This window comes from Carassius carassius, chromosome 23, assembly GCF_963082965.1.
Source record: "Carassius carassius chromosome 23, fCarCar2.1, whole genome shotgun sequence".
NCBI classification, from domain to species: domain Eukaryota; kingdom Metazoa; phylum Chordata; class Actinopteri; order Cypriniformes; family Cyprinidae; genus Carassius; species Carassius carassius.
In genome coordinates this window covers 29,119,461-29,187,691 of record NC_081777.1, presented here as the reverse complement: position 1 = coordinate 29,187,691, position 68,231 = coordinate 29,119,461, and the positions used below count along the sequence as shown (strand labels likewise).

At 37.2% G+C, this 68,231-nt stretch overlaps 2 protein-coding genes and 1 long non-coding RNA gene across 5 annotated transcripts; 2 read left to right on the top strand and 1 right to left on the bottom strand.

Moving 5' to 3' along the window:
• Window positions 1-13,333: 13,333 nt before the first annotated feature.
• LOC132101729 (zinc finger homeobox protein 3-like) lies at window positions 13,334-39,588 on the top strand. Of its 2 annotated transcripts, XM_059506903.1 has the most exons (10): window positions 13,334-13,613; window positions 17,422-17,473; window positions 20,691-23,432; window positions 24,086-24,311; window positions 27,776-27,865; window positions 28,125-28,246; window positions 28,583-28,783; window positions 30,392-30,488; window positions 30,691-35,988; window positions 36,089-39,588. In XM_059506903.1, the coding sequence occupies exons 3-10, from the start codon at window positions 20,706-20,708 to the stop codon at window positions 37,396-37,398; spliced, it is 10,071 nt and encodes a 3,356-aa protein (XP_059362886.1). In that variant the 5' UTR covers window positions 13,334-13,613; window positions 17,422-17,473; window positions 20,691-20,705; the 3' UTR covers window positions 37,399-39,588. The 2 variants fall into 2 exon arrangements, with proteins under 2 accessions (XP_059362886.1, XP_059362885.1); XM_059506902.1 differs by lacking the exon at window positions 17,422-17,473.
• A 1,048-nt stretch (window positions 39,589-40,636) lies between these two features.
• Window positions 40,637-50,287, top strand: LOC132101728 (uncharacterized). 2 transcript variants are annotated; one of them, XR_009423205.1, is made up of 3 exons: window positions 40,637-40,746; window positions 47,564-47,940; window positions 50,144-50,287. It is a non-coding gene; the product is annotated as an uncharacterized LOC132101728 (long non-coding RNA). The 2 variants fall into 2 exon arrangements; XR_009423206.1 differs by having other exon boundaries at window positions 47,564-48,097.
• Window positions 50,288-63,286: 12,999 nt separating this feature from the next.
• Window positions 63,287-65,539, bottom strand: LOC132101725 (glycine cleavage system H protein, mitochondrial-like). Its single transcript, XM_059506880.1, has 5 exons — window positions 65,342-65,539; window positions 65,079-65,158; window positions 64,928-64,991; window positions 64,617-64,748; window positions 63,287-63,834 (listed from the first exon to the last, which is right to left on the bottom strand). The coding sequence occupies exons 1-5, from the start codon at window positions 65,490-65,492 to the stop codon at window positions 63,737-63,739; spliced, it is 525 nt and encodes a 174-aa protein (XP_059362863.1). The 5' UTR covers window positions 65,493-65,539; the 3' UTR covers window positions 63,287-63,736.
• Between the last annotated feature and the right edge of the window lie 2,692 nt (window positions 65,540-68,231).

Genomic DNA, 68,231 nt, shown 5'->3' with positions numbered 1-68,231 from the left:
AGCACAATTTTTTTTCTTTTTGGTCTGAAATATGACAAACATGATCTGGTTTGCACATTAGTAATGCATTAGACATTAAATGATTAATATACGAAGAGTGTGAAATTCAAACAGACCTGTAACTCTGTCAGAAAGTTTAATGTTAAAGATGGTTTGATTGTCCAGATCCAAGTTTGCTGCGGACCAACATTGTGACAGATTGTGAGATGTATTTTTTCCAGAGATACTTTGAATGTTCACAGGACGACTGCACTTTTTTGCTGTTTTGTTATGTTTGGCTTAAGCCTTATTTATTGTTTACAACAAATGTGCTGATCTTGGTTTCAAATTTGCGTGCCTCTGTGCGTGCAAGCGTGTGTGTATAGAAACTTATTTCACAGCCGTGTTCTAATGTTGCCTTTTCTCTTTCTCTGTCACACCAGTGAAAGGAAACATTCATTAGTCCCCATGGATGGTGGCTCTGTATTTTTTCAAAGCTGAACCCACAGACATTTCTAGTATGAATAGGAATTAAATGTCTTTTTAATGTGTTATTAAGTTACCCTGACAATAACTGTGATGATTATATGCATAACATTTACTGAATACAAAAAAAAATACTTTTTCTAAAAGTCGATGCATGCTTTTTGTCCTCAGATCTCATTCTGTATAACCTCATATCTGCTTTGCTTTGGGAAAAACTAATTGGGCAATTCTCATGAATTCCTGTTCAGGTAAAATTTTAAGCCAAAATCAAAAGAAAAAAAAAGTTTTTAATCACAGTATTTTTACAGATAAACCAGTTGTCATGAAAATAATAGAAAAACAGAATATATATACACATGAAATATGATCAAAATTTCACAACAAATTAAATTTAAAAAATAACACAATTACATATTGCACTATTATTTAGACGATATTTATTTTCTTGACAAAAGCTGTACCACTACAGAGAAGTTTTCTATGGATTCAGTTGTCTAAATCCATGCACATTTGTGTGTGCTGTCTCTCAAGGACTGTGCAAAGCTCCATGGAACTAATTTGTCCACTGTCCTTGTATTTAAGGGATAGTTCACCCAGAAATGAAAAATCTGTCATCATTATTCACTTTAATTTTGTTCCAAACCATCTTCTATCTAAAATATCTTCTATCGTGTTTCACTGAGAGGTTTGACACAACACTGAGTGCAAGTAAATTAATTTTCATTTCTGAGTGCACTGTCCCTTTAATAGATTCACAAATTTGGGAACAGATTTGTACATATTTTGCTTTGGAGCTGGATAGGCCACAGGTGCACTGCTTACCTCTAGCATTGATGACCTCAATGTTATTCTGTAAATAATAGATCTAATGTGCAAATCACAGACTGTCCCGAGATTTCTGCTTGATTGAAATTTGGACTGTAAAATTCTACTGATCATATGATCATGTTTGACTATATATTGTAGATAAGTAAATGTTAAAAGTTACGTTATTCCAAATATATTTCTGCCAGTTCATGTTTTTTGAGACTGGTCATGATGGTCTGTTTTGGTTCGACTGGATCATTCTTTTTTGTTTCTTTAGTATTTTACATATAACTGGTTTATAGTGGGTTTTTATCAAATAAGACTGTAAAAAAAAATTAATAAGCTGACAGTGATGGGTCATATATCCGAACTCAAAGTGAGCCTGTGTTCTGTTTGGTCTGATCCTTAAACAGTTTTGGAGGAGGTGGATGGAATATCAAGTCTTTCCAACTAGTTTTCTTGCTTTCTCCTTTGAGAAAAAGTTTTTTTTTTTTTTCTTCTTTTTTTTTTTTTTTTATTGCGCACAATTCATGTTGCCAGAGATTTTGGATTCAGGCGAAAGATCTTTTTTGTTTCTTTGTGTCTTTGTGTTAAGGAGCACCTACTGAAGCTAGCAAAAGCAAACTCTGGACACTGACATTGCAGATCATAGTTCAGAGCCAGAGATGATCCTGCTTTGTTTAAAATGGCCTTTCTCTGCTCCTTTGGACTGTAAGCGGCTCCAACGTCTGTCATGTTTCACATGAACTGCAAATGGACTAAACATCGTAAAAGGTTATGGCTGTGATATTTGCTCAGTTTCTTCATTTTACCATGTAACATTGTGACAAATCAGACTTTTTGTTGGTTTCCCTAATTCTGTACAGATGAATTATCAGTTTAATAAAATGCTTTAGGTTTTCTTAGCATTCTGTTTTGTCTCCAGTTAAGTTTTTTTCATACAGTATGTGACTAACAAAAACATGATTATTAATGCAGTTTGTTATCATATTTAGCTACACAAAAAAAATTCAAAATTATAAAATCACTTTCTGATTGACATTTCCATTTTTAAGTCAAGTGAAGTCTACTTGGAGAAATTTAGCCTTATTTCAACTTTTTTTAAATATTTTTTTTTACAAAAAGAATTCAGTTTGAATTTAGCTGAACAGACATGATGATTACTAATTCAACTGTAGGATAGCTGTCACTTGGGCTGCTGCCATCAATTATTATGATAATGAAATACTCTATGCATAATATAAAAGCCAGTCTTCCTCTGCATTAAGAGGCTTATGTTACCCAGGAGGACCTGGATAATGAGAGTCCCAGAACTCAAAATGGCATAACATGAATATCAGAATGTCTCAGTATGTGGTTTGTCTCCTTTGGCTTTGACAAAACCTGATGATGATGTTCTCCAGTATGATTCGAGATGATCCACAGAGCATCAGGGGAGAAAGAACATATGATTATCTGTACAAAGAGTCACATGATCAGTTCTTATTTGATTAGCCACCTGGAAATAGAGCTGAAATGTGTATTTTGGTTTACTTTACGTCATAGTGTTTCTTAGCTTTAAATGATTCAAAATTCTAAAACGGGTTTTGAATTCCAGTCTTTTGGAGCCAAAAAATCTCATTGGCGTTATACTTATTCAGTCTTTTAAACAATCAAACACTTTTTCGACGTAAACTTGTGAATTCGATCATCAACCAAGTGTAGCTTTTACTACCACCTAGTGGTGTTTGGACTGAAATACTTTTATTAAATGTGGACAAGGTTTGTGATGGACAAACGGGCAAAGATTAATGGTATCAATTCAGAATGGCTTAGATATAAATAACTACTGGACAGCCATAAACGTCAACTAATTTATTAGCCACTAGTCATCCGTCATCCATCCATCAATCCAGAATTACCAAGAGGTCAATACTGTCTGCCCTGCAGGCTGGTCATTTTTTCTTATTTCTTGGCAGAACGGACATCTCAGATATTGCAAAAAAAAAAAAAAATATATATATATATATATATATATATATTTTTTTTTTTTTTTTTTTTGCAATATCTGAGATGATTAAATTCGTATATCCAGGCAATATTCTAACAAAAAATAAGACAAGGCTTTAATAGATAGGTAGGGACCAATTTTATACTACATTATCTAATATAAGACAGTTTTGTTTTGTTTTTCACAAAACTTGCCAATATACAACAAACAATCTATTCTGGCTTTTTTCTTTTTTTTTAAAGGTATTACTCAGTCACATTCTTAAAAACAATACATTTTTTCTTTCTTTCTTTCTTTTTAGTTTGTTCCAAAAGGTTTCATTTCATTCAAAGGTTTCATTGTAAAACAAATAATAGCATAGCAATTGCATGAATTGTTCTTTACTTTGCAAAATGTCTTTCTCAAAAAAAAAGCACATAAATTACAAAGATTGCTATCATATACCCTATAGTTTTCTGTTGAAATAGTTTTCTAAATCCTTCCAAAATAATGAGTAAAACATCTACACAAAAATGTAAAGGTGTTTGTTTAGTCTTTTTGCTACATTTAGCTTCACCTTTTTTATAAGAATGACGCTCTCTCAAAAGCCCCGCCTTCAGAAGACATGTCAGCCAATCCGATGTCTTGCACACACCTGACTATGTGCAATGATTGACAGGCAGAGAAAGCTTCTAATTGGCTATAAACCCTTTTGTGCTGTGTACAATCCTTTGGTCGTTTGTTTTCTCAGTACACTATTTCAGTGATAGCACCCTGGTAAAGTGGGCATTTTATGTGCGGTACTTCAAAAAAGCATCTTTAAGACATAACCTTTGGTTCCCCATGAAGTTCTCAAGTCACATTTACTTCTAAACATTTAAATCTGGTTTAGGATATAAGCATGGCAGATGTGTTTCTCTCCATGTTGTATGGTTTCAATATCAATCAGTCATAATAAAATAAAGTCTCTGAGAAGTTAGTTTGGAGTTTGCAAATTTACTCATTAATCTAGATCAATATGTTGTTAAATGATTTCCCTGACAACTTTACCCAACTGGTTACATGGATGAATTTTCATGGCACTTTTTTGAGTTTGACATTATCTTCTCGTTCCTTGTGCATTTTTGGTGCCCAGTGGATGAAAGAAAGGGTTTGGAACAAAAAGAGGGTGAGTAGGTATACTCATTTATGATAAAATGATATATGATACAATGTTCATTTTTAGATTGCATATATACATATACATAAACATTTTTAGTATTGTAAACAGTTATAGGCCTACTTTTTCAAAATAGTAAACATTTATATTGTTTCCTTAATATTGAGTAGTTATTGGCTACTATACCGTTTTAACTAGTGACAAATTTTACGAGCAAGAAAAAATTTACTTTAATTTAGCTACAAAATGTTCATGATTCAACAAAAGAGTGAATAAAATGCATGTTTTCCCAAATGAAACACGAAGCGTATTGTGACTGGCTGAGTTGTTTCAGTCGTGTAGTTGTTCTTTGCTCCAGCAGATGGCGCTCTGTGTACACACTTTACTCACTTCTCTTTCTCTACATTTTCATATCAAGCAGGAGCTCGTGTAATTTCTCACTCTGTCAGTGAGCTTAACATATAGTTTATCTTAGATACGTATAAACCCAAAGTTCTGCAATAAAACGTTTTTGGACGCATTCTCTGTTAATTCTAGTCGACCTTTAAATCTTCCCTATCTGGAACAGTCCTTGTCTTATTTGCTTTCTTAAATCTCGGTTTCTTGGATTTAAAGCTGTAATCTGAGTTTGCCATATTTATTGATGATTTGGCTGAATCTAACTAAATCTATTATCCAAAAACGCATGTTTCTCTGCCAATAAGCAATTTAGACTTGTCTGGCCTTCTAATTATTTTTTTACACCGTTTTTATTCCCCTGTATAGTAGTGCTGTTTTAATCTTAAATCATGGGACGTTTATTTGCTTTCTTTAAATAATCATTTGAGCATGCATGTCTTTGGACATGCATTCGGGGATGGGATGCATTTTACAATTGTTCAGATATACTATTTATCAACAAGATGTGGTTATAGCCTATAATATGCTTGATATTCACTGTTTGTTAGCATTATTAATATTTTGTTTAATTATAATATGTATAACATGGACAATATTATTTAAAGTGGTAGCAAAAATAATGCCTTGGGATGGTAACAGATTTGTGTTTTTGTGTGTGTGTGAGGGGTAGATAAACACATTGTCCTGGGGTCGTGCACTTGACCTTTTGTCTGAACTGTGAACAGCTGCTGCATCACGAGCTCTTCTGACACTGTCTCCAGATATATGAACACTGTTGAGAATTCAGTGACCAGCGGCATTGACATGGTTAAACTTCAGAGATTTGTACACTTCATTAAAAAAGTTATTGAGATGAATTCGAATGACACACATTCATTGTATTTACGTGAAGCATTAGATGATTTTATAAGGCTCGGTATTAGAGATTTTAAACCTTGAATGGAGTCCAATTGAGATTCTTTCATTCTTTCGTTATCACCAATTTAATTCTGCGTATATTTCAAACGAATTATTATTGCGAGAATGCAATGGACGCGAACATATGACGATGCATTTATGATTCTGTAAAACCATCTTGAGTCAAATCTCTTAAACCTTTTGATTCATCTAAATAAACCTTTTAATAAATAACAACGATTAACATTTGGATTACACAACAGAAGGTGGTTTTATTGGTGAGAAGAACCGGATGAAGATGAACTTTTAAAATATTTTCCAAAGGGCACCAAGAAATATGACCTCATACAAAATATAAGCTTCAGAATAGGTTGAAAAGCGCATAGGGTAAATATAATTATCATTTTATATTTATTTATTTTGAATTATAATTATCGAATGTTTTTGTAAAACAGAATTAAGTTGAAGGTGTTTTAAGAACGAATGAGCATCTTATTGACATTAAGGTTAGTTTTATTCTCATTTCACCAGCTGTTAATATAGCTGTAGCAGTATTAATAGTAATATAATAAGAATAATTAAAGCAGAAGAGCATCACGTGTTAAATATAGTCTGCTTTAAAAGATTTGCCTAAAGTTTGAATGTAAAAATGTTAGTTGCTGAATCAAAGGCCCGATATCAAATTATAATAAGCAGTTATACGATGCATTTTAATTCAGAATAAACTGTATTACATTTCAGCACGTGGCACAAGAGGTTAAAATGCATGAACATTTATAAAGATGAAATTCTGCAGGAATGAGAAGAAGATTCACAAAGCCTGCAACATTCAGACGGTAGTTTTCTGCGTCTTCTGTTCATTAAAATTCCGCCTTTTTTCAGAAAAGCTGATGCTGTTATTTATAATTTATTTCGATCATGTACCGAAACATATTAACAACACACGTGAACGCGCTGTATCAAGATTTCTGTCTTCTTTTTACTATGAAGACAGTAACGCGCAAAATCCGACAATTATCCAAAATGCAATTATCTTAAATTAATCAGGGTATAAAATATAAAAGAAAATGCAGAGCTGTATAGATGTATACTAATATAATATTCATATATGAAGAAGTTATTAAAATACCACAGTTATTCAATGACCTTTCTGATCCTGTCCGATCAATAGGCCCGTGATTTCCAGTCAAGTTCATGTCCACAGCACGTGAATCTTATAGAGACTTCGATAGAAGCAGAAAAATAAAAGAAAGAGAGCTAAAGAACGTAGGCTACTGTGATTATAATATGAAGTTTGATTTCAAAAGTCATTATAGATAGCCTGCCTCATTTATTTTTTCAGGCTGTTATCAGTTCCACATGCTGTATCAATAGAAGCCAGACATAAGGCCTGGTCTTAATACAAATACAAATACATAGAAATGATGTAACAGAAAACAGTGTAATGTAAAATGATGTTAAGAAGCAATCACAATGAAAAGAAATGTAGCTTTCTACAGGAACAGATAACTATATTCATAGAGTATAAATTTATTTATAATATGGACTTACCTAAAAAAAAAAAAATAATAATAATAATAATAAAGCCAAAGCAGAGCAGAGGGCTTGTGGTTGTCCTGTGTGATGATTTTGGAGAGGTTTGAGGAGCAGACGATGTGAAACGGGGTGTCGGGCTGCTGTTTGAGGTTAAGGTCACGGGGTCAGCAGACAGACAGCAGTCAGGGGCTTTCAACGCAGCACATTGGATGTCATGGAGGGCAGAAATTGGGTGGGTTAAATAAGGATTTACAATTCTATGAATAGCATCAAGATGCTTCAATCTCCACAATTTGACATTCTGAGCAGAGCTGTGAAGAGAGTAAATGTGATTTTTTTCCATTAGATACTGCAAGATTAAGATTAATTTTCTGTAAAATTGTGTCCCTGTTCACCACAACTTTCTATCTGAATTTCTTTCATTCGTTCAGAATTTCTTTCTCTGAATTCTGAATTAAATAGTACATTTGCATATAAAATACGAGTTAAATATAAATTCATATCCTTAAACAGCATTTGTGGCATTCAATAAAAAAATAACTGAATCATCCTGAAGTTTGTATAAAAACAGAATTCTGAGTTTCTTGAATTTCGTATTATTTTCTATTTGTATTAATTGTGTTTATATTTTCAGACCTCACTGAAGTACTTTCTATTTCAATAGCTACACTGAAAAAAAAAACAGTATTCACTCACAATAAATTTGCAAGTAAATTGTACAAACAATTACAAAGAATGGCAAAAAACACATTAAATTAAATATGAAACTTTTAATTAGAAAAATGAAGTAGTACATTTATTGTAAAATGTATTACAATAAATACATAATTAAATACATTTAAGAGATACATAAAACAACACAGTTTCTATTAAAACCTGCAAAAAATAAAAGCTAACAATAATTTTGAATGCAAATGGCAGGGAATATTTAACATTATAATTATCAATCTAATGTCATTCAATATAGTGGTATTTGACTGAATGTAAAGGTCTTATTCTGGTTTGAAAAAGTGTGAATAAATCTATAACTAACATCTTACAAAGTTAATACATGTCTAGACTGGACAGCATTTCAGGACAGCTGATTGAATCATTTATACATGCATATGTGTCATTTTTAGATGTGATTTTGTTAGTCCATCTTTTTAGATTTTAGAGGCTATGTGTTGAACCCCAGTCGTTCTCTCCAAAAACTCAAATAGAGGACCATGGTTGCCATATCAACCGGCCACCTGACGTGTTACTGTGGCAACAGCAGTATTAGACAGAAACCGCTTATTAGATGTCCCATCTAAGGGTGAGAGGGAGGGGTGAAGGTGGAGGGACATCTAGATTAAAAAAGAATGAAACAAGGAATAATACTGGCCACTAATGCTACTAGTAAAAAGAGGAGAGACTGATAACAGCTAGTTTAAAATTGTGCAGCGGATATTAATTCCTAATAAGACTATTAACCCTTTCACTGCAGCACTGCTCTGAAATAGAGCATCTTAAAACAGTGAGAGGGTAACATTTGTGTCCAAAAAAAGAGGCAGTAGTCAAGTGTGTTGGAAAAAATGCACATTGTTTGTGACACACCCACAGTTTGAATTATTTGTAATAACTATGACAATTATAATATTGCTGAACAGTTAAGTGTAAGTAACCGTATTGCAACTCCAGGGTTGGCAGTATCTTCAGAGGTGATCATCATCATCTCTCAATGTCAGAATACACATTAGAATTCAAGAATATTTCATTTTATTTATAATTTAAAATAAATTGACTGTAAGGTCACAGTCTGCAAAAACATTAACAGTGTTGCACTTTGACTATACTGTTATAATGTGTATTGTCAATGCATTTTATACAAATCAATATCTTTTTTGTGTGTATGATACAAAGATAAATATGCACTTTAATAATGAATAATAATAAGTATTTAGAAAGAAGCAAAGATATTCCATTAATTAGTAAACATAATTTCTGTGATTTACATAACTGCTTTTTTAGAAGATTTCTGTAATGATAAAGGCTTTATATGCGCTAGAAATGGAAATCAAATGTTAACTGAATAATGCAATTAAAATATCCTTATATTAAACACAAAAAGCAAGTTAGCCTTTTGAAAGTAGCATATAGATATTCTGTTATTTAAGATATATGTGATTACAAATTTATTAGAAGATTTATTATTTTACGATGGCAAAGGCTAAGTATGCATTAGACAAGGAAATCAAATGTTAATAGAATAATGCACATAAATAATGCTGCTAAAAAGGCAAGTAAAGAATTAACATAACAGTGTACCCTGAGTGTGTGTGTGTGTGTGTGTTTGTGTGTGTGTTTGTGTGTTTAGTGTGTTGGGGTAATTAACCCACATTAGATTAATCTATGAGGGTGGCATTTGTATCACAATGAAAACAGTGACCCCCAGCACTGCCGTGGGGCACACAGACATATAGAGGTCTGGCAGCGGGCCAGACGCACACGCGTGCATAAACAAACATTCATGCATACGCACACATTCACACAAGCAGCCAAGATCCAAGGATTTATGCATTCAGATCCATCCATTACAGAAGTAAATATAGAGTGATTTAACTTCAAAACATGCAATTCTATTCACCTAAAATGGGAAAATGTTTAGTGTTAAGTGTCATTTCTTAAAGACAATGCATCAGTTGTAGTGCATGATTTTGTACTGATTCCCAAGGCAATATTCAGTATTACAGAATCTAGCAAATCTGGGGTAAACATTCCCACTTGGAATATCCTAATAATTTCCTTCTAAAAGATTCAAATACACAGTAGGATTTACCAGCTATTGAAACTTTCCCCCGGATCAATAGCGACTGGATTTGGGGCTCTTGTGTTCTGTTATCCTCACAACCTCTGAAGATCCAGAACACCGGTATCACATCAGGAACATAAATAGGATTTCCCAGCAGGCATGTATTATTCCAATTCCTCTTTTCCAGCTGAGAAATAGTGTTTATGCAAAGTGGCTCGCACCGTGGCCCACATTCGTGAAAAATGCCTTCCAGAAATGAGAGCTGCTTCTGGGGTGTTGAATTGTTTTACAAATAAATATATATTCAGCATGAGTCATGAAATGACAAATTTTCTTCAACAAGACCTGCCTTGCCGCCACCCATATTTATGTAAAGCACCTTTGGCTTAAGCATATAAATTTACACATTTTACAGACTAGTCCGTATGAATAATTTAGCTGAATTTTTGATTTACCTGTTCCATATAAAAGATTTAAGCAAATCCTTGATTTACAAAGATGGTTATATGATAGAGCTCAACATGTTCTAATCTTTAAGATACTATAATAAACAATAAGAAACTATATTTTAAAGATGCTTCTTTTTTGCACGTAGATGCAAAGAAATTTAGTACACTTTTTTTTAGCTTAACTGATCTGCAAAATGTACACACTAGCTAGCAAAGTGTGATTAAATGATCAATCACAAGGTAAAATAAAACACTGTTAGAATAAAGGCAAATTGATTGATCATATTGACTGACAGACTTATTTAATATGGAATATGGTAACATGTTTTGTTATTTATTCTCAAACTGTATTGTTTTTACAGACCTGATGTTAATAAATGTCGTTACTAATTTTTGCATATTTAGATAACCCAAAGAGTCTCGTTTGCTTGAAGCAGTTTTACACATTTGTTATCTGTGCTTTATTATAAATCGATTAGATTATACTGTGCTTGCTTTGGCATTAACATTAAAAGCATTGTTCAAGTAAGAGAAATAGAAATGTTCTGTTATATGTTTATTATTGCAGCCATTAGGTGGCGCTGCAGAAGCACCTGCCTCCGCCTTCACCTCATTCTGCTCATATGGTCGTCGAGCACATTTGTATAGTTTGCCAGAGTCTTTGAAACATTCAAGCTGTTTTGAGACTACATGAAAAATAGATTTAAGATAAAAAACCTTTTATCACTCTGACGATATGCGGGCATGTGGCAAAAACTAGAAGTCGCTTTTTTTTTTTACTCCCAAGTCTTTGGTTCTCAGACAGCATTTCATCTTTTTGCTTACGTACAAAACAAATGTGCTCATTTAAATAAGATGCAGTATGTTTGTTTTACTGGATGTGTGTTCATTTTTAGCTTGCACATTGCTGTAATTAAGAAAAAGAAGTATTATAACACCCAACATCTCTCTGAAGCAGCAGTGAGTGGTGTGTTCCTGCAGATGGATCAATGCATGAATCAGAAGTTGTATTCAGCTGTTGGTCCATCTGTGGCTGATGAATTCTGTTCTTTTGTTCATAAAGGCTGTTCAAGGAGACCTCATAATATGAGTTTGAATATGACCACGATAGCAGAATCTCAGCTGATGCACGTGTATAAATGATAAACTGTCCTATTTTATATTATGCATGGAAAATAACGGTTACTGCACTAAGATTGTGTGATGCAGTGTTTGTAAATTCATAACATTTTAAAATGCACTAGTACACTGTGCCTGTATTATAAACAGATTGTCCCGCATGCAAATATAAAATTCACGTATCATACTTTGAATTTATTTGATTATAATAAACTTAGAATATGGCAATGTGTGTGACCGAAGGTAGGTACATGACAAGAATATTGGTTCATTTTGAACAAAAATGCTTTTAAAAAATAAAAAATAAATAATTTGCTTACATTTTTTACTACTATTTATATATGTTTAATTAATAGTAAAATAAGTGTTCGCTTGGGTCCTAAGTTTAAGGAAAATATGCAATTTCAAATTTAAGTTAGAAAAGACCAGAAAATATATTTCGTGCATATTAAGTAGCAAAGAACTTAGATCAATTCTTTATGTAATGCAGGGTCGGTTTTATGACAAAACGGAAACGTTGACCATAACAGCTCGGCAGCCATTCAAGCACGCGCGTGCACGGACACACACACTCACACACAGACATTCACAAAGAACACAAAAGAATTATCATGACAAAAGACACAAGTAAAGTGAAAAACACTTCAACACTCGCTCCTTTCATGAAGAAGTTTTAATGGCAACAATTTTCTTCCTGCTCACAGATGAAACATATGTCATGTGCTACTGGTAAAATATTGATGCGATTATTATTGAGATGTTGTGTATATATGCCATGCTCATTTTGCGCGACCTTAAAGATGTTTTTCATACAGGCTTTTTATATAATCATTTTAAATGTGTTTTACATGAAATTGTATTACGCTGGACATATTGTTTCCTTTTGAATATTTTATGAATTTGTTGTTGATTTATTGCTGTTATTATTATCATTATTATTTTAAAAATTATAATAATAACACGTATTATTATATTTGCATTTTTATTTATACAATATAATCTCCGAAATCCACTATTTAAAATAGGTTCAGAATATATATAGGTTATATATATATTTTAATTTACGCAACGCTTTGATGGAGAGACGCTGGGAGTCCACAAAATACACTCATAAAAAGCGATTTTAACATTTTTTTATTTTTAACATAAATATTAAATTTTGTAAATGGTTATATTTATGTATTCATTTCCGAACAACGACCACTGCTATAATAAACCGCTCTATTGTGATGCTCACGTTTATACATTTTACACTTGCATTTATTGTTTTAAATATCGTATTCAGCTGCATTTCTATCCAATATACAATCAATGAATCGATATTATATTTTAAACATAAAAGCACTTCTTAAACTTTACACGAGCTCTATTGATTGACAGATGTTATATATATATATATATATATATCCTATATTAATAATATGATTTTTAGAGCATGCATAATTATATGATTATAATAAAACATTGCGGTCACTTCTCCACTGCACAGGCTACTCATCATGTAAGTATTAAAGATTTCTGTGAATGTTTGTTTCCCCCCCCAATCAACTGGTTTCTCATTTCACGGTAACTTTGCTGTATTATCTTCCTCTTTATTGTTTGTTGTTTATGTGCAAATGTAAAATTGCCCTATAGTCTAATTCCATCACTGCCCCCTCTCTCCTCCTTACATCTCCCTCCTCTCTCTCTCTCCCATCCTGGAATCTTATTGATCCAGGAGGAGCTAATTATCTCTTCCCCTCGTGACTGTGTAATCAGCACATGCGCAGTGTGTTAATTCCAGCCATTTTTTGCACGAAAGTAATTAGCAGGAATAAAGACCGGACTGTTTTTTTTTTTCACTCTCTCCTCCTTCCTCGAACCGAAGCCAGGGCGCGTCTGTCGTCTGCAATACAACCAAAAACAAACCCTTTTAAATGCTTTAAGAAACAGTCAAATACCTCGTTTAACTTCAGCAGCATGATGATGTGTGAACGCATGCATCTGTGCGAATGGGATCTATAAACGTGTTTACAGGAATACAAAGCGACGCGTCCAAATGTAAGTTTGTATCCGATGACTGTTCTTTACCGATACTGTTGATTCTCTGCTCGTTTTACGCATTTGTTTACGCAGCAAGTATAAACAGTAATGCACTACATAATGCACGATTGTTTTGCACGACTGCTTGTTTTTGCTGTTTTTCTTAACTAGTTACTGTCATGACATGTTTATGACACATCCGCGAATGGAAAGCGCGTCCTGTTCACTTTCTTTGATGTCACCGTCTCTCGCGAGCTGAGTTTGAAGTTAGAAGATCTCTTCTGGTGTTCTCCTACCTGTTTTCTCCAAGAGTTGTCGCCCTCTTTTAGGTGCTTAAGAAAAAGACCGAAAAGCGTAAAGTAACGTCCTTTGTGTGTGTGGTTTTGCTTTGACGAGTGCTCTTGTTGCTGTTCTGCATGTCGACACTGGTGCATCAGGCTCGTTTTCAGAGAATGCATCAGTATTGGTTCGCGCTACGAGTCCAGATCTTCCGGGCAACGATGCGATACGAAGTAGCTATCCGAAGCCTCTGAGCGTCCTTCGCGTCGCGACGCACTTGCGCGCATGTAATAGCGTGTATTATTTATAAAGATACGCGGACTCAAAGGTGTAACTTTTTGGGTTTGCGTCTGAAATGAAGCGAAGAGCGTGTAAAAAAAAAAAAAAAAGATTTAAGGTGGCCTTGATGTCGTGGGCATGTTGGTCAAGCCTGCTTGGACATATTCTTTCAACTGTGTGTGTGTGTGTGTGTGTGTGTGTGTGTATATGTGTGTGGGTGCGTTGTCCCCAGAAGTTAGGTAAATATAATAAAACCTAAAAGTGATTTATAAAGGAAGAGTATATTTTACTACATTACATTCTAAAATGTAAAAATAAAGTTTATTGTGTCTGTGTGTTTACAAACACAGAGAAGATTTTTTTTTCTAGAAATTATCAATGATGAAATTATTCATAAAGTTAACGTTTTTTATTAGTTGTGTATGTGGTAATTTTAATTATTATATTTATTAAATCTGTAAAAATGTTTAGTATGCTCTCTTTTAGATAAGGATGTTGTTTGAGTGTGTGTATGTGTGTGTGGATTCGCTTGTGTGTGATCAACTGACCGTGTGTTTGGGTATTGTTTTCTGCCCTTTTGTGAATCTGTCGCACTGTGACAAATAGTTTCTTTTTTGTTCATTATATAATATATATGTTTGGCTTAATATTTGAATAGTTTGTTTTTGAGCAGCTGGGCTCATAAAAGCAAGCACTGATTTAAGGCTTGATTTAGAAACAAACATTTTTTTGAGAGTACCTTAATTAGTCATTTAGCTCCTTAATGTTTAAATATTCACTTTTAGAAAAGAAATAAATACAACTTCACATTTCTAGGTATAAAATCAGTGCTTGACCTGAAATGGAGTGCTTACCCTGGAGTAAAGAGTTCTACGGCGAGAAAATAAACACAGAGCTTGAGGAGCAGATACAGATAGTGAGCACAGACTCTTTCTTCTGAGAACGCACACAGACACAAGGAGATGGTGTGGGGCAAAAGAGGATTGGCTCACAGGTCAGAGTTCACAGTGTTAGGGAACCGGGTGAAAGGAAGAAGATGGGATGAAAGGGCACAGCGAGAGAAGAGAAAAGTGGACTCCGCAGGGTAGCAGTGTCAAACAGATAGTGCTGAGCCAATGAGACGGTTTGAAGGAAATTGTTCACGATAGGGTTTTGTTGAAGCATTTCTTTTACTGCGTTACCAAATTTAGTGGATACACTGTATAATATCAGAATATACATGATAAATGTGACGCTGGACCACAAAACCAGTCATAAGTCGCATGGGAATATTTGTAGCAATAGCCAACAATACACTGCATGGGTCAAAATGATCACTTTTTCTTTTATGCCAAAAATTTATTAAGATATTAAGTAAAGATCATGTTCCATTAAGATATTTTGTACATTTGTAAATGTAAACTTAATTTTTGATTAGTAATATGCATTGCCATGGGCTTAATTTGAACAACTTCAAAGGTGAATTTGTAAAAAAAAAAAAAAAAAAAAAAAAAATTTTTGCACCCTCAGATTCAGTATTTTCAAATAGTTGTATATCGGTCAAATATTGTCCTATCCTAACAAACCATACATCAAGGGAAAGTGTATTTATTCAGCTTTTAGATAGCATTTTTAAAAAATTAACTTTTGACTGATTTTGTGGTCCAGGGTCACAAAATGTTTATTTTTGTCAGTTGTATACAACTAGAAAAAATATAACAATTAGATTTTGAGGCGTGTATGTAGGTTGTTTTGTTTAAACGATGTGTAGTCTTTAACCTTGCAGGACAGTGTAGAGATTGCGTAGACATTGTTGAGTTTGTAAATAAGGTGTTACAACATCTGAATAATAAATTGTGTGCGTTCGTTTGTGAGTCTGTGTGCACACACTGCCTTCAGGGTTTGACTTTTTCTGTTTATCATAATAATAGCTGGGGTTGTGGAGAAGTGAGGCACATCGGCAGATCAGTCACTAAGGCCTCTCAAACACACACACACTCACGCTCACTTGCACACACACACACACACACACACACACACACACACACACACACACACACACACACACACACACAGCTAGAGAACAATGCAAGGGGGCCCAGCCTGTCAGTTCAAATTCTGCTCTCCATCCACGCCTTAAACAGACTCTGTGAGTGTGTGTGTGAGTGTGTGTGTGTGTGTGTGTGTGTGTGTGTGTGTGTGTGTGTGTGTGTGTGTGTGGAGGGGAGAACGAGGGTGATCAGTGATTCTGCCTCACCTCCGCGTTACTGTCAACTCTCACCAGAATTCACTGCAAATATTAAACTATATTACACTGTCTGCTTTAGTCCAGGCAGAAGGAGGTGGGTGCTGTTTGCCGTGGCTGCTGAATATATAGATTGAAGGTATAGTTTATAAAAGGTGCATAAACCGCAGTTATGCAAAGGTCAATGGGATTGTTGAACACCTTTTCTCGGAAATGGACTGGAAATGGAGACAGACAGCGCCTGTAGTGAGCGACAGAGATTTTGGGGGCAGTTTTCAAATACTGCAGAAATGTATTTCTGTGGGGGTTCTGTACATGATTAATATTTTCTTACATTTATGGAACAAAAAGGTTGGTTTTATTGAAGGAGAGAGGGAAAACAGTTCTGTATGACTATTTGGCCTCTTACACACATCCTTAAATACCATTGTGACATTGTTTTTGCAGCTTGTATTTTCAATAGTAATATTAGTATTTGGGTATGTGACATGTTAAATTACATCTGAAATTATACAATATATACATAATTAAAAAAATTATATAGTATATATAAATATATATTTGTATAATATATCCTATATAAAAAATAATAATTTATAAACTGTGTATATAATGTATAATTTTTCATGCTTAAAATTTCAACAAAGCCCTGTTTACTTAATGCATGAGCTGTTGGATTGTTAACCAGTAGTTACATTGTTATTTTAAATTATTTTTTAATAATTCGGTCGAGTTTTTGCAAACAAATTAATTTCTGATGGATAATATAATGTAATTTGTCCACCATCTATTTTCAAGTCAGTAATTATCCTCCAACAGAATGTAATCTCTTGTCAGTTTTTGAGGGTGCATAAATCATTGTTTAATACCACTGTTTAAAAATAAACATATAATGTATATATATATATTTTTTTTTAGCAAGTCAGTTCCATTTTTACTTTGCATGTTATTCAGCTCTACAGGATTATTGATTTTGGAATATGATCTAGCTGTTAAAAGGAGTTAATTTTGCACAAATGTTTTCTTTTTCTTTTCCTTTCACAGTACATATATTCGGGTAATGAATGCAGGATATTTACCTGAATAATCCTTACAGGTAAATGCTTTAGTGCACACACAGTGCCACTTTCCATGAGATGTGTGTACCAAGTTCTGCAATTTGACTGTAGAAGAGCAGCGTACACAAGTGTTTCCCATGCGTCGGACTCGTCAGAGGCATAAGATCAAGTCAAATGAATAAGAACACTTTCAGTATTCCATTGATTTCATAATCCCGCCGGATCTTGCTGCAGTTTAGATCAATACGTTTACATCACGCTCAGACTTTCACACTAGAAACTGATATGTGTGTGACTTACAGTAAGGATGCTGACAGAATGCATCAGTGTGCATGTGTGAAACATTGGCCTACATTCCTGACTGCTCGAAACTGATATACTCAAATGCAACTGTTAATACATGCCTAATTTTTTAGGAGACAACTGTCACAACACTGTCACTGTCCCGCTGTAACATCAGCATTACCTTTTGACTTATGACCCTACATTTTTGTCAGTCACTTCCTTTTTGTATGTCATATAGGAAGAACATCTGCATTTTACTTCCTGTTAGCATATTTTGTTCCTTGCTGGCTGACTAATCTAGAAGCATTTTAAGGCCTCATTTTTTAAAATTATATAAGTAATATATTTCCCCCACCACTCTCGCACTCTCTTTCGTCCACTCTTTCTTTTTTTTCCCTCTCTATCTTTCTCAATTTCTTTTGAAGTTTCGCTCCTGAATGGGGTAGTGTCTCTAATGGAAATGGGGCATTAAATCAAAGATCAAAGACAAGCACACAGCAGAGAGGACAGCTGTCTAAATACAGTGGGAGAAAATGTGTATGTGTTTGTGTGACTGCGAGAGAGAAGGGAGAGGGTGTGGGGTTAGCAGGTTTAAGTTTGGTTTGATTTGATACTGTCATGATAGAGTTCAACCGTTGTAACAGTTTTCATTCTTGTCTTCAGACATTCATGCATGTGCTTAAAAGGATAAAAATAAAGCATATGTTTCAAAAGCTGGCATGAAGAATGAGCGCACACTTCAGTGTTGCAAGTATTTTTTTTTTTTTTTTTTTTACAATGTCTCAGGTACTATGTAGTTTAAATATGTGCTGTGTCATGTTGTAGGCATGTAAAGCATGTTTCATAATTATTAGTTGTGTTGTATGGTTGTATCTGTACAATAGTATGTTTGCTGTGGTGCTGAGGCAACATTAGATTAGCATTAAAACAGGAAGCAGAGTCCCTGAATCAGCAAACTGCGCTGTGAATGTGAATGTGAAATCACTCTCTCTGACAAAACGGCAGTGCTTCCCAGACAATATGTTTTTTGTCTTTTTGTCTGTCAGATTAAACACTTCCTGTCAGTGGTCAGAAAATGTTGATAGTCAGTCACAGGAGGTCAAACTAAATATTAAATGAGCGATTTAATGTATGTGCAGTTTGCAACCCTTATTGCAAATTTCAATCAGTAAACATGAAGTAAACATCAAATTAAAATGAATAAAATAATATATTTAAATTAGTAAAGAGGTTGTTATAGCTTTCATTAGTGGACAGTTTGATTAGTTTGGTTATTGACAAACTTATTTCTCACACAAATTATTTGTAAACACTTTATATTAAGGTGTCTTAGTTACAGTGTAATTATGCATTTAAGTACTGAGTAATATAAATTAATTACATTTACTTACTATATGGTTAGGGTTAGGATTAGGGATTGGTCCAGGAATACTTGCATGTAATTATGCATAATTAATTGTTATTATAAATAAATATATTTTTGTGTGTACATTAGGGTAAGTGCTGGTACTATTAGTGTCAAGGTTCATATAAGGGTTGGTGCTGTTTTGTGTAATCCTCAGCCAACATCTTGGTCTTAATCTACACACATGCTTCTAAAGAGTAATTGGTTTAAGATGTGTCTTGATTCCAGCTGTGTGCCCCCTATCAGGTATCCCAGAGAGATGGGTAATTAACCTAGCAGCTAATGAGATACATCACTAATTACCCCACACACTCTTGCACACACAGAGCAAATAAGACTGGATATTCATCGATCTGTACAGGAAGTCTAGTTTGTGTCAGCATGGCGGTCTGTTTATGAATATGTATCTCCAGCACTCTGTGTTTGTTTAAATGAATGGACTTCCATGTTCATTTTTGAAACATTGCTTTTGGTCTTTTAAGCCTGTTGTTTTAGGTCCTGTTTGAGCTTAAATCAGTGAACACATCCTTTAGTCTGGTGTGCTAGCATTCTGCTCTTGCTTCCAGTAAGATGCTTAGCATTCACGCTATTGATTTTCCCATTAGCACTTTAGCCCCCTCCAGTAGAGAGGATCAGAGCGAGCTCAATATAACAGCTTGAATCTGAGTTCAAGAATCCACACTCTTCAACCTAGAAACAGAGCAATTAGCCCCCCAACTGCAACTCACAAACCCTATACCCTCCTCAGACACCTTCTGTGCACATGCTTGTTGTTTTTACACTATTTAGGTGACTTAACTGTAGATAAATCCAGTAATAACCATAAGCACATTTTAATAATTTAGCTGTAGCCCATGGTGTAACTACAAGGCAGGCTTAAGTAGCAACATCATATGTTTGCATTTGTAAAATGCACCAGCAGCATAGACTTACACAATTAAAATGCCTGTCCAAATGTGAACCTGTTTCTACTTAGCATTAATGCAAATTACACTTATTTTAGGTACCTAATATAAGGTGAACCCTGTTGTGAAAGGCTGCATTAATATAATTCAATTTAATTCACTTCAGCTGCTTTACTGATCAAGGCCTGTGGGGGCCGTGTCTCTGGAGAAACCTGGGACTATAGTCAATAGAGAACTTATTCCGGAGGCCCTGTCACGGGGCAATCCCCCGTAGACACGGTCCTATGTTCTGCTCCGTTGCCTAAAGGGAAATATAATGCAGATGGAGGGGGATGGGGGGAGCCGAGACAGACAGAGACATTTAATTGAGCAGATCTTGGTGATTCCAGGAATTGTCTCTCATGTAATATTCAGCTCTCTGTAATACAGCTTGGCAAAGGGCTATTGATCACAGTCTAGACCTCTCTCTGCTTTCCTTCACTGTTCCAGTGTTGCCTGTCTCTGAGTGGTGACACTAAAGTTTGTTATGCTGCTCAAATGTAAAATAATTTTTGTGTTGTTGTAATTATGTAAAGTGCGAAGTGATTTTGAAAATCGTAATCAATGTTGTGATTTGGATTCAAAATTTTACAAATTTTCAAACTTTCGTTCTCTCTCTAGGCCGGGGTGGGATGAATGTGCTCAGTAGTTCAGAAGATGGAGTGTTGTGACTCTGTCTCCAGCAATGGAGCCTCTGGCCCCCACACACAACAGCCTCCTGGGCTCTGCAGACCACTGGCCCCCAGTCCACTCCTACTGGCCAGAGATCAAGCCATTCATCGGAGCACAACAACTCTGTCCTTGCAGGGTGGACTAGTGGGGCAGGCTGAGGAGGAGAGACTTGCAGGGAGACATGAAGAAAAGGTTAGGGAAAAACAGGTTAACGAATGTTCAACCAGAGAGATGTTAAAAGATGCAGCGGAGAGGGAGAAGGCAGTTGAAGAGGAAGAATGTGATGTGGAGAGGCCTATTGGAGAGATCCTGTACCAGCCTGATGGGTCTGCCTATGTGATGGAGAGTAAACTTACAAGTGGTGTGCCCTCCTCCTCGTTAGGGGCCCCTACCTCCATTGTTAGAACCTGTTACATTTCTTCATCTCAAAGCCCCACTCCACAAATTTTTCGTGTCTTCCAATTGCATAACCCTGATGACAGTGATAGTCTAGCTCTGGTGACCTGCCAATCCAAAGATAGTGCTCCTGACATGGCAGGATCATCAGAGACAGGAGTGACATGTTCCAGTCTAACCAAACCCATCCTGATGTGCTTTCTGTGTCGGCTGTCCTTTGGCTGTACACGCTCATTTAGGGCTCATGCTTGTCAGCAACACAATGTCAACTTTGACGATGAAGAACAACATCTGCTGTCTTTAAAACACACCTCTGCCATTTTACAGCCTGCCAGCCCAGGCAATCTGCCACTCCTCTGTTTCCTAGAACCAAAAAGGAATTGTGAGTCTGTGGTACCACTGAACTTGGCATCTCTGACCTCTGGGAACAGCACAGAGGACACGGTAAGACGGAAACAGAATGAAGAACCTCTGACCTCTAAGCCAGGACTCCCTCTCCTGCCCTCTCCACCCAGAACCTCCCCTGCTACCTCAGTACCAAGCCCTGCCAAAGACCCTTCAACCATGGGAAGAGAGGGCACACAAAGAGGCAAGGAGGATGAGATAAGAAAGAATGGAGGAAGTAGTGAGGGAGGAGAGAGGAGATTGTGTTTAGAGGTAGGCAGCACAGTAGATAACAGTGCTCACAGTATTAGCAGCAGTAGCGGACAAGAGCACATTACTGAAGCTGCTCTGTCAAACCAAAGCATTTCAAAACCTCCAAACTCTGTAACAATAGCAACCAGCTTTATGAACAACACCAAAACCCTTACAGACTCTGAGTCAGAGTGTGGAACAAGCTTTAACTGCCACGACCCTGCACCTGCTTCTCTTGTTGTGGTAAACCCATCCACTGTCACTACTACAGAACAACTTGCCAACCAAGAGAGTGCCACAGCAACCGAACCAAATGACCAGTTAGAGAATGGTAGCGCCATAGCAATGGAACCAACCACCAGGTTGTCTGAAGAGGACAGAAATCCTGTGACTCATTCTGACCTGCTCAATAATCATAGCCATTCCACTTCCCCTGCACTCAGTCCAACCTTACAACAGACTAGTCAGCCTATTCTTGAAGAAGGACACTCAGACACAGCCTCTAGAGGAAGGTTGGTGGTGTCCGGTGATGGAGGCTTCATTGCAGCCGGAGACGATGTCCAAGGATCATCTTTCACTTTTGGTGTTCAGGCCTCTCTGGTACACACCAGAAACTCCTGCAAGACATTGAAGTGTCCGAAATGCAACTGGCACTACAAGTACCAGCAAACTCTTGAGGCCCACATGAAGGAGAAGCACCAAGAGTCGGAGTTCGAACAGTGCCCATATTGCAGCAGTGGGCAGAGTCACCCACGCCTAGCAAGAGGCGAGACGTATTCTTGCGGATACAAGCCCTTCCGCTGCCAGGTTTGCCAATACTCCACCACCACTAAGGGCAACTTGAGTATCCACATGCAATCGGACAAACACCTCAACAACATGCAGAGCCTGCAGACGCAGTCACATGTGCACACCCCAGCATCCCAGCCCAATCCTTTAACCCATTCACATCCTACTCTCATTCCCCCCACCCAAGCCAGCTCCCCCTCTCCATCTAAGCTCCGGGGACATGCATCGTGGCGGTGCGAAGTCTGTGACTATGAAACCAATGTGGCACGGAACCTCCGAATCCACATGACCAGTGAAAAGCACACGCACAACGTGCTTCTACTGCAGCAGAACCTAGCACACATGCAACGTCATAGTAAGCACAATGCCACCGAGCTTTACCGCCACTGCCAACCTCAGAGTAAACTGCCCGATGCCATCACTCCCCTGCCCTGCAATGAAACCTCTTCACAGAAACTCTTTGATTGCATTTTATGTGGCCGCTTTTCTTGTGACACTCTCGAGGAACTAAGTCAACACCTGAGCATGCAGAGGTTATTACCCAATTCCTACTGGAAGAGCACAACAGGAGACACCCATCATTGTCGCCTTTGCCATTACGCCACGCCTCTGCGAGCTAACTTCCAACTGCACTGCCAGACAGACAAACACGTACAGCGCTACCAGCTAGCCGCACACCTTCGAGAGGCCAGTAGTCAACATGGAAACACAGAGGAGGAGGAGGAAGAAGAGTGGCGTCTTAGGTGTGTTGCTGCAGGAAGTCAGGTGCAACTCAGATGCAATGCTTGTGACTACGAGGCTAGCAGCTTGGAGAAATTGAAGCTACACACCATGAACTCCAGACATGAGACCAGCCTAAAACTATATAAGGTAAATCTCACAATTCAGAACCTGAAATTCTGTGTACTAAAGGTCTGGAGCCTGATATTTCTGTCAGTAAAATCCACAATAGCCCAAGATGCCCTGAGTGACGCCATTCTTCCCAAGTCCTCTTTGGTAATTGAGATGGATTGTATGTTATTTTTTCCCTCCTGCTAATGTGGTCCATTAACTCAGCACATCTCTAATCAGTTTAGATTTTGTAAAACAAGTGGACTGGTGTTTGTCACTGTGGATGTGCTTTCGTGTCATAGTGTGTGCATATGATGTTTCACTGGATTCATTTGCTTTGAATCTGTCCGCTCAGTTTTCACCAGACCTCAAATAGAGGGAGGGATTTACTGTTTATTTGAGCAAATCTTGTTAAGTAACATCTACATAGGTTTTTACAGGGTTGTATTGATCCTGTATTGATCTATATTGTGCTACCCACATTAGAGGAAGCCACATATTGATCATTTATGACTGCATGGTCAATATATGGTTTACGCTAAAGTACTTGAGTATGTTATTTACTGGTGTTGAAATGTGAGCTGGATGAAGTAGAAGAGATTTTTATTCATTGATTTAACTTCTTTTCTTATTTCCTTCTTTCACTGTCACCCATGCATACATGTTTAATGTTTATCTTCACTTTCTCTCAGTATTTGCAGAAGCTGGACGGAGTGGAGTCTGAAGATGTCTGGCTGCACTGTGTGCTGTGTGATTTCTCCACTCAGAACAGCCTTTCTTTAGTGCAGCACTCCCATTCATTGAGCCACCAGAGAGGGGAGGGGCTGCTCAGACTGCAGCGAATCCAGAAGGGTCAGCAGGATGAGGAGGAGCTTGGTGCCATCTTTACAATCCGAAAAAGCCCTGCTCAAGAAAATGGTATGAGACACACATGCACGGTCGCTTTGTAAATCAAGTTAATTTCCAGGCTTTTGCAAAACACCAAAAAAAAAGTCACATATCAAGGGAGGAAAATGAGTAGAATCCAACACACATAAACAGAGCCCCAGCTTTTGATGCTAGATTAACATTAGGGATGAAGTCAGGGAGAATTCCTTAAAATCCAAATCAAAAGACTAACTGTCCCCTGTGTGTTGTGCTCATGACGCTCAAGGCTCTAAAACACACAACAGAACAACAGAGGAGGAGGGGCTGACAGCCATGCCAAAAAACAGAAAGAATAGAGTAGAGAAGATGGCAGATATTTACACTGGGGTAATTGAGAAAACCGGATGGTGGAAGCAATTAGCATTTAGTTCTAACAAAGAATAAGCTCAGCTAATGAGTTGAACAATAGCCTGACATTGGCACCCAGCCTGTTTGTATGTGTATATGTACTGTGTGTATTTGTGTGCGAGAGAGAGAGAAAAAGAAAGAGAGTGAGTGGTGTGCTTTTTGTACAGAATGGTAGGAATTGATTTTGTTAATTGACTTGCCAATAATCACATTTGTAACATCTTCACTGGCAAGAAAGAAGCTAAACTAGAGGGTTAGCCAGTTAATGCAGCCAATAAAGGCTCAACCCACTAACGAGGCATGAGTTAATTAACATTCTCCAATTAGCATTTTAAAGGAAAGGCACAGTAAATGCCTAATATAGATTCCTAAAGACTGACAAGTGTTTATTATTCACTGTTTTTGTGTTATTCACATTTTATGTGTTAAAGTGTTAGTTCATCCAAAAATGAAAATTATGTCATTAATGACTCACCCTCATGTCGTTCCAAACCCGTAAGACATCCGTTCATCTTCGGAAGTTTAAGATATTTTAGATTAAGTCCGAGTGCTTTCTGTCCCTCCATTGAAAATGTATTTTACGGTATACTGTGCATGTCCAGAAAGGTAAGAAAAACATGATCAAAGTAGTCCATGTGACATCAGAGGGTCAGTTAGAATTTGTTGAAGCATTGAAAATACATTTTCAAAACAAAATTACGACTTTATTCAGCATTGTCTTCTCTTCCGGGTCTGTTGTGAGCGCGTTCACGACGCTGTTGATGTGTTTTCTGGTGTGCCCAATAACAAAGATAACAGGTCAGCAGCATTGTACGTCAACAGTCACAGCAGTCACACTCACAACAGACCAGGAAGAGAAGACAATGCTGAATTAAGTTGTAATTTTTGTTATTTTTGGACCAAAATGTATTTTCGATGCTTCAGGAAATTCTAACTGACCCTCTGATGTCACATGGACTACTTTGATGATGTTTTTATTACCTTTCTGGACATGCACAGTATACCGTACATACATTTTCAATTGGAGGGACAGAAAGCTCTCTGACTAAATCTAAAATATCTTAAACTGTGTTCCGAAGAGTGAGAGTTGAGTAGTTGTTTCAGTGTGAATTTGAACCTGTAGAAACATTGGATCAGCGCTGCTTCCGACCTGCTGGAGCACCGCAGCTGAATGGCTGGTTATTGATCTCTTTAGGAACACCAGGGCATTGCCTAATTTATAATCAATACTGGATCAATGCTGCTGAGCATTTGTATATTGATCCCCGGGATGAGTAGGAAGTGCTGATGAAGTGTGTGTTGAGTGTGTGCCTGGAGTGTGTTAGCATGTGTGGGTGCATCTGATCACTTCATTACTGGCCAAAATGACCTCACCACGCTGAGCCACGGCCATCTGTTTTGTCCAAGACGTAAATGCAGAAAGAAGCAAACACAGATGCATCATGACCATTCAGAGTGAATTAACACCCCCTCCACACACACACACAGTTTGAAGTGGATTTCAAATGCAAAATTAAGATATTTATGCCTTTGATAATTAAGTTGCATGATTGCATGTAAAATATGTTTGTCTTAAACAAAATGTGGTTACATTTTGATTATTTTTGTATTAACAATTCACCAAATTTAGTTAGTACTATTTTGCATAAAATGTACAAATTGCCATTTTGGCACTATGACGTAACGTGACATGAAACATATTATGAATTTTCACTATTTAATGATTTATTTTACATTTCCATCCCTAAGCTTTTTTGTTTTGATTTTTTTACGGTGAGAGATGCTTAACAATAGACTAATATTTTTGGTCAGGTTCAGCGTGGTGTGTGACTTTGAGAGAATGACTGAGCGAGAGGGCTCAATAGGGGCGGTCGTAACTAGAGCGGATTTGACAGTTTCAGGTTATGTGTTCTGTGTTTATGGGTGTGTTGGTTTGATAGGAAATCAATAGCGTGTCTGTCAGGATAATTGGTGTTCAGATGGCATTTCTCGCTCGCTCTCTCACCCTCTGTCATAATCACCTTCTCAAAGAACCACCAGAAGATACCTCGGCCTTCCTTTGATTGGTCTGTTATGACAACCCTTATGCATTTTTTTTGTTTCCAATTGCCCCCCTCCCCTAATACCACAACCGCCCCCCTTCCCAAAACCCACCCAAATCAACTCTGTTCTTCTTTTCCCTTCCCCCACATAGCAGAACAATTACTCTACTAAGAAAGCAGAAAGGCAGAAAGCAAGAGAGAAGAGGATGAGGAGAGGGAGGGAGGGCGTTGAATGGGGTATCTGGTTTAGTGTGTCCCGAGGCTGTGTGTTTTGTACGGAGCTCAGCCGAAGCTTTTAGACGCTGTAAAAGAACAACAGAGCATCATTGTGCTTTTTGAATTTCCAACTCTGTGGATTCTTTTTGATTGTAGAGTTCAGAGCTCATCTGCAGGATTAAAAAAATAACAAGCCAAAACTGAAGGCTGTTGTTACAATACTGCCAGTAAATGTCATCCCACGTGTTCTGCATATGCAGTCAGTTCAATTTTCAGCAAAAAAGCCTGGTTTTGCAAGAAAGCTACAACTAGTCACAAACAGCACAATGTAGAGACCTATTGTAAGAAGATAATTTTTAAAGCCTGTCATGGCGGCATTGTTCACCAATTTGTGCCTTGAAATGGACTCTTTGTGTGTGACCCTCCTGACCTGTACTGCATTATCTTCCTCCTGTGACTTTTCAAATCCCCACAGGTCGAATGAAGCTCTGCTGACGCCGTTGACTTTAACTCATCCTCCTGATTTTCTTTTCTCGTATCTCTCTTTGTATGTTTTACTGTAGACGATCAATATTTGTAACTTTTGTGTTAATCTAAAGGAGATTGTATACATTATTACTGTATTGTGTGGGTCTGTCTTTGTGTTTAATATGTTTGAGCAGGTTGTTTGGGTCTCTCTGAGCTAGTGGAGACTGACCCCTATAGGTTTGAATGTGATTCTGCAATCAATCTTGTTTTACAATTGAACATACATGCAATATATTTCATGCAATGATGAGTTGGCTGAATAGAGAATTTGTCAAATGTGAAGCACTCTCTGAATTTTTCTCTCTTTTTTGGCTTTTTAAGGAGATAAGAATGGGATGGACTCTCCCACTGAGGCTACGGCTAACCAGGAAGACAGAAATAAACATGGAGACCAGACAGATAAAAAATCAGGTCCTTAAAATATCCCTTGCAAAACAATAAAAAATAAAAAGCTTGCAACAGTGATTTTGCATCTGGTATTTCTTAAATGTATTATATTTCTTGCTAAAATCTAAAACAGTAAATTATTAATATTATCATACATACACTATTATTTGCATTTTGCATTGTTTTTCCCTGCTGTCCATGATCCCAATTGGGAACCACTGTTTTACAATAAGCTTATTGTTGTAAATATTGTGCACTCTCTGTTTGCTGCTGCTACTCACAGAGGGATTTATTCAAATGGAAACGGAGCAAAATGAGTCGTCTTCCAGTCCTAAGCATCCCTCATCTGGATCTGATGAGTCAGTTGAGCCTTCTCCCTGCAAACGGCCACGAATACAGGAAGAGGTCTGCAATATACTCTGCTCTATTTTTTATTTTTTAAACTAAAATGTACCATGATGCTGCCATGTTATTTACCTTCAAAAGTTCTTTAAAACCACTGATGCTACATACCATTTTATTATTTATAGGATTAACAACACTGGCCCACCATTACCTTTCTGTACATCTAGCAGAATAGAAAAATGAGTAGCTGTGCATACAATCTGATACAATCACTATACATTGTGCAGAGAAAAAAACAATCAAAGCCTAATATAATATAAAAGAAATGGATACTGCAAATACAGTATGTAGTTATTGAATATCTGTAAATATTTCTGTTTGTTTTCTCTCATTCAGATGTGGCATTGTCCATTCTGTCGGTTCCGTCATACTGATATTGAGCGTCTAAGGAGTCATGTGATGAACCAGCATGCAGTTCAGCCTGCTGTCCGCTGCCCATTGTGCCAAGACACACTGCACAGTATTGCCCTCTTGCGTACCCACCTCACACATCTGCACAGTGTCACTGCAGACTGCACTCAGAAGCTCATCAACACGGTGAGGAGAAAAAAATCTGTAGAAAATCTGTAAAAAGCAGTATGCAGTATGTACTATGTAGAATTAGAATTTTTTTGCTTATGTATTGTTTGTAATTTTGTAAAAATGTAAAGCAACCTGGGATTTTGGGACAAAACAAAAGTCCATTCCAGCCACAATCCTATCTGAAAAAAAATGTTCCCTAGTAAAAACATCTAAACTGCCTTGAAACAAAATAACTGAAGATATTAATAATTGGTTTAAATTAATACATTTTTTCTTACTAAAATGTACAGATATTAAAACAAAAAATAAAATAAAAAATCTTATTTGTACATTTATTCGGTTTTAAGGACTTACATGTTTACAGCAGCCAAATAATGAGCTACTTGGCTATTTTTTTATTTATTCAGAATTTTTATTACATATTGGCTAGTGCTGGTTAAATTATGCAATTTTGTGTAGGCCAGATCCAATTTGCTATAGCCTACTTATATGCTATTTTGGCCGTCAGCCATGCTTATTTCTAGATATTAAAAAACCTCAGTCTAATGCTATTTCTATATATGGTGTAAAAATTGTGTTTATACAAGAAAATGTTCAGCACTTCGTGTATGTGTGTATGCGGAGGGCTGTTCAGACCCTCAGTGACTCCAGCACTAGCGAGTGGAGACAAGTAACAACATTGAGTGGGGGAAGGGAGAGGTAGCTGCCTCAAATCCAATGAATATTAAAATTAGTTTTTTTATCTGCAGAATATAAATTGATACTAATGCACCCATAGCTTGTTTGAACCCCAAGCAGACATGCCTCACTGTTTCTGAAAGGTTGGACATTTTTTTGCCAATTCCGTCAGCTTGCGCTGAGTGCTTTTTCTTGCGTAAAAGGCTTTTCTGTCTTTCCATTCATGTATTCCACCCTTTCCTATCTTTCTTGGTCTTCCTTGCCCTCTGTTCTGCCATCTCTCTTGATTTCTCTCTTCGGCACTTTGAATTCCTCTCCCCCCTTTCCCAGCCGAACTGAAATACAGTAATGAAAATAATTGTGCTTCATTAGTTCTAAGCCAGTGCTAGGTGATTTTCGTTATGAACCATGCCTGGTAATTATGTTCTAAATTAAATGTGACCTTGAAGAGGACTTGTGTGCTTTCCTTGTGTCCCTTTAATACAGCACTTTCCTGAAATGGTGTGCTTTGTGATGGAAATAACAGCCATTTTGTTTGGTTGCTCTCCCTCCCTCTTCCCCTTAAAGTTGCATTGATTTACACATTTTAAAGTTGAGTGGGTACAGAAGGAGAGGGAGATAAATAGTGTGTTTTTTTTTTTATACATCCAACGTTAGCTAATTGTATTGTCACAGACCAATGAGGGCTTCTATTCATAATTAACCTTTGAACTCCTTTAAGTGTTGGTTCATGACTGCGATTCCATTTTGCCATCTGAAGTTAAGGGTCGATTCTCTAGCACCATGCATCGTTAATGCACACATGTAACAGGAACACAGCATAATGACCAATCATTTTCAGAGATAACAATCAAATGACTTAATAATGAGATTTTGTGGATGAATTAATCTACAAAATGGATTTATCAAACCTATTATGATTTCTTTTTTTCCCCTTGTGATCAGGTGATTGCTTCAGACGTGCTGCCAGAAAAGATGTTTTTATCAGTGCACAACTCGGATACACAGCCGATAAATTCTAATGAAACAAAGAGACTGGATGGTTAGTATAAATCTCACTATTTGTTAAATCTTTTATTTTTAATCTAGGTTGGTTATTTGGTTGACAGTTAATATCTGACTCAATTCATCCAAAAGTAATTTATCAATATTTGTGCTTGGTTTAATTACCAAATTAATGAAAGATTTTCTTCAAATGAATTTTGCCTCATGAAAAATTCACAACTTCCTTTTTTATTTTTTAGAAATTTCAATCGATGCTGAACCTGAGCGAGGTACAACACCTCACTTGGAGACAGCAAAAATCTATAAACAACCATCAGAAGATGCGGAATCCACAAAGGAGAACAATGCTGCTTTACCTTGTTGGCAGAAAGGCTGTAACAAAGTCTTTACATCCTCAAGTGCACTCCAGACACACTTCAACCAGCTCCATAGCCAGAAATCTCAAACAGCAATATCTGATCGACATATTTACAAGTACCGGTGCAATCAATGCAGCCTAGCATTCAAAACCCCTGAAAAGCTGCAGCTGCATTCTCAGTACCATGCTATCAGAGCTGCGACCATGTGCTGCCTTTGTCAACGCAGTTTTCGTACAATGCAGGCCCTTCGGAAACACCTTGAGACAAGCCACCTGGAGTTAAGTGAAACCCAGATACAGCAGCTTTATGGTAGTTTAATGATGAATAGTGAGACCCTGATCTCCGGAGACCTAACTTTTGGTGAAGAGGAGGGATTGCCTGAAGAGACTGGAATGAAAGATGATGAAGAATGTGATTTAGAAGAAAAACTAATTCCTACAGACAATGATTCAAGTTTGGTTAAAGATAATGTTGAATGTGACTCTAAGCAGCCTGTTTTTCCTATTAGAAAAGGTCCAAATATCACAATGGAGAAATTTCTGGATCCATCAAGGCCTTTCAAATGTACGGTTTGCAAGGAATCTTTCACCCAGAAGAATATTCTCTTGGTTCACTACAACTCAGTGTCACACTTACACAAACTTAAACGATCTCTGCAGGACACAACAACTGGCTTGCAAGAGCCTGTCATCAATGCAGACCACAAACCATTTAAATGTGGTATTTGCAATGTAGCATATAGTCAGAGTTCAACCTTAGAGATTCATATGCGCTCTGTATTGCACCAGACCAAAGCTCGTGCATCCAAGGTTGATTCATCCACTTCTAGTACTGAATATCTTGGCCCTCTCCCAGGCAAGGCATTGTCCAACACTTCTGGAACCATGAAGCCTGCTACTTCCTTGAACAATGCTGGTCTAAGCCACCAACAAAACACTGAACTCAATGCAAACCCAGAAACCAGTCATCCTTCGACATCTGACATGATGAATAAGTTGGTAAACATGATTGATTCAGCTACTAAGCAACAACAGATGTCATTACAACAACAACAGCAGCAGTTAGCCCAGGCTCAAGCCCATCTCCAACAAGAGCTCCAAAAGAAGGCTGCTCTTCTTCAGTCCCATTTATTCAATCCTGCACTTTTACACCATTTTCCTATGGCAACAGAGGCCCTTCTTCCAGTGCAGCAGCAACAGCAATTGCTTCTTCCTTTTCTTATTCCAGGAGGAGAATTCCACATGAATCCAGAGGTAAACCTTAAAGGCTCTGGGCTAAGCGTAAGCACATTAAAACCTACTGTAAATGAGGAAACTGCTGAGTCTGCCAAAAAAGATGTCCCAAAAAAAATTTCTAAACAGAAACTAAATGAAGATTTTTCAATTCAGCCTGAAATGGATGAACAGAAACTGACCAATAATCGACCATGTGAGAAGGACACAAATGGACAGAAGAGTAATGAAGAATCAAAGGAAATTGATAATGTAGGCACCAATGAAAAAACACATGATCATAAACCTCAAGAAAATGAAGACATAAACAAAGAGATGTCAACCAGTGAGAAGATTTCTGATGAGTTTCTTCCACCCAGAATAGCCCATGATGCACCCGGGAATGCTTCAAAGGCTTTGCTTGTAAACATTGGTTTTGAGTTAGTCATGCAATACAATGAAAATAAGGAGAGATATCAGAAAAATCTTACTGAACCTATAGCATATGGTGGGGATGTGTCTGACACTAAAGAGGTGGGTCTTTCGGAAGATATGGAGAAGCTAGAGTGTGGGTCTTGTGGGAAGCTTTTTTCAAATGCACTGATACTAAAGAGCCATAAAGAGCAGATTCATCATTCCATATTTCCGATCAAGTCATTGGAGAAATTTGCCAATGACTACAGGGAGCAATACGACAAACTCTTCCCATTGAGACCTGCAACTCCAGAGGCTTCTCCTGACTCATCGCCGTCTCCTTCCCCTCCTGCGATTCCTAATTCTTCAGTGCAGCAGCCACAACAACCAGTGCAACCAATTATTCCTGCCTCTACAATCAGTGCTACTCCTTCCACTGTCTCCATCCCTCAAGTTAAAGCTCCATTACCTCAAATTCCCTTACCCATGGAACTGCCACTCTTTCCCCCACTCCTTATGCCTCCCATAGCTTTGCAAGCTATAACTCCTCAGGTCTCCGTACATCTGCCCCCAGTGGAGGCTGGATTGACTCCTGATTTGACGCAGCTTTATCAACAGCAGTTGACTCCAGCCATGTTACAGCAACAAAGTAAACGACCTCGAACCAGAATCACAGATGACCAGCTTAGAATCCTCCGTCAGTATTTTGATATCAATAATTCTCCAAATGAGGACCAAATTCATGAGATGGCCAACAAATCTGGTTTGCCACATAAAGTTATAAAGCACTGGTTTCGGAACACTCTATTCAAAGAGCGCCAACGCAACAAGGATTCTCCGTATAACTTTAGTAACCCTCCCATCACGACACTGGATGATGTAAATGTGGATTCTAGACCACCCTCTCCTGAACCAACAAGACAAGAGATTTATGGGAGTAAGAGGTCCTCAAGAACCAGGTTTACTGACTACCAGCTAAGAGTATTGCAGGATTTTTTTGATGCCAATGCATACCCCAAAGATGATGAGTTTGAGCAACTGTCTAACCTCCTTAATCTTTCTACCCGTGTGATTGTAGTATGGTTTCAAAATGCCAGACAAAAAGCTCGGAAAAATTATGAGAACCAAGGAGAGGGAGGGAGGGATAGTGAACGTCGAGACCTATCTAATGACCGCTACTTCTGTACTTCCAAAAACTATTTCCAATGTAAGAAATGCAACATAGTCTTTCAACGCATTTTTGATCTTATCATTCACCAAAAAAAGCAGTGTTACAAAGATGAGGAGGAGGAAATGCGGAATGATCTGAATGAAACCACAATGGATTTTAAGACTGAGTGTCATAGTCCAATATCTGGACCCTCTTGTTTTACACAAGCAACTTCTTGCTCAAGCCCCTCCAGTTCCTCTGTGTCTAGTACTAATGTGAAATCCACTGATTCTGAGCATATGCACACAACAAGTCTCACTGGAGAGCTTAAACAAACAAATGAATCATCCTCTGACTCCAAACTGGCTGTTAGTATCAACTCTGAGTTTGAGGAATTAAAGAATAGAGCGCAGCAGCCAAAGCCTCTATGTGAAGAGAACCAAAATGAAAGCACAGAGGTTCCCTCTCACCCATCTCCTAAACAACAACAGATTTCTTGCACATCCGAAACAAACTCAGCTCCATCACAGAGCTCCCAAACTATTTTTAGTCCTTTAGAAATTCCTTCAACTGAGCAACAACAGCCACAGAAACCGGCCCAGGATATGAGCCCTTACCACTGCATCCAGTGTAAATTGAGCTTCCCCTCATTTGAACATTGGCAAGAGCACCAGCAAATCCACTTTCTTACCCAAAGTTACTTTCCCACCTCACCGTTCATAGATCGTCCTGTAGACATGCCTCTAATGCTGTTTGATCCTGCTAATCCTCTACTTGCAAGGCATCTGCTTTCAGGAACAATTTCCCAGATAGTTACAAATCCACCTGCAGTGACCACAAATCCTGATTCAACCATAAACTCTCTGAAGAGGAAACTCGAAGAGAAAGCAGGATCCAGTTCTATTGAAAATGATTGGGAAAACAATGGGGAGGAACCCCAGCGAGACAAACGTATGAGGACCACTATAACACCAGAGCAGCTGGAAGTTTTATACCAGAAATATCTTTTGGACTCCAATCCAACACGCAAGATGCTTGATCATATCTCCAGCGAGGTTGGTCTGAAGAAAAGAGTGGTTCAAGTCTGGTTCCAGAACACCCGAGCTCGAGAAAGGAAAGGCCAGTTTCGGGCACTGGGTCCATCTCAAATCCACCGTCGCTGCCCATTCTGTCGAGCTCTCTTTAAAGCACAGACTGCTCTTGCTGCCCACATACGTTCACGTCACTGGCATGAAGCAAAGAATGCAGGCTATAGTATGGCAATGCCTAATATTACTCAAGATCAGGAAAGTTCTCAAATCAAATCTGATCTCTTTGATTTCACCAATTATTCTCAGTTTTTGAACTCCACTGATGATGTTGACTCTCCAGCATCCAAACACATTGACCTGTCTTCACATCAGCAGCGTCTGAGCCCAAAACCTATTAAAGGTGAAGGTATGGAAGATTTTGAGATTCCTTCTGTGTCAGTTTATCAGAATCTTGAACAAAGCAAGCTGAATAACTGTGACACTAACACAAACATGGCCCATGGCCATACAACTAATGAAGGAAATGACTCTCTAGAGGCTAAACTTGGCAGTATTGACCACATGTCTCCCAGCACTGAAAGAGAGGCTTCTTCTGAAAGTGATGAAAAGATGTCTTCTGGATTGGTTAGCCCTGCAATGAGCTTTAATGCTAAAGATTTTGATAATGAGTTAGTCTTAGATTACAGTGAAAATTCCAGCCTGGCTGATCCAGCTTCACCATGCCCTGGTAGCTCTTACAGTCAGAGCTTTGATAATGACAGACACAGTCAAAAACGCTACCGCACTCAAATGACCAACCTTCAGGTAAAAGTGCTCAAAGCGTGCTTTAGTGACTATAAAACCCCAACGATGCTTGAATGTGAAGCCTTGGGCAATGACATTGGACTTGCCAAGAGGGTTGTTCAGGTGTGGTTTCAGAATGCTCGTGCCAAGGAGAAAAAGGCCAAGCTTAGCCTTGCAAAGCAATTTGGCACAGAGAGTACTTCTATTGATAGACCTAAGACAGAGTGCACTCTTTGCTCTGTTAAATACAGCGGCTGCTTGTCTATTCGTGACCATGTCTTCTCCCAGCAACATCTTGCTAAAGTTAAGGAGGCCCTGGGTGGCCAGATGGAGAGGGACAAGGAATATTTGAGTTCAGTATCTACTCATCAGCTAATAATGCAACAAGAAGTGGATAATCTAAAAAAGACAAGTGATGTTCTGGGAATTGTCCAACCACAAGCTATACTGAGCTCAGTGGGCTGTAACCAAACTTCTCTTCACTGTCTGAGCCAGTCTCCAATGTACTTAGGTCTGCAGGCGCAGACCGCTGCAAGCATACCAGGTGGTAGCAGCACAATGACTGAGGATTTTTCTTCCATAAAAACAGGTATGTGGCTAACCTACACTTTGTTTTTAAAATGAATTTACTTACAAAAATGTTGATCTCTTGTAATCCATACTTCTTTATGCATTCATTTTTATTTAAGGTACAAGTGACCCTCCTGTAAATGAGCTGACCTGCAAGCCAACCATGATGCCCTCTTCTGCCATATCAGCTATGGATGACAAATATGTAGTTAGCACAACCAACACTGTCTTGACCCCAAAGACCACAGAACAAGAACTCCAGTTCCCCAAAGAAAATGACACAGAGAGTAACAGGATTCCCACAAACAAGCTTGGCAGTACTCCATTGGGAAATGGTACTCCTGCAAATTCTTGCAGAAGTAAAGAGAAGTCGGACACTTCCAGACCAACAGTATGTACTCCAAGTAAAGGAAGAGAGTATGCCATGGACCAAAGTCAGCTACAAGCTCTCCATGCAGCAATGAAAACTGACCAAGTATCTCTACTCCCTAGTCATCTCCTGCCCTGTCTGATGCCTGGTTTCCCTCCACTTTTTTCTCCCCATATTCCCACACCTATGCCTGGAGGCCTCCTGCAGCCCATGTTTGGCATGGATAGCATGTTTCCATATGGTCCAGTCTTGCCACAGGCTCTAATGGGGCTGTCCCCGGGCTCCATTCTCCAGCAATATCAACAAAATCTGCAGGGTGCACTGATGCAACAAAGACTGCAGCTGCAACAGAAACAATTAGTGCAGCTAACAGAGAAGCCAAAATCTAGCCCAATCTCTGCTCGCCTCAATGCAGAGGACACCATTACATCCAAACATGACAAGAAGCAAGGCACACCCATTGGCACAGATTCCCCCTCCATAAACTCTGTCAATGCTAAGCAGCCAGAAGTGGACAGTAACCTACTTCTAAGCCACTGTATTGTCTCCAAAACAGAGTGTAGAGCGGAAGTCAAGGATAGTCACCTTTATGACTGTCTCGCCTGTGAGGTATCTCTTACTGGGAATGCAGAGCTCATCAAACATCTGGAGTACCCTCAGCATAGACAAAGAGTGGCAGAGAAACTGAATGCCAAAGAGCATGCTTCTCCTCTTTTACCTCACATCAGTCCCTCATCTACCTCTCAGTCAAGCCCATCCAGTAAACAGAGATCTTCTACAACTGCCCAGTCTTCTTTAGGGACTCCTACAGTAACCTCCATCCCTAACCCAACCAACTCTGACCAGCCCGATAGACATCTCCAAAGCTTGCCACTGACTTCAGCTTTACCTGAGCTTTCCCAAAGCTCACCGGTTTCTCCCTCACATCATGTTCTTTCGCCTTCAAATGTTACCTCAAGCCTGACAAGCCATGCAAAGACTTGTCACATAAAACCAATGGACTTTGTGGATGGGCGTTGCAACAGCAATGAGTCAGAGGAGGGGCAAGACTTGACATAATATATTGGAGAAAGAGACGCTGATGCTTTCCTTAACCATTGTTTTTATAGCTTAAACAGCCTCAGAAAAAACTGGAGGAAAGTTGAACAAAACATCTCCACTGTAGATTACACTTGGGGAAAGCTATGACCCAGAGCTAGTTTGGCAGACTGTTTTAAGAGGACTGAATCCTGTAGGATTCAACTCGCATTAACAGTGCTTGTAACCAAAAACAAGTGTCAGTAGAATGTTTTTTACATTTCAATATGCTGGTTTTTAACTAAAACTTGAGTATATGTAAACTGTTTGAGAACTAAAGGGTGCACAGCTAAAGACTGGTGAAAAGAACCTAAGATGGTTTCATGATAACCTAACTAACCAAAAGTCTGTTTATAACACGTATGTTTTAACAGACACTCATAAAACACCCACTATTTTTTGCCCTGTCAAGTGTTAAGATATTATATTATTGGCTTAATGAAGTGATGTAATGTATTTTGATGTTGTCTTCTCTCAGGTCAACAGCTCTCAATTTTGTTCTGTTACAAGACATACCAATAGAAAATATATGAAGCCCAAAAGAAATGTGTAATGAACGAAAATGTCCAATTCTAATTTGTTTTCAAAGTCCTGAAATTGCAACTAAGCTAGTAGATGTTTTTTTTTTTTCTTGGACATTTACTTGTCCAGACACAAAGCGTATTGCAGACCGTTGTAAATTGTGGGAAAATATTATTTCATTTTTTGTTTTTAAAAAAAAAATGACAAAAAAACATTGTTATTGATAGATACATGTATGAAAATTTTGGTGTTGCGTAGATTGTTGAATTCAAATGACTTAATTGTATGGTAGGTTTAAAACAAATAACTTGTATATTTAACTTTTGTATTGTCCCAGTCAAAGACACTTGAGGCTATTTAGCCCATGCTCATGTTAAAACATAGCATTTACCCTCTAATGCTGTTGAAAATTGTCACTGTACAACCAACTTCCTCTCCTGCACTGAGCCAAGTTGAAAGACCCTATCTGTGTATGAATTAGATTGATGCACATCTAGAAGATATTTTCTATTTTTGTTGTCTTCTAAACAGAACATTTCGATTGTGCACTTATTTTTTATTTTTTGCCTTCAATACTGTAATTTCACTTTTAAGCCAGTAGGTTATTTTTTTTTTTCATTTCTTCATTACATGGTTATTTTATTTCTGCACTTGCCGAGACTAACAATAATTACAGTGATTATATTATGAAACAATAATAACTTACAGTATTGCTTTAATGGAAAATCCAAAGATAAAGTAGTCTTACCATTGGTGCATACAAAGGATGGGGAAAAAAAACTTTATACTTTAGAAAATATTACTGTTTTTAAGGAATGGAAATCTTTTTAGATGATGGAGCCACCTACGAGAAAACTGTTTTAGCTAACTTATTAGAACATTTCTGACCTCATATATGAAACAACCAGAAAACCAAAAATTAAAAAAATATAAATAATAAAAAAAAAAAAAAAACAGAAAGCTTACTCTGAAGATATGGGAGAGCACTGTTGTGCAGCCAATGTAGTTTGTATTATAGAGGTGGAGATTACAGTTTGCTTCTCTGTGTCTGGCCTTTCTTTTTGTCTGGTTATCTCTTTTGATTTGGGTTCATATCGTTTGTTCTACTAAATGTACTGGGTCTAATTGTTGAGGAAATAGAGCGTGCTGTTAATGTAGGTTCGTACTAAGATGCATGCTTGATTTTGCTTTTAGCTGAAGCTTTAATGACGACCGTCGGTAGCCACAAACCCCATTCCCGTTCCACTGCAGTTGTGTCCACACATGACTGTGAAGACTATGACTCTCCATGAACTACATTATGTTCTCCTTTTAGCCAACCAATGTTGAAAACCAATGATGTTATATTTATACAAAGTTTGCATTCCAAATATCACATATGTCATTTCAATTGATTTTGTGTTTTTTTGTTCTCTCCATTGTATTTTACTTCTAAGGGGACTGTAACGTATGCTCTCACTCCTGAGTCTGGACCTGCAGTGAGAGACTGTTTACTCTGCGTGTTCCTGATAATGTTATTAATGTAGCGATCGCCAAATAATGTATGTTCATGATGCACTTGTGTTTATTCATGTGACTCACTGGGCTAATGTCTCCTGTCCTCTTATATACAAGCATTCAAAGTGAATAAAATCTGTTTCATTTTAAGAATTTGACATGTCTTTATGGTCCTTGGAGCACCCAGGGAATCTCTGTCTTTTTAAAAGTCCTTATGACTCCCGTGTCTGACAGATTGAAGGTTGCAAGTAACACATTTTCACCAAAAATGCACACCAAATTTGTAGTGATCGAAGTTCTATGATTTGATCATGTGCGTTTCTGCTGTCCTTAATCTGATTGCATGCACCCTACTCTGCTGAGGCAGTGTAAAGGAGACGGGCAATCAGCCAAAGCACTTGAAATCAATGGAGGTTAAACGAGACAAAATCAATTCAGCTAAAGTTCAAACTGAGATTCAAGTTCATGTGTATTAGCAAGAGACGGCATTGATAACAGTGTTGACTTGTGTATTGCACAGGGTTATTTAGAAGAAAAAATAAATAAATTCACATAAAATATTTATTTAAATTGTTCTATTAGCTTGCTTACAGAGATGTTCTGACTGAATTGTCGATTATAGTGTTTCCATTAGAAATTTGGCTTACCAGTCGCCACTGACCAATCATGATCAAGTATTAGGCTGCATTCAGGATAGGTAAGTAAAACAACAATTATACATTTTCTCATAATCCATACAATAATATTGTGTCTGATATACCCTATTATGTTTTATATTTTAGTATGCCATGTTTATAATCAACTATCATTCAACTTTTTAAAGTTACATTTTCTAAATATAGAACGTTCGCAATACAATCAACAATACTTTTTACCGAATATTCGTTGATTATAACTAGGCTAGTTCTAGTTTGCCGCATTATGTCGTTCTCAGGAGCCGAGCGCTTGTGTGATTGTGTATCGTACTGGGAGATGAGGACTAAATTACATCACGTCACTGAATGATTTCTGCACATCTCATTAAGAGAGATACAGGAGGGTGATGGGCAGCACTAAACCGTATTATCTAAAGAACCGCGAGAGCTTTTGATTGCGTTTCGAGACAGGTTCATTTTAGAACGTTATTATGGCCACTATTTCAGGGCTTCGACATTTATTTTAATTAGGCTTTGCTGCATACCTAAAGCGGGCAAAGGGAACCCGAGTGACGTGTTTTCCAGAGGCATTCCAAACCTCCCACCCAAGGAGCTTCACAGCCGTGTTCATATAGCACTTACCCGTCCTGCGCATCATAATCCTGTCTGAGCTAAGGTAAATCACGGCATAAACGAATCAATAAGCACTAATTGTTTTTTATTGTACAATTAGTCTGCGGCTTTGCGGAAAACAGAAACCATTTCCCACTAATGACTCATGCATCTGTGTATCCCTTCATCAGGGTGGCGCGGTGCAGATGATTCTATAGAATGACGCCGGATTCAGTGGGGGCTGCACGTCATTTGCTACCGACGAAGGTTAATTGACTTTGCGTTTAACATGCTAAATTATTCCAGTTTGCCTGCATGGCATTAGGGGCTGAAAGACTCCCTCCTCCTCAGCCGAGGTCAGCCCGGACCAGTCATTAATTAAACTTGTGACATTTAGCCAGATGAGTTTCCTCCGAGTGAGGATGATATTATTAATATTAACGGCCCTGTATGAATAGAAGCTGTAGTTGACCGTGTTTTTTATGGCATCAGAGAGATTGAATCTTTCTCGAGCAGCAGATTTTAGAATGAAAAAGCAGAATGGGATATGGAGATCCTACCTAGTGCATAGCTGGCGTCAAAGCTTAATGTGATGCGTCAGGCATTTGGTGCTTGAAAGCTTGTTCCACTGAAGATGACTTTAAAGGGGTCATATGATGCGATTTCAATTTTTCCTTTCTCTTTGGAGTGTTACATGCTCTTGGTGCGTAAAGAAGATCTGTAAAGTTGCAAAGACTAACGTCTCAAATCCAAAGCCCACCTAAAATAAATAGTAATGAAGAGCTTGTTATTTGTCGTTTCTCAAATCACAAATGCAGACATGGTTTTATGTTTATGAAGCGCAATACGCAATGCATGTTAAAAGTCAGTATAAGTCATTATAATCAGTAATAATGTTTGGTTCAGAAAGGTTTCAGAAAGGTGGGGCATAGAGGAGAAACCATAATGTACATTATGTGGAAAATAATATGTTTTTTAAACTTAAGCTTAACTTAAGCTGCATAAACACATTGCATTCCACCAAATGCACAAAATAATGTTTTTTTTTTGTTTTGTTTTTTTTTGGCAATGCCATATGACCCCTTTAGGTTTTCTAATTTTTCTCTTTTCTTCAAGGCACTTTGAGAGAATGCTATGCAAAACTACTTGCATAGTGTGTTTTTAAACGGCATAGTGCAGCAGACCATGTGTTTGCCTGCTTAATGGATAATAATTTCTGTAATTGCCAAGACCTAATAGATTGAAGATGCAATAGCATCATTGGTTTTGCATGTCCACATATTAACATGGAGATCATTTGTAAAAATTGCATTAGAGCCCACCCATGGTTCGAAACAAAGTGGATTGTGGTACCTTCAGAGAGACCCTTCCCCCATCTCACTGGTTTTAATACTGGGCAGCGCAGAGCCGTTATGAGCATTTCAGCTCCTCTTGTGTTCTGATAGATGGGCTCTGCTGATACATGATCTATGATGTCTGCGGAGAAAGGCCAGCTCATCTTTATTCATGAGCTCGGAGCTGTGATTTCCTCTTAAAGAGACAGAGCCCCACATTCACTACACCTTTCTCTGGTTGTTGCTAATGTGTTAGAAAGTTGTCGTAATTTTAAAATATCACCAAGCCTCTCTAAGAGCAAGGACGATAATGAATTTTCATCTAAATGATTCTTGTTAAATAGATATTGTTTGCTTCAGATTTCATGAATGTTTTTCACAGAAGATTAGCCTGTAGCGGCATTATCATTATTTTTTCAGTTGATTCATTAAGAGATTCACGGACTGTGTGTCATGTTGTCCCTCTCCAATGAAGCAGGTCGAGCCAGCTATAATGATCTCCCAGAACCCGAGAAAGTACCGGCTAGTGTTCGCTTCAAACTCATTAAAACCACTATGGTGTTCCTTAAGCCATTCGCTCCCTTAGCATGGAGAGATTGGAGCAGCAAATTCTGCCATCTTCTATCTGTATTTCATTTAAGAACCCCATTAGATGCAAAACCGCAGGACGTCACCTGTTATCTTTCTATTTCTAGAAATAGGCTATATTGTTTCTGTTTTCTCTCGCGCACCATTAAAGTGTGATTCCCGCAGTAGACATTTAGAGGGGAACCTGGTAGCTATCTGTCTCTGAAATGACTTTTTAATGGCCGACTAGATTTGCTCATCTATCACAGGTCTGTGGCGCTCTTGATTCTCCGATAAACTCAAGTAGATTCGGTTACTAATGTTCACACAGCCGCCATCCCACTGTTCCATATGCAGTTCTTTACTCGGTGTGGCAGAGAAATTCATCTGAGTGGGTTTTTCTCTTACTGAATCATTCGTTCACAAAGTCAGTTTGCAAAGTAACAATAAATAGATGTGAAACCAGGGCAAGCTCATAAGGGAGATGTTGCTCTAGCAGTTTTATCCAAAGAAATGTGCTTTGGTGACATTCTGTCAAACCCTCAGCATTATTTGAATACTGTCATATATGTGAATGACTCAAAACACAAAAACATATATTTTATATTTGTATTGATTTTTATATATATATTGTAGAGATATTATTTTATGGGTTCCATATGACATTAGATTGAGTAAATAATGAATGACTTTAATGTTGTACATTTAACCTTGGGTATGGCATGTAGGTGATAAAGGATAAAAGTCACTAAAATGCTGTTTGGAGATTATATTATTATTCTTCTTTTGAAAGAACCTCAAAAGAAAGATTTTTTTTAGAAAGGGGATTCATTAAATTGATAAAAAAAAGTGTGACAGTACAGGCATATACATTATTGCGATTTATCAAAGAATCCTGTTTTTAACATTGATAATAATAACAAGAAATGTTTCTTAAGCACCAAATCATCATATCAGAATGATTTCTGAAGGATCACGTGACACCGAAGACTGGAGTAACGGCTCAGGAAGCTTTATGATCACTTGAATAAATTACATTATAAAATATATTAAATAAAAAAATATATATTTTACATTTTAATAATTATTTCACAATACTGCTGTTTTATTTTTGACAAATTAAATGGTAAGCATAAGAGACTCTTAAAAAAAAACTCTGTAAAAATCTTTACAACCCTTAAATTTTTAATCAGTATTACAGGTTAACATTTACAAATTGGTTGCTTTTTTCATATAATCACTACTTAAAGGGTAAATTATTGTATAATGCATACAAAATATATGTATTAGAATGTTGTACTGCAGTATAACCTAACTGCAAACAAAGTCATAAGTCATAAAACTATTTGACAAATGCTAAGATGTTATGCAAGTATGCTCTTTGTAATATTGTAAAACTCAGAATGCCACATCCAAACATTTGCTGACTAAGATACCTTGCCCCCACCCCGTTGTGGTTTGCGCTGTCAGTTTGGCACTGTCGCTGTATGATATTTTGGGTGAGCATCTGTTTCTACAGGGCAGGAACTGAGCCATCATGTTAGTGGAAAGGGGGTATGGGGGGGGGGTGGCTTTTTAAGAATCAAGCCTGTGAAATGAGATGCTAATCAGAGGCAGCAGGAGCATGAACGAGCTACGCGTGGCTGCCGTGAATATCTCGCACTGATATGATAAATTATGCTAAATCTTTGACCCTTTGACCTTGGGCAGTCTGGCGTATAAAGGTTGCTTATATGGTTTTGAGACCCTACACCCTGTGTAGGGTGAGTGGTTTAAGACTGGTAGCGCTGTTGTTAGTGTAGGGTTTAGAAAGTGGCACAGGTGGGCATGCTACAGGAAAAGGTGGGCAGAATGGAAAGATGTACAGCAACAGTGAGGAGGGGTCTATTCAAGCGAAGTCATTAGCATAAGAAAAGTATGCAGTGTAGTGGCTGCGCTGAGCTGTACGCACTTGATAACGGCATGAAGCGTGCCAGACAAACACACACTTAATCGTACATGACATCTCACCAGGTGGTGGCCAACACCACATGTATTTCCCTCTTTCTATTTTTACCCCCTTTCTTTTGGTTTGTTAAAAGAGAATAAATCCTTGAAGCACCGTTTGTCCCTCAGCAATGCTTTGTGACTCGGTTCATGCAAAAGCTTCAGATTAGGGCTTATGCTAGCTTCTGGTTTCTGTCTTATTGTTTACCACATCACCAGCTAGCCTGTGCCATTTGCCACAGCAGAACTAATATGAGAATATTTGAAAACAATTTTATATTAGAACCCCCTGCATACACACTCTGTCACTTCGTCATTATATATGATGGATAGCCCAATTTAAAAAGCTGCTGAGGGAGTCTAATTTAGGCATGAGATTTTTAACGAGATTAAACATTTCACATTCATAGCGGGTAATCGATGCAGACATTTCTATCCTACGTAGACCTTGCTGCTCCAGTGTTTACATACAGATTTAAATATATCCGTCACAGAGTAATTACATTAAAGTCACATCGGAGAATGGCCTTTCTCGGGTCTGGAGGTCGGACGCTGTTTTGCACTTTATTTACTAAATATTTAGACATTATGATGAACGTAGGAGGTGAGTGGGAGTAATATTTAAAGTGCAATTATTAATTTCCTTTCACTTTCCTTCACCTCTCTTTACCTTCCCATTTCTGTCCTCCAACTGTGTTTGTCATTATATTTCTGTAATGGAAAATTTCTAATTTTTCTAATCTCTCCCCAACGCAGCGTGCCGTCTTCTCTTTTCTTTTATGGAAAATATTGCAGTGGTCCTCTGCTGGCCTGTTGGCTGGGGCATGATTTATTTGAGTTATGTGTGGATGTCCAGTGCAGAATAGCCCATTGTGCAAAACACAAAGAGGAAGGCCAGTCTCTGCAGCCAGGCAGATGGCACATCCTGGAATCAGAGACAATAGTTCTATTAAAGAATGCAAAGAGCTGCATACTAATCATGCATACATTAAACTGGTGGCCGGTGTTGGACTTCACAACCTCTGAAACATATGGATTTTTTTATGCATCAATATCTTAAAATCTCAGTTGTATTCTCCCAGAAAGTGTCAATGTCACAGAGCAATGGCGTGGAATATCTTAGTACATTATGTGATTAAAACTATGTGCTATACATCATAGATCATTCACTTTTTAAAGAAAGAAAACAAATGCAATATATATTTTAATATTCATAGAAAATATCGGTATTAAGTCAAAAAATGGAATGAATCATCAAAATAAGACCACAAGCAGCCTTTTAATGTGCACAGTGTAATGTGTTAAAAAAATAATAATTCTGATAATTTAACATAAAATGACATAAAATGAAGTAACTCTTTTAGAAACAGTCTTCTTATTGAAACGACACCCTCATTTCTCGCCGTGCTGTCCTCTGCCCCTGTCCCCTCTCTCTGCAGGTGCACGAGCAATTTAATGAGATGCAAATGAGATATGCATACAGCCAATCTCATGTGCCATGATTAAGCGCAGGATATTAACCATTCTCTCTCTCACTTTCGCTCGCTCTTTCTCTCTCTCTTTTCATCTAGTAAATCCCATCTTCGTCTCTGTCACTCCATTGCAGGATTGCTGCAACACAAATATCTACAAAAGAAAAAAAAATGTTTGTCTCGCATCTTGGTACATGTTGCATTGAGGGAAAAGATCCTTTCAGATTTCTTTGCAGCTTCTTGCATTTTGGTGCTGCTGCGGGAGGTTATCCTCCATTTTCTGCACCCCCCCCCCCCACTGTTGCCTTATTCCCTCTTCATTTGACGCCCCTTTTGTGTTAGTGTATGAGTGTGTGCATATGTGTGTGTGTACTGTTTTTTGGCATAATCCATTTACATAATAAAGATGAGGTAAAATTAAGATCCCCACAGGAGTAAAGAAGAGAATCCCAGCGATACAAACCTCATTAATTCAGCGCCATTAGCATATCCGTACATAATTGTCCGCAATTGGTACAAAGAAAGACGTAAAAGCAAAAAAACAACAGGAACCGCAAATTAACGTCTAATTTGAACTTGTTTATCGAAGGCTAGATGAAGACAATGCCCGTTTCGGAACCAATCCTGCATCGCTTAACGAGATCGATGCCAACGAAGGATTCAAAGCACAAAGGTGTGTAAATCCCTTCCTTTGGAAAGCTTGAGAAGGAAGAGGTGGAGAGAAAATCTGCATTATTTATACTCCTCTACAATGTCAAACGCATCCAGTGAGGGACTGAATTCTCTCACTCACTCTCTGAGCGGCATCCTCTTCTCTCTCACTCAACAGGAAGTTTCGGACTAGTATTCAATTACAAAGTCACTCATTACTGTGTATATTCTGGTTTAAGATCCTCTCCTTGCTTTTGGAAAACTCTATTAGGTCCATAAAACTGCAAAAGTAGTGCATCCTCCTGGTAAAGTTCGCCATGCTAACACCCGCCATCATATATCCTTTTGGTGTTCCCGACGTACTACAAAAAGTAGAAAAGTAGTTCATTAATGCAAACCATTCTTTTTTGTTTTTGAAATAGATAAAAGCCATATTCCATAATGACTTAGCGTTTTGATCAGTCTGTTGAGTCACTGAACGGTAAGTCAAGGCCTGTGGTTTCTTTAGCTCCTCCCTGTTTGCTTAGATCCACAGTTGTTTCCTCTTCTGTCCTGTCCAACAAACTAGTTTTTGAACAGCAGACTGTTTCTTGATTCTTCCTTTTCTTTCCATTTCTCCTTATTACAAGCCCTGTTGAATATAAAGTGCCACCGGCACAGAGTCGGTGGAGTTACTGCTGGCATGCGTATCGGTGGCATCCGCTGACATTCCTTCAGTCTGGGTTGCCCATCACTTTTGTTCTCACAAGTGTTCCTGCCACATTCCTCCTCACCAAATCTGTCACACTAATTAACCCAACAAACTCTGTGAGTGTTAATTAAGCTGTCGGATCACTGTGTTTTTCAATCTTGTTTTGTATTTCGTCCCTAGGGCTCTTTGTCTTTGCCAAGTGGCACGCGTCGGGGGCTGGTTACCGCAGGAACATGCTGGCACTCTGCCATTCCCAAGCCACCGCCAACTTCCCAGCGGCATACGGCGATGCAGAGATCCGGGCACTCTGCTGAAGATTGGTGCTTGCCAACGAGAATAACAAGACAAGTCGCATATCTCCATTATGACAAAGCAGATGCCGTTGTACCCGCGTCGAGTGGCATCGACACCAGGGCATGTGCTGCTTACTCTCTAGGGGACGTGCCTACTTGGAGCCTGGCACGGTCTCGAAGGAGATGGTGAAACGCAGGATGACGAAGCCTGTAGAAACCAAAATTAGAGATCTGCGGTTTTCTGAAACAACAAGAGGATAAAAGGTTTGTTAAGAGGCACCGCATCAGTTTATCGCAATGCATTGTACGCTCAGATTTGCATACTCGTAGAGTTGCCATGCTGATGAGCTGGTGGACGGATCTTCAAAGAACTCCAACTTTTGATGCTCGGGAACATTTTCTTTGGAGAATTGACAGGAGGGTGATGCCTCTCTTTTCTCTCGCTATCTGTCTCTCCTCCTCTCTCCTCTGTAATGCCACCCTGCCTACACACCCTTTTTGGCACCACCGCTGAGTGGATGGCACTGTGCCAACCTCGCAAAACCATGGTGTTCATTCGCCACTCTGCGTCGTGCCCTTCCCCCCCACACACCCTCCCTCTTCAACTCTTCAACCTTTTTCTCTTTCAATCCCTCATTCAGTCGCTCTATTTTGGATCCATGTGCTCTCTTTGATGGCTGAGTGCTAGAAATGATTTCTGATATGTCGAGCACTGTGTTTACTTCAGCATTCATGTCCGTAAAGCGTGCTACAGTAGCTTTCTTTAGCGTTTTCTTGTCGCTGCTCTTCAGCTCTGATGTGCCTTTTATTTCTTGCCATTCAAAGATCACAAGTGTGCTTTTATGTCCCTTATGATACTCCATTTCCAGAGACACCCAAGCCTGTTCGCTGGGCCCCAACAAGTTGTTCTCCCTTCTGTTCTGTTTTCTATTCTTTCATTCGGCGAATCTAAGCATGAAGCGTTTCGCAACAGGAGGTCACTGCGATGCAAATCGAGGGGATTACCATATCATTTAGTGGAATGCATATGCAAATTTGTGAGTTTTCAGCTTTGAACAATTCAAAAGTCTCTTATATGTGTCTTGATACCTCTTTCTTTTTACAATCTCTAATCTCTTCTCTTTCGCTCCTTTTTTCTCGTTTACTCTTCACCTTTTGTCTCTAAGGGTTTGTATAGGGGAAATGCCATGCCATCAAGATTACCAAGGGGTATTGAGAGTATTTTAGGGTAAAATAGTCTACCTTGTGGGCTTGTCTGCCCAGCTGGGCATCAACTTCCAGTACACAGAAGAGAATTAATGAATGTATGGCACATACACTGGTGGAGAAAACATTCATAGCTGTGTTTTTTTCTTGGTAGTAGAATATATTTATATTAATAAGCTTTGAAGTTTTTTTGAATAACCATTGAAATAATGATTTCCAAAGAAAGGGGCAGATATAAACAACAAATACAACAAAGCAAATTTTGTTTGCAATATGTACTTAGAAGTGCATATTTTTCTGTTATGTTTTTTAAAATTTAAGTATTGATTCTAATGATCCATTTTGTTTTTTTATTAATCTTTTTGGATTGAATAACCAATAACAAAATATTGACCCATAAAATATTTCATTTTAATAATTCTGTACAGTGTCCTGCATGTTTGTTTTTCTTAATGTTTTATTTTTTTGAGTTATGTAAGATAAATAACAGTAGAACAGGGTTATTTATCACTTTGATGTAAATTGGTTTGCCTTAAACATTGCTTTTACTATCATAATAGACCGTCTAAAAAATATATATTTTGACACGATTAGAAAAATGAGGACCATCCAAAATCTTGAATATGAATGAATAGATGAGAATATTAAACACAATTTAAAATTCCAGGCATGATTTATTATGCCAGTTTAATTGCATCAAACTGGTGATTTATACCCAGTTATTCAAGACACAATGTCTTTTAAAATGGCTAATGAGGTCATTATATTGCACGTTCGTTTCTGAAATATTTTGGCTAATTTGATAATGCCCAGTCTAGTATTCTCTATCCTGTTTAACACATTTGACCATACTTGCCAGATTTCCCTTCACAGAAAATATTAACTTGCAGTACACAAAAGCTGTAATGTGACACTTACAAGCACTTACACAGTGTTGTTTATCACAATTACAAACTATACGCATGCACACACACACACACACACACACACACACACACACACACACACATATATATATATATATATATATATATATATATTGTATGTCTGTACGTATAGTTTGTAATTGTGATAAACAACACAAGTTAACCTGTATATATATACACACACATTTATATATATATCTGTAGCTCTATCAGTCTATATGAACTAATTAATAATTGATATAATTGCATGTGTGTGTGTGTGTGTGTGATTTTAATATGAAAACCATTGTACTTTGATTAGTTATATTAAAAGAGCTCCTTTGTGTTTATTTTAGCCACTTCCTGTCAGTGTACACTTGTTCCCGATGCCATCTGCAGTGCCCTTCGGACTGAGCGGATGCACTTCCTGCTATTTTAAAAGCCAGATATGAGAAGTTTGCTTTAGCAGGATGCTGCTGGGGGAACAGAACATATCAGATTCTGTGTAAATTTACCCATAATGTCACATGCATACTATCATCTTTGCTGTGTATACAGTGCATACAACTTGGATTAAAAACGGGGGGGGGGGGGGGGGGTTAAATATGGCTACTGAATGAATGCAAATTGCATTGCAGTCAGATCTTCCACATAAACACACACACACACACACACTCTGTGCTCTATGCACACACATGTAAGTGAGTAACAGTAATGAGAGGCCACATGGCCGCATTGGAATATAAATCACATTTCCCATCAGCCTCTGCTCTGACCTCTAACCTCCACTCTGATATGGTGTTCAAGAAAATGTATATGTGTGAGTGCGTGTGTGTGAGTATCTTTTGGTCGATAGCTACAGGATCTCTGCTCTTCTACACTACATTATTCTCACATCTGTCCATTAGCAGGGCCTCAGAGAGTAAATCTCCTCACCCCCCCACACACACACACAGACAGACAGAGAGGTGTGATATTACTGTAAGATCACCGTGGAATAAAACTTACCATGCATGTCACGGGGCTGTCAGGTAGCGTTGCCATGGAGATCACCAGCGGGTGTCTTTATTATGTGCCGGTATCATGTCTGTCAGGCTCTTGCATGTATGTGTGTTGGCATGCTCGCTCACTCATGCACAAACAGACATGTGAGCTTGCAGTGCTTTCTATTTTAAAACACAAGCTCAGACTGTTTTCCACACAGGACAAGCAAACCTCCTGCTTTTATTTATTACTTCATATTCCTTCAGAACATTATTTCATTCTCTTTCCATTTGCGGTGGGAATACTGCAGGGCAGTTTTGTTTATTGGAGTTAATGGCTGGATGGATATTAGGAGCTTCCCTCTTTCAAAATGCATTCCGCTCTGAGCTATGGAGTGTGTGAAGTCGACCTAAACTCAAATGAATATCATTAAATCGGTCTTAGCTACTTGAAACAACAACAACAAAAGTATTCGCAGAGATAAATTAAATAGCATTGCTTATTCATCAGCCATTATCTAGATTAGGGCTGCAACTAACGATTATTTTGATAATCGATTAATCTGTTGATTATTTTTACGATTAATCGATTAATCGGTTTATGTACTTATATTTTAGTTTTTTCCATTTTTCCCCCAAAGTAAATTATTAATAAAGGGTCTTTATCATTCAGCATAGATTTTTAAGAGATTTTAATAATTTTGCATTGTCATATCCTCATCACAAATATACCTGGAGTTGTTTTATTATGTGTTAGTGATCCCTTGTCAAACTCTTCCACTCTTTCCACACTGACCCATACTCTAGCAAATTTCACAAGGAGATTTCAAATAATGTTTTCACCATGGCAGTCCTTAGAGCTCCTAAAGTAGTTTAACATCCCGAACAAAGCTTATTAAGGAATCTTTCAGAACATATTTTCACGAAGAATAAGGATAAAACTGAATAAAATTGCAGTGCATTGTATTTTATTATTTACTGGGAAACAGCTTTATAGCTTATGCTGTGAAATTGTAAACAATCCTTCGAATAAAGTGCCAATGGCATGAAACCTGAATGGAACTCACAATTTAAAGTAAAATCCATCAGAAGGTTGTCCAGAAAAAACGGACACACAAAAAACCTACTGTGTGAAAAAGAGCAGTGAATAGTTAGAAATAAAAGTGCATTTCAAATATCTTTAAACATTTACCTCTCTCATTCAGTCATAATTAGGCTGCACGACTGAATTTTGAACTGGTAAACGACAAACTGATCACAGAACATGTTTGTAAAGCTTTAAATGTTAACTGTTAAAAAGCAATGTTATCAGCTTTTACGACTAAACATTTGCAAACAACATTGTACTGGAGAATCTGCACAAATAAAAGGCTTAGGGGCCGTTCACATATCGCGCCTAAAACGCTAGGCGCACCGATAGACTGTGTGCATCACTTTCTCCTCCTTTCCAAAGCGCTAGTGCAGAAGCGCCCCTGAGGCGTCTGCCTTTGCTAAGCAACCATGACGTGCTCTCTCCTTGAAGACGCGGAAATTTCAGCAAAGGATAAATGGATTTGCAGCTCTAAAAATCGCTTGCAGTAGCTCTGCTACTAAATTTATTTCAAAATGGGAATCCATATACAGCTATGATCAGCTGTTCCTTCATCTTGGCTGAGCTTTTAACGTTGTTACGGGAAAGGATGAAGCTGATTATTTAGTTCTTGTCACATGACCCGCGGTGCGCTTGCTGCATTCTGAAAAGTTGAAATGTTTTAACTCGATGCGGTGCGCACGCGCCCAATAGTATCGGAAAAACGGGCGCGTCGCGACCGCGTCGCTTCCATTATGAGCTACATTGGAAATAACGAACATGAGCGCGCAAAAGACGCGATATGTGAACGGTCCCTTAAACAGTTCAGTAGTGCAGAGTTTACAGGTTAATCTTCTTTTTTGAAGGCTCAAAATAAAGTACTTCCACATCCTGCTGAATGCTACAGAGACGCCGTTCGGGAAGCACGTGACATAAAACGAGGCCAGCTATTGGCTATTCGCTACTTCTCCTGTTGTACTGGCTGAGTAAAACCTCCGGTGGCTCATTACTGCCACACTTTGGTCACCGCAGATTTGAAATATGCACGAAATAAGCCGCTTACGGCAAATAAATTATTTAGCAACGAATCGATGACTAAATTAGTTGACAACTATTTTAATAATCGATTTTAATCGATTAAATCGATTTGTTGTTTCAGCTCTAATCTAGATCATACTGATGTTCTCTGGTGGAACAAAGAGGAAACGTGAAATATTAACAGATCATCTAAAGCACCAAAGTATCATGAAACCCATCTGGTCCTGATTACATTAGAATAGAATAGAATAGAATAGAATAGTATGCAAATATTTAATAAGTGCAGAATTTCATCATCCGTGATCAAGATTGTGTTGATTTTTGATGTTGAAACTGAAAGGAAACATGAGATTATAACTGATCATCTAAAGCAGTATAGAATACACAAAGGAAATATAATGTTCACAAATGTCTAATAAGTGCCTCATTTACATATTAAAAAAAGGAATGCACATCTATGTAAAGTTGTCCTGCAGTGCGATGTGATCCGTTTAAAATTTTAATTTTAAAGTGTTTTCTAATTCATTTTTAATTATGCACGCAGTGTTTATGTCCTCATATTAATTGAGAACCTACATGAAATATTTGTACTTTTAAAAATTAATTTGTCACACCGCAGGATTATTTAAATTGAGCTAGTGAAGGCAGGGAAGCAATTAAGATGGTGGGGGGGGGGGGGGGGGAGGATAAAAAAATAGCAGTTATAGCACCTAAGATATACACTTTGTCTTATACCTTTAATCACATAAGATTAATAATAAACTAATACTTAAATGATTAAATCATTTTATTGTCTAATTGACTATGAGTACAAACCACAAAGTTATAACCACAATATGATCATTACTTTTTAGCTTTATTTTATTCCCTTTTTATTTAATCTATGCATTTGGCAAATGGTGTTGACCAAAGCGACTTGTGCATTCTTTGCATTACTTTCCCTAAGAATCAAACCCAGTACTATGGTTTTCTTTCCACATTTCAAGGTATACTGAACCCTTTAAATTAAAAGTGTTTGAATTTTATTTTGTAATAGTGATCTTAAACATAAAATACAACACTGGACGTGGTAATTATTATAATACAGTACAAATCCATGATTGCAAATCCCGGTATTCCTTGACATTTATTTTTATTTTATGACTAGCTCTCTTTGTCCTGCGTTGAAGCAGAAGCTTTGATCTTTTAGTCTGTGTCTGTGAGAGCATTGCAGATTTACTCCGGCCTGAGATAAGGTCCAAAGCAATGAGGATTTAGCAATTTAAATACACGCAGAAACAGCACTGTAAGTGTGTATGTAATCCTTGTTTAATCCTGAACTTTTCGTGACCTTCTCAAAAACTTCTAATCAATCCATCTTAGATTAGTGATTTGTGTCACACAGTATTAATATTCATGTAAGCATCAGAAAAGGAATGAAGGGAAAATAATATTACTTTGTATCAAAAAGTAAACCCTCAAAATATACTTAAAGATGGTCTGCGCTCGTACACTTCATCTGAAAAACACAGGCAGAAATACAAAAATGATAGTGTCCCTGGAGGGCAAATTACATGGTGTTTGAGTGTGTGTGTCTGTGAGATGCTGCAAAATGAAATTCCGCCTATAGGGAGTCAGACACGCGCTCCAAGTGAATAGAGGAGAACAAAGGATTACGCTCTCCCTTGATTCCTCTTGTTCTGCCGATTGTTGTTGTTACTGTTTATTTTATTTTTGCTATTTTTTATTGGTCCATTTGTCCTTTTCCTGCTTCTCTAACAGCGCCTCACAAAAAAATGAGCACATAAACACAAACACATACTGCTGTAACAAAAAGTCACAAATAATGTCTGACATTTTCTGTCCTCTCTCTCTCTCTCTCTCTCTCTCTCTCTCTCTCTCTCTCTCTCACTCTGTGTGTGTGTGTCTCTGTGTGTGTGTGCGTGTCTCTGCAGGCTGTGATTCAGCTGCTGTCCCGTGGATTACTGCACTCACTGTCAAACAGTGACCTCCAGAGGACCGTTAAAAAACTGCAGCCTGTGCCAGTTGGAGTCAACTCTTGTTGCCTCAAGCTTATTATTTGAGGCATAAGCATTGAACTAATGCCATGTGACTGTGAGGATAAGTATGTTTTTTATTTTCCTAGAACACAAACTCAATATATTATATTATATTATATTATATTATATTATATTATATTATATTACATTACATTACATTACATTATATTATATTATATTATATTATATTATATTATATTATATTATATTTATTATTATGTTATATAATAAAGCGTGTATAGACTGCAAAATAAAAATAATAATTAGAGCAAGAAACAGAAGCTTATAAGAGACAGGTTATAATATTATTATTATTAGATAAAATGTATTAAAGCTTGTGTCAACTGCAAACAATAATAACAGTAGAAATAATAGTAATAGTTATTATTATTATTATTATTATTATGCAGTCTATACAATCTTTTGGATACAAAATCCTCTGTTTTCCAGATCTGTCACTTTAAAGCCTCATGTAATATGACTCTCTCTCTTTTTCTCTCTCTCTGTCACCTTCTCTTTCTTTTCCCCTTGGTGCGTCCTTCCTGAAAGGCAGCAGTAATGTGATTTCAGTAATGTAATTTGTCTGCGTGTGTGTGTGTGTGTGTCAGTGTGCGGACAGTGAGGAGGAACCTGATCCAGGCTGGATGATTTATGATGTTCGTTCCACCGTTTTTCTAAAACACGTTTCTCTTCATTTATTTTTAATCTTCAGGACGATTAGTTCTCCCTGTCACCTGCCATACAGCGTCTGAGCGGAGCGTTAATGAGAGAGCCAGAGAAAGAGGCTTAAGAAAGACAGATGCACAGACAAATACATCACATGAAAACATGCAGAATAGAACGCATCGGAAATAAAGAGCAAATAGTACATTTGTTTTTGTCAAAGATTTTGGGTTGAGGCCATCCAGCTCTGGAGAAAGATGTCACCTCATATGACTCTGAATGAGCATTCACTCAGACTCAAAGCAGCCAATTGAAATCACTCCCTGCATTTCCATGGCAACACGCTCCATATATGACTCCACTTACACGCCTTGATAGCTTTATTTCCTTTACTCATCTTTTTATTTCTTTGGTTCCATGCAAAGGGTGTTGTTTGACAACCAAGAGTTTTCAACTGAATAAATTAAACTGAGATGCGCTCATGTCAAGTCGTATAAAATACGTTTTGCTGATTGTGTCAAAGTAGCTTTACAGTGATAAACAGAAGAAAAAAAAAAGATTTTCATGTTGCAAAATACATTTATTATGATACAAATTCAATTTCATAAATAAAGCAATTCTACATAAAACAGTAGGGTCAATATCCAACTCTAAGTTTTGTTCTCAATAGTGTCAGTGCAGACAAAACGATATTATTATTACTGAATATTTATTCAGTCATTTTAAAAGGAATACAGTATGTATTTAATGAAAACTTCACATATTTGCTAGCTGCTGAAGTGTTGTAAATAAGATTATTTGAGTAGGTTTTACAAGAACTACAGTATCAGTCTTTCTGCATCAAAGTGTCATGTTTAATTCAGTGTGTTTAAACAGTTACTGTTTCTTTGTAATTCTTTATTAAATTTAATAAAAATTTTTAAAAGAAATTGTATATATTTAATGAAATATATATATATATATATATATATATATGTATATATACACACATATATAAGAGCATCTGCTAAATGTCATATACACATACACACACAAATTATGATTTGAGCAGCTTTATATTTAACATAATATTAATAAATGTTTTTTTTTGTTTTTCGCATTTCTTCTCATAAACCCTTCATAATTGGCTTCATTACAATGCTGATTTGATCTTTTTAGGTAATTCATTTTTCAATTTTTGTATTTATTTATGGTGGGACTAGTGGCATATATTTTGTAGTAATCAACATCTGTCGATTAAGCTTAACTTGCGTTTAATACACTATCGAAAATATCCAAATCTAGTTTATTTGGGTTTTTATGTGACATTTAGATTTTTCTATCACCCAATGAAATGGTGAACTGCTTTCAGGCCACTCTCAGTCTCTTTCTCTCAGTCAGCAGCCGCTGAGCTTTAAATAAAGAGCTGATCAGATCATACGATGAGGTCAGTGGGACAGAGCGGAGGGAGGTGAGGGCTCGTCTGTATTGATCTGCTGTCTGTTAGACTTGTTCTACCGTCTAAACATTATTGATTACACTGTCCTCAAACACAAGCTCCCTGTTCAATTTTCATTTTAAAGCTATTTGTTCCTCTTTAGAAAGGCTTTGGTCCACTTGTAAGTCAATACACATGAAAGAAAAAGATAGTACCACATTGTTTTACATCATTTGCTGCATTTGTGTGTCTGTGTGTGTGAGTATATCTGTCTGAGCTTCAAAGAGAGTCAATGGATATGTTTCAGAAGAGCACTGAAGCCAGTAAGCCATTTAATTGTTATTATGTAATTATTAAACTAGTAAAATATATGTATTTGTTGTCATCTATTTAATAAAAAAAATAAATTCTATTAAATATGTGATGTATGAAATAATGATATAAAATGAAATAATATATGAAACATGAATTATAATGTATGAAATAACTCTTATATTAATTTTACTATATTAGATGGTAATATTAGATGGTATTATTACAGTAGCTCGCATTAAACCGTCACCCTCTGCTGGTACAATCACTTAACTGCACTTTTTTTTTGTCTCGCAAAACACTTCAAATATCAAGGCTAAAAAAAAGCTGTGAAAATGGAAACCACCAAGCAAAAAAAAAAACAACAACAACAACAAAAAAAAAAAATCCCAACAAATCATATTCTTAATCATATACCTTATTTTGTATATATATACTTATAGTTACTGCCAGGTCTATTTTTTTTATGTTAATGTGAATTAATTAGGCCCTTTAAATACATTTAGAAAATAAAATGTATTATGATTAATTAGTAATTTATTGATTAATAACAAAAATAACTTTTGCAACTTTTTAAAAAAAATTTGCATGGGCAAATACCATCAAAATCTTCTAAAGTGCTAGTTTCTTAAAAATTGCTAGATTTATTTGCAGGTATCGGCTCTGTCTCTCACTTCACGAGTTGCCATCAGAATCCTGGCAGTGAACTGACCGCTGCCTGTCTGCTCCCTCGACATGGCCACAGGGATGCCCACTAGTTAATCTGGGACTGGCACACATGCCACACAGGAAAGATGGCACTGAGGTGAAATATTCAAACCAACACTAACACACAACGCTTATGTTCATCTTACCTATGTCAGTGTTATTTTAGTATTATTTAGAGATAGTTTTTTAAAAATATTTATATATTTTTAATATATATATATATATATATATATATACACACGTTTAGTAATTTTATTGGACTTTTGTTGGTTTTTGCAATTTTTAGTGGTTTTGTTGTGTCTATATGTGTGTGTGTGTGTATATATATATATATATATATATATATATATATATATATATATATATATATGTATATATGTATTAGACAACAAAAATGTTTTATTTTATTTCAGTTAACTATAACTCTATTTATTATATTTTGATGTTAATATACTAATTAATATCACTCTTTTTTAAGTATCTATGCTTATTTGTATTATTATTATATTATATATTTTTATTATTATTATGTTATAGATGTCTTAAAATAAAGAATTTATACTGATGCTGAAATGAGTATCACGTGTGATATAAAATAATATTTGGATAATAATTTGAATTTACTTGGATGAATTTGTTGTATTATTAACTAACCATCAGTACTGTCTATTTGTATGCAAAACTTGTGTTCTAAGTCTGTATGTTGCCATTTTAAATGATCAAAGTGCTTTTGTGATTTGATATTGACAGACTGGCTGGGCCGTGAAATCATCAGAAATCATGGGACTTCAGTGAGGAAGGAGCTCAGACTCATCTTGAGGCCTTCCTGCGAGATCGTAAGACATATTTACATGCCACATCCATCATTTGACTTCACTGTAGATGTGTACTGTTATGAGAAGGAGTCGAATCATGCAGATGAGCCCAACACCAGCTCTATATCTCCATATTTGCACTTTGGGCAGCTGAGTGCACGCAGCCTATTATGGGACACCCGTGGAGCTCTCTGCAGACCTCCCAAATTCAAGCGCAAACTGGCCTGGAGGGACCTGGTGTACTGGCAGCTGTGCCTTTTCCCAGACCTGCCCTGGGAGTCCCTCAGGACACCATACAAAGCAAGATTCATATTTATAGCACCTTCCTTCTTCATATTTGCAGACTGAAATCCAATTAAGGTTTCTTAATAATTTTGGGCTGCGGATTTCAAAAATAATGCCTGTTGTACACATCACACCTTCTCAGAAAATCTGATGCATTTTATAAAAATTTTGCTTTTGACAACAGTTTGTAAGGTGAAGAAGTCTTGTATTAAACCTTAATCAGCTTCAAACCATGTTACTTGCTGAGTAGAAAAGTGCTATAGCTTGATCAGATTTATTATTATTATTTTTGCCTGTCGGATAATAAAACAGGCACCCATAACATCCTAAAAGCTTTGGCGGCATCAGAAAATGTACATGTAAGTTACATTTGTAATTACATTTGCATACTCCCATGTGCAGGCTCTGTGTTGCAGTTCAGACACTGAACAGACGTCCATCTGAAGGCATGGCAGCGTGGAAGGACAGGATACCCGCTGGTAGATGTGGCAATGAGACAGCTGTGGCAAACTGGCCACTGGCTAGAACAACTACATGGGACATGTGGTGGCCTCCTTCCTCATCGCTTATCTGCATATTCCCTGGCAGGAAGGATACCGCTGGTTTCTTTTGAGATATGCAGAAGAGACTAAATCCTTATTCTTATCTTTATTTAGGTTTTTTTTTTCTTCTTGCAATTGCGAATTTGTATCTCACACTTCTGACTTTCTCCTTATAATTGTAAGTTTATGTCTTGTAATTGCATTTATTATTTCTGAGAAAAATCACAATTGCGAGAAACTGCAAACTGCAGTCAGAATTTGAGAAAAAAAGTCTTAATTGCATGATGTATACTACGTAATCTGTTCATGGTTATCGTGGACTGAAACAGATTAAATGAGATACACTGCTAACATCACATGTAAATGCTTCAAGGTCATTTTAGAGTTTCATATTTGTAGTGGTCAAATAACTGAAAATGCCCAAGAAACCAGCAAAAATGCTGGTCAATTTCCAATTAAGGGTTCGTTGATATACTGATAAACCGGAAGAAATTTGACCACCATTTTTTATGTGCCATTGCAATGTTGCACCATTAATTTTTTTTCTTTTCATGTTTATTAAGCCCTTCCCATTTGAACAGTCAAGTGATAGTAACACTTTAGAATACTGTTTCTTACTTACTGCATAACTAATAAGGAATTATTGAAGAACTAACAGGCAATTTTTCATTAACACTTAACTCACTACTGTTAACTACTTAGGAAGATATGTTAATTAATCAGTATTTAATAAAATTTTATGATTGTGTTAAGTAACAGTTAGCTAATCAATAACTAATGAACTAATGCCATACCTACTGAAGAACTACTATAAATTATCCACTAGTTAGGGTTCAAGTAAAATAACTGCTAAAGTAACTACTAATGAACAGTTATACACAATTTCATTGAATTGTGACCCTTTCATATAAAAGTTATTAGCAGTTGTAGTAGTATAAAAATACAATATGGTTTTGCCTGTGTAGTGAATTGTTTTGTGAGTGTTTTGTAAGAAATAAGCTTCCAGTAGGAATCCCACCACGACTCCAGTGCTTTGCAATAATTACCTTAGTTTTTATATTTTATATACAGTACTGTATGTGTGCCTCATCAGCATATACCACATTACCATTAATTCAATTTCTTTTTGTAAGGCAAAGTCTGAGGAAAGGTGAAAATACAGGGAACCCATTAGTAATTAATAAGTAATTATCAAATAATTCTGCAGGACTTATTTCGAACCTGAAACAGCAGCCCTATTCTAAAGTGAACTTTACTTCATAGTTATTTTTCTTGAACCCTAACTAGTAGATAATTAATAGTAGTTCTTCAGTAGGTATGACAGAATTCATTAGTTATTGATTAGCTAACTGTTACTTAACATAATCATAAAATTGTATTACATACTGATTAGTTAACACATCTTACTTAGTAGTTAACAGTAGTGAGTTAAGTCTTAATGAATAATCACCTGTTAGTTCTTCAATAATTCCTTATTAGTTATGCAGTAAGTAAGAAACATTATTCTAAAGTGTTACCGTGATATTTAGCAGCTTTGTTGGCTTGATAACACACAAAAGACCATTCAGCAAGCACTGTTCTAACAGACGGTTTTCTGTGTGCACATGTATATAAAGTCGCTGGTGAATAGATAGCATGTGAATACAGAGTTGCAGGTTTTTTTTTTTCATTGCACTTAAAAGTGATGTTTAAAAAGTCCTTTAAAAATGATTTTAGACACGAAAGAGAACTGTGTTCACACACTGTTTTGAAGGACACCCAAGTGCAAGAACTAAAAGCCCCCTGACAGTATGTGAGTACTGAATTGTAAAAAGCTTTTTTTCACAATTTATTGCACTAAATCGGACAATTACAATTCAATTTTGTCCGAATACCTATTGTCAAATAAATTACTCATATTGCAATAAAAGATTTTGGTTAAATTGTCCACTAGTATTCCAAATAAAATCCCAAAGTCCCAAACCCTTTTTTATCACTTGGAAAGACATCACATGATGGAGATAAATTGGGTTGGCTTTTTTATTAAAAACTAAATCACAATTATCTCATCTATCACTTTCTGTTCACAGGTGTGGTTTTAGGCAGCAACTACCCAGAGCAGATCATTACTGACCTTGATGAGTGACGTGCACAGTCTCTGCGGGATGTTGCATCAGTGAGAAGGTATTTTAGGGAGTTTGTAGACCAGCAATCAGGCTGGGACATGATACCTGTTCCTGCAAGGCTGCTGCAGGAAGCTCTGGGCAGTATGGAGGATGTTGTGGGTCGTGAAGGAACCGGGTTTCTCCTCCCAGTCATCACCCGCATGGAGTTTAAACACCACGCAGAGGATCCAGACAGGCAAGATAACCCGTATAGCACTGTGCTGGCCGCAGATGGGATGAAACCACTGCCTTCCTAAATGAGCGAGAATTCACAGTCAGTGTGATGTTTGAGAGCGCACAACGTAGAGAGAGGGTAGAAAAGGACTGGTGTCTTCTGGAGGGTCTGCCTCAACCCACAGTCTCATGGTCAGACGTACCCCAACCAGAGAGTCTTACAGTAAAGTGCCTGGAGGTGTCACTGTTCCCCATAGATAACAGACTGACATGTCAAGGCTGGAATACACTACTTGACTTTGCACAGATTTTTTACCTATTTGCAGGATAAGCCAACTACAGTAATTTCGCACATATTCATGTGGTGTATTATTGGCACAGACTCAGATTTTTTAAGCTTCAGACTTTCATCTAGGCAGGGGAAATCAAGCATGTTTGATATTTTGAGCCAGATTAAAAAAAAACATTAGCTATGTCTGAAATCGCATACTAGTCTATAGGTGCTACAATTGGTTTGAAATTTACTTCACAAGTTCTAAAAAAGTATGTTGTATATAGAATATGGGTGGTAAGATCCCCCATGTTGTCACTGTCACATGACCTACCATGTGTCAACTTGGTCACTTCACTGCCATTCACAAATCCTCTCCCTGTGGCCTCATGGGATACTAAAGTGTCCATCTGATGTGCACTCCACAATGGCTGCATTTCACTTTGCTTTTAGACACACACACTTCCCCAAGCATGTTGTCCAGTTTTTATCTTTAGCTAATTAATAACTAAATCTGCTTAGAATTTAAGTTGTGTGATGTATTCCAGCCCGTAGTGCCTTTAACAAACATTTTACAGACTTTGGTAAAAAGATGTAATACAAAAAACTTACATTTGACAGTATTTTGTAATTAAATGGACTTTTATTATGGGTGTTTATATAATGTCTCAATACTTTTCAAAGTTATCAGACTCTTTTTACCAGGTAAAATCATATTATTTGATTATATCTAGAGGTTAGAATAACAGACTTTGGACATTATTTTGACTTTTAAGCAGCTATGTTAGGAAGCAAGTATGGTCAGTTTTTGACTATACATGCAGAGCATGAGTAAATTTATTGTCTTGTACAAACACTTCCATCATGCTGTTTGAAATTTGACACATTTATGACTTAAGCTTTTTTTCTTTAAAGGTACTTTGTAATATAACTTAAAATAATTCATTTGCAGTTATTGGGTTCATTTTGTAAATTAGAGGCACATTTGGCATCAAAAAACAAGATGTCTAATGCAATAAAACATTTTAAAGCAGATAAGTGTTTTAAATACTTGTTTAATGTTGTTTATTAGTGTTAATCACTTTAACTCAGTAATGAGTCCTTAAAACTAACACAGATTTAACCAGGTATCATAGCTGTCCTCAGATTGGACATTGGGTGTCATTCGTAATTTTTATTTGTAGCTTATTCCGAGGAATGACAAGCTTTTACAGGAACAGTGTAACATCTACAAACGAGATGAAACTGTAACATAGGTTGTCTCTCTGTGGCTACATACAGTAACTGGCTCAATCATCCAGGTTTGCTTGTTGTTTTGCAAGCTAAGTGCATAATGTTGTGTCCATGTGGTCCGCTCCAGTGGCTGGGTATGGGTGGATGGGAAAATGTAATTTAGGAGAACATCTAAACTAAATGAACTACTATAAACATTCCTTAATTGATAGTTTTTTTTAATTCTCCTCTTTATGCAACATGCCAGCCACACGCTCTAGTCCTCCATAGATTTGATGTATCTCTCATAAGCAGCTTCATCCATCAGTCCATCCAATTCCTCAGGAATAGATATGGTCATCTTCATCAGCCAGCCTGTGTAAAAAACACACACTTAATAAAGACAAAATGTAACAAATATTACTTAAATCTGATCGTAAGACTTAAATGTACTCCACCTCAGGCCATCCAAGATGTACATGAGTTTTTTTCTTCTTCTGAAAAGATTTGGAGAAATTTAGCATTACATTACTTGATCACCATTGGGTCCTCTGCAGTGAATGGGTGCCGTCAGAATGAAAGTCCAAAGAAGCTGGTTAAAACATCAAAATAATTCACAAGCAATCCACATGACTCCAGTATATCAATTAATATCAGAAGGCTAGAATTGAAAAGCTTCATATTTATAAGAAAAAAATCCATCAAGACCAAAAAAACAAAACAAAAAATCTGGAGAGAAATATACACCTCTGGACAACAGGGGATGGACTTTTTCCCTGCAGGAGCGTTATAATGGATTATGGACTCATATTTTAAACTTAAAATGATAATATCTTAACAACTGGTTTGTTTCTTAAAATACGCAGCTTTTTGCTTCACAACACAGATTACTGATAGGTCTGGAGAAGTGTGGATTATTGTGATGTTTTTATCAGATGTTTGGACCAAGATTCTGATGGCACCCATTCACTGCAGAGGATCAAATGCTGAGCAAGTGATGTAATGCTACATTTCTCCAAATCTGTTCTGATAAAAAACTCGTCTAAATCTTGGATGGCTTGAGGGTGGGTTCATCATCATTTTTGAGTGAACTATTCTTTTAAGCTGAAAGATTCCAGGCCAATTTGAGTCCAAATGAGTTTGAAGTAATGGCTCACCATCTTTATAGCAAGATTTGTTTACCAGTCCTGGGTTGTCTGCCAATGCATCATTGACATCTGTCACCTCCCCTGTCAGAGGAGAGTACAACTCACTTGCTGCTTTAACACTCTCCAGAGCACCAAACTCATCTAAGGTACAGATACCAATAAATAAGCAAACAAAATAATAACTGATCATAATATTTGCTTGATTCACTACGAGCAAATAATTGTATTTTGTTAGAAATAGCTGTATCCTACTGTGAATGTGCTCTTCACAAAACAAGTTTTTCAAAAGCAGTAGTATTCTCCTGAGAAAGTATAGTTACCAGACTGTGATAATTTTGTACCAACTTCAGGGAGCCCACAGAAGACCACGTCCCCCAGTGCCTCCTGGGAACATTAGAAACCCATGACAACACACCCAATATAGTTTTAAAAAAACACATATTGCTTTAAAATTTTAATAACAAGTCTAACCTGTGCAAAATTACTGATGCCCACAGTTGCCACACCACTGTCCACGCGAACCCACTCGTGTTTGTCTGTGAACTTCAGTGCTGCGGAATGACAGAGAAAAGTACAACAGCGTAGAGTAACTGTGCACGTAAATATAAATGTGCATATAATATAGTTAATTATGAGTTTATCACTGCCATAGCATTTGAATATGATTGCAACATCAGTGAACAGACAGACTTAAACTTCGCGAGTCGCCTGTAAACATTCATAAGTTTGAATACCTGCGCAAAATCGAGTGGTGGTGCTCAGGGGTCTTTTATAACATGTCCTCGCCAGCAGTCTAGCTGGAGTCAGAGCGTTTCTGTTTGACAGTCGAGGGAGCGAGGAGGTCAATCTAACAGAAGCACATCGTAATATTGTGCACATTGCCATTATTCCCCGTACGCGAACATTAATGGACGCCGGCGCGCCTCGATGATGTCATTATTCGAATGGCCTATGCGCGCCAAAGCAATGCTTTGGGTTTTTGCTTTTGTGAACTTCACATAATAAATCATTTTAGTACAAAAAAATCGATTTAGCTTCTTAAATGTATATGAGATCATAAAACTAGCCTAAATATTAATTATAAATATTTTTTAATATGTACTTAAAGAAGTACACAGATTTTGACAAATTTGTAGCCATAGCTAAAGAAAATATTTTTACAGGATTCATATAATACAGAGAAAGAAACGTATATTGACTAACTATTTCGCAGATCTGTTTTCTAGGAGACTGATGGGTCTATTTTACAATAAGGCACACGATTGACCTGCTTCCAGTTTAGTGGATTTTTAAAAAAAAATAAAAGCAGGAAATATATTTTGTCTTGAATAAACTAGTTTTGATCCTCTAAAAATAAAATAACCTTACTTAGTTGAAACTCTTATTTAGGCGCCAAAGACATTTTGCGCAAGACGGATTAAAGTTACAAAGACAGAAATTTCCTTAAAAATGTAGTATCTTTTAAAATTATTAAATAATTTGTCGCCTAATATAATTTGAATAACAAAAAAAAAGTTTAAAGAGTACGTTTAGCACAGTAAATAGATGCTGGCAAACAAAACGCAACAGCAGGCTGCTGCTCTCGAGCGCTTTCAGTTAGGATCTGTAACGGACGAAATTTAACTTTACTCTCATTATTTATGTAGCATATTTCTGTATCGCAATTATATCACAAAAAAGTGTTTGTTTATCAAAAGACGGAAACTACGGTTTGACAACAACCCCAAGACGAGTGAAAATCACTGCATGACGTTGAAAGGTAACGTTTTAGTGGTGGTTTTATTTTTAGCTAACATTTGTAGGTGTGATATTTGCGACCGTTAATTTATCACCATTGTGACACTGAGCAAGACGATACCACAATAGAAAAAGTTTCAAATATGAACCATATAGTCATATCCATTGACTGTGCTGTCTTGTGAAGTTAAATTAAACTTCAGAGTAACGTAGGTACTTCTTCTGTGACTGGGATATCATCTGATCTGTATGTCGTTTGTCCCGTACATCAGGTAACGTTTGAACGTTAAGTTACCTGTTAACTTTACCCAGTGTTCGCATTGTGTCAAAGCTCTTGGGGGGTCCCCCCCCCCCACCCCACCCAAAAAAACAACAACAACAACAACAATAAAAAAAACGAATAATATATTTGTATTTATTTATTTCATATAATAATATAATTTCATTTACTTGTGAATTTAATTTACTTTGTGTTTCAGAACATGATTTTGCAGCGGAGCATTTACTATATGTAAAATTAAATAAAAATCTATATACTTTGAACAGTGCACATGTAGGCATTTTATTTCATTAAAAAAACTAATTTATCTTGAATCTAGTTATATAACCCTTTCATATTTTCAAGCGGAAGTTGACATAGTTGGGTAAACTTCTATAGGAGTGAATGAGAGACTACATTAAATATATTTTGTCACAATAGTGTTTCTAAGAGGGAAAAAATAGAAAGAATTTAATATGATTACGATGCTGATGACCATTAATCAATTTCGATCTCTTGATTCACTATCAATTCACATGAATAGGCCTACTGTACTTACTTTTCTTGGGTTAAATTCCGTATTTTCTTGCATGAATTAATATTCACTTGTGTGTGCTTATACGAGTATCTTTTCAAAATGTATCATTTGAAAATGTAGTGTTTGATCATGTCTAAATATTTATTCGAATGCAAAACTAAAAAAAAAAAAAAATAAGCAGTTAGGACCTGCAATACTCTTTTGAGCAACTAGACTAGATACATGTATATTTATTAGAGTGGGTAAAAAATGGAATTGCAAATGGAAATTATTATTTTCTGAAAATAAAAATATTTTCTCTGCTGAAAACGCCCAGCCGTGAGCGCTTGAGGGCGCTTTTTGTGGGCTGCGTTTTTTTTTTTTTCCAGTTTAGAGCTTTGGTTGCTACGATACGGAATAACCGCTAAACTGTTACTTGTATCTGATTTGGTAGATAATTTTTTTCTTACTTAAATGCTCTGGATGCTCAGGAACCAGCAATATTAATTCCTATTCCATTTTTCTTGTTGCGCTTGTTTGACACGTCGTTGTAACAAAATAACAGTTGTGACAGTTGATTGGTGTGGAATTTGGCCCGCCCCTCCTGCGCTCTGATTGGTCAGCTGACTAGAAAGTGACAGTGATGCGCGTAGCGTTTTATCCAAAGTTGAACATTCTTCATCTCTCGGCGTGAGAAAAAACGCCCGAATGCTCAGCACGCTCCTGGCGTTTAAAAAAACGCTGCATCTGAAAAAATATGCTATCTGCGGGGAAAACGCTTTGGTGGACACGCGGCCTTAAGGTTACTAGATTTAAAATTATTTGTTTAATTCAGAATGGGTGCATTGCTAGCTTTATCCGATAGTGAGCTAGCATCATAAGATTAAAAAAAAAACTATTGACAGACCAAGATTATAATAAAAGTGAATGTCCAATTCTAAGATAAACACTTATTCAGTATCAGTAAATTAGGTGTACCAAACAATCATAAAACAAAGAAATATTATCTTACCCTCATCGTGAGGTAAAATAATGAGAAGGATCACTCTGTCAGCCAATCACACAGCGATGTCGCGCCGACAGTCTGTAAATTCCTTCAGAAAACAGCGTG

Coding starts and splice junctions, on each gene's coding strand:
- LOC132101729 (XM_059506902.1), top strand. CDS start 20,706: ATGTGCTCAGTAGTTCAGAAGATGGAGTGTTGTGACTCTGTCTCCAGC. Junction 24,312..27,775: donor AAGCCCTGCTCAAGAAAATG/GTATGAGACACA, acceptor TGGCTTTTTAAG/GAGATAAGAATGGGATGGAC. Junction 28,247..28,582: donor GGCCACGAATACAGGAAGAG/GTCTGCAATATA, acceptor TCTCTCATTCAG/ATGTGGCATTGTCCATTCTG.
- LOC132101725 (XM_059506880.1), bottom strand. CDS start 65,492: ATGGCAATGTGCACAATATTACGATGTGCTTCTGTTAGATTGACCTCC. Junction 64,992..65,078: donor GCATCAGTAATTTTGCACAG/GTTAGACTTGTT, acceptor TAATGTTCCCAG/GAGGCACTGGGGGACGTGGT. Junction 63,835..64,616: donor CAAATCTTGCTATAAAGATG/GTGAGCCATTAC, acceptor TTTTTTACACAG/GCTGGCTGATGAAGATGACC.